The sequence below is a fragment of the Primulina eburnea genome, chromosome 1 (genome assembly GCF_022965805.1).
Source record: "Primulina eburnea isolate SZY01 chromosome 1, ASM2296580v1, whole genome shotgun sequence".
NCBI lineage: Eukaryota > Viridiplantae > Streptophyta > Magnoliopsida > Lamiales > Gesneriaceae > Primulina > Primulina eburnea.
In genome coordinates, this window is record NC_133101.1 from 56575677 (window position 1) to 56647765 (window position 72089).

A 72089-nucleotide genomic window follows, 5' to 3' on the forward strand; every position below is an offset into this window, starting at 1 on the left:
GCGTAAAGTTGAGTTAAAGTAAATTCTCGCAAAACACCACTAAACATCACAGAGCAAACTTGCCATTTGCACCATGCATATTAAATTTTATATTTTATTTTTCCATCTAATTTTTTAAAATGGAGCTTAAACAACGACCTATTTCATTTTATTTTATTTAGTATTTCTACTCCCAATATTTTTATAGTTTATTTATATAAAGATTTCATTTTGATCGTTGTCCTAATAGGGATAATTATTATTATTAATGATATTTCTCTCAGTAATTACACCATCTTGCAATCCATAATATCGAATATGTGATATTAACTATAATATTAATGATAAGATCAAATATTTATCGTTTTACTAAAAAATTAAAATTAATGATACATATGCAATTCAAACTTTTTTAAGTTATAATTATCTCAAATGTTATATTTCGATTGCATATTTTTTAAATCTAATAGGCTGCAAATTGTTGGTAAATTGTAATATAGATACCAGTTTCAAAATTACGAGAAATGATATGTTTCATCGAGTGTATCACAACTGACGAACCTCGCATATTTTGCGAGATTTCCATATCAATCCAAAGATTTTGAGAATTTCAGTGTGAAGTGAATTTAGCATTTGTCCAAAGAGAAAGGATCTATCATCTTTTCTATCCAATTAAACTTAAATTTGAGAAGTCAATTAATAAAATTACGAATCAAATCATATCAGAATATTTTCGACTTGAAATTCGATTGAAAAAATATATGTGTAGCAATCGATCAAAGCTGATTTGCTATATGTTTGTTGCATGGACTGATGGCCCACAGCCCATTAATGACCACTTGAATGGACCATTTAGAAACTTACATCTCCATACTCAAACCACCACATGTGTGGGCCTTTTTTATTATGATTTTTTGGTTGTGATTAAAAAAAAAATAGTTTTAAACGAATTTCATGAAGAAAATATGCCTAGTGTTTTAAAGGGTAGCAGTCTGTGAAAACCAAAAAAAAAAGAAGAATAATAATCTTTAAAATGAAATTACGATATTTTTTAACTCGAAAAAAATAATTAACGATCTTTCAAAACTTTGGTTTTTAGTGTAAGAATACGTCTATTGTGAGACGGTCTCACGAATATTTATTTGTGAGAATGATCAACCCTAACGATAATCACAATAAAAATTAATATTTTTAGCATAAAAAGTAATACAATTCATGCATGACCCAAATAAGATATCTGTCTCACAAAATACGACCCGTGAGACCCATTCATACAAGTTTTTGTCTTAACATAAAACCGGACAATTGTGCCTGATTTTTAAAAACACAGCATTGTTAAAAAAAATAGTTTAAATTTTTTCGATATTTTACATGAGTGATAGTTGCAAATTGTCTGATTTTATACAATAATACTATTTTTTTAATCCAAAAATTTCAAGTCGCTAATGGGTGGTAGTCCCCACAATCTCAAGGGCAGATATGACCTAAATTGAATGAGATTGGGCCCATTTGGGTTTGGCCAACATCTTATATATATCCAAATCCAATTATATAAATTAATGCAACCAATGTTGGGGGACAAATATCTGGCCCACTTCAATCGGATTGTTTTATTCTCGGTAAAAGTAAAACCAAGCACGCCCTCATTTTATATTTCATGTTCTACATAAAATTATCACGGATCGAAAAATGTGATCCATCTCATTTAAATAAAAATTGTTTATTCATAATAAATATAATATATTAAAACAAACGAAATACAGTTAATTTATTTGTTTAATTTTCTAACTATATAAATTTTTTTTTTATAAAAAAATTTAATACAAAAAATTGAATGAAACTCCACATTATTTGCTAATAATTTTGAATAGCAGACAATCATTTCTTTGTCAAAAAGTACCTTCTAAATTTCCTTTTTCAGAAGATATAATTTTAATCTAAATTAAATACAATGAGTAGTCCACTCATTTTGCGACTGATTGATCATCAATATCTATGTATCCAACAATTAATTAGAGAACAAAAAATATGTTGATTTGGAACAAAAATGTATGATAAAAGTCATTAATCCACTGTTATTTTAGAGTATACATTGGAAAGAAGAGATATCATCGGTGGACTCTGTGTAAAGATCGACCTCTAATATCTAAACAAACAGTTGTTAAATATAGAAACCATGCCACTAGAGTTGAATAAACATGAATATTACCATGGTGAACAACAGACTTTTAATAAGTAAAAAAAGTTGCCAATAAATCAATGATCTCACATAAACTTGTAAAGAAACATTACAAGGAAACGCAGCGAGCCTTGTACATGCAAATGTAAGCCATGTGCCAATCGCCTGGAACAAGAAAAAGCGTCGTTTTATTAGGAGTAAAAGGGGGGTAGAGTTTAAGATGAGAGAAGAAATTGGGCGGGCAAGGGCCAAGTGGTGATCATATAATTTATAAAGATAAGATACTTTAGCTGAGTTTGTACCTCCTCCAGAAAGTCTAATGATGTCCTCCTCCCGTTGTGGGATCGGATTATCGTCGTCGAATTGGATCCATTTCCCTGCGGTTATACAGCTGTTAGCTACTGGAAACAAATTGGAGAATACGAGTTTAAATGATGGTATTTTTAAGAGACCAACCATTTTCTTGCTTAACCCAAGCAACATAGTGCCCTGAATCAGCACTTCTACCCTTGTGTGTGAGCACAGCAACTAAATCATATATTCCAGTCAGGTGATGCTCTTTCTCGAGAGTTGTACCTGAAATAATGATGATGAACAAAGACACAGTTAAATCAATCTTCCACAGATGAGTTCTCGCATGGAACCCACAAAGTTTTCACCCACACGACACTCAAGACATTCCATTTTCTCCCTTTAAATAAAATGTCCAGGGTCTCAAGGAGGTTTTGACTACTGAATTGTAGAATAGTACAAGGATATTCTCGGACTCAAATTTCTGGCCACCCTTTTCCATTTCCAATGATGAAGCCGAATATCAGATTCTCGTTCCCATCATACCATATTTTTGCTCCTTTTATGTCTCCCAAATATAATCAGTACTTTTAATTTAACTTTCTAAAATTACTCTATGATTATATTATATTTTAATTAAAAATATACATATTTTGCAATTTAAAAGAACTTCACATAACATTAAACAATCATTTATCGCTGATATTATATCGATAACTCAAAAATCTGATTCCCGTGAAATAAAATTTACAGTAAATTATTTTCTCATGAAAATAATGTCGACATATATTCAATTTCCCAAAATATTTTCAAACATATTTTCTAGAAACCAAATCCAAATAGAGCCCAAGCATAAAAAGATGGTTACCTTGTTCCAGTGCAGATTTAGACGACTCTTCTCCTACATTTAATTGTTCCTGCGGGAGCCAATGTGAGCTTAACCTAAATTTGAAAAACAGAAATGCACAGGACAGCACTATTCCTCTCCATACAGGTATTATATCGCCTCTAAATTGGTAGATCACCTACCTCAGCATCAGTCATTTTGATATCTTTGTTTGTTGAAGTCGAGCTACTACCACTAGTTTTCAGACCAAGCTTTTTGCCTTCCTCATCTCTTAAGACCTAATGGTTCGATGATTGAAATGAGCACAACCCAACGGACAAAAACAAAGGCTCTATTGAAAATGACCCAAGATAAAAAAGGGCAATCAGACTTCAATCTAGCTAGTGCAAACAGGTTTATACCCTGCGAGGAACTTCCAATATCTTGCGAAGATCATCTGAACAAAAATCATGTACATCTAACTCCAATGGGTAGTCCACTTTCTGCAAAACAATAAAAATTATGTGAAATAAAGGAAAAAGGGAACCGTGCTATCAATAATTATGCTGCCAAAATTTAAAAGAAACCGAGGAAGACTTCAACTGCCATCATCACATCACCTCATAAGCACCTTTAATTCACAAAGTTGAAAAGAAAAACAGTTTACCCGCAGAATTTTTGCCTTTTGGTTTGTTTCTCTTTTCCAGAAAAATCGCACAAATTGGACAGTCAAGTATCTGTCGCAAGACAACAAAGATTAGCCAACTACCAAGTTCATAAATATTTTAAAAAACTAAAGATTCTCACCAAACCTCGACTTGCACCAAGAAGCACAAAGAAATATAAGTTCATCATACCTTGGCAAGTCATTTATGCGTGAATCTTTGGTGTAAACAGCACTGCGTCCCAAAGAAGGAGATGCCTTCTCCAACTCGGATTTCAGACCCTAAATATATAAACCAGCAAAAACACATTATCCACAGCATTCTCGACAAGGAGAAGGGTGGCATCTGTCAAGTAATTTGATAATAAAGAAATGCTTTGTATATTTCAATTTCATTATTAAAGTCTATAATTGTTGGATTGATCACACATCAGAACTAAACAGGGCTAGAAGTGCCGAGGAAAGTTTCAGACCGAGTACTATACGGTTAATAATTAAACTCGGTATAAAAATTAAACAGGATTGTCTATTTCACTTGTAGAACACAATTCGTGAGGTAATAGTACTCCGATGTCTATTTCACATGTAGAACACAATTCGTGAGGTAATGGTACTCTGATAACTCTTAACAATATGACACCTGCATCGCACTCAGACAACCCCAAGAAGTAAGCCAACATTTTCCCACTGTCTTGCCAGTCTTCTAAGGACCTGTTTGAAGTTGTAGATTAGGGATGGACTTATAGTTTATATTTGGGAATCCAGTGTTTGGGTTGGTATTGTCAGCCCAAATATCAGGCTCATGCTGATAAATGATCCAGCAACGCTCACCATCATGCACATTTCTGAAGGAAATTTACATTTGAGTCCTTGCTTTCTCCTTTTATACAGTTGACCTAACAAAAATCTTGTCAAAAAATCTCAGCTTCCCTCCACCTCTAAATTTTTGGGAACAACTAAAAGCTTCGCTATAAATGCAACCCTTGAACTCGAAGAAAAGGATTCAACGATCTCTGTGAATTTGAAAGGTAAGTTTATTTTTGCTATTCAGAATTATTTGAATAATTAGACATTTATGTCCTTTAATGTAAATTATCTAACCAATATGCATTTCATTCTCTCAGCTTTGGTTTCTAGGTGCTGCAGTTCTAAGCCAACAGACGGTGGAATTAATTATTCTAACTTTTTCTCTTATTATTTGCAACCTTTGCACATATATAATTGTTTCTGTATGAATGTTAAGAATTTTTGTTGGTGTATTTTGCTTACCATTATTGCAAATGGAGAAGTTAATTTACGACTTACGTCTGATTTTAGTTGGCACTCTGTGATCAATTTTTCCTTCGTTGCCCGATGAAGACGATAAACAAGCCAAAAAGTTCTATATTTTTTTATGTGAAGGGTATTTAGGACATTTTCTGTTGATGGACAATATAATTCAAACTTTTAAAATAAAAACAAACACATTATTATTTATCTTCTTCTTTTTTTATAAATTGAATCTTGTTAAATTATCGATTCCACTTATCATTAATTTATCAAATAATTTACTTCAAACGGTACCTTGGATGTCTGTTGACTATCATGAGTCAAGGTGTGTTAGGGTGACAAGCTTCGGCTTAAAAAAGGCATTTCCAATTTATGTTGAGATCAATCTCTTATCAAAGGGAAACCATTGTAAGAACCGCCTCTTCAATGGTACGAGACATGATACAGGATATATTTTACAAGAGCACCAAAGTCAAACTTACATGTTTTAAGCCCTCGTGAAGATGGTTCACCTCATGTGAAATATGGCATTTTAGTGAATATACCGACTCTGACTCGGCACTTTCTTCGCCACTTTCTGCACAGTGGACCCTAGAACAAATCATCGATGAAAAAGAGAGAATAAAAAAATTATTGTTCAATAATTTATGCACAAGATACAATTCACCCTTATTGTTAGTGGGAGTAAGAATTCAAGGCTTTATCATAGCAAAGAGCTAAAAAAAAGCAACAGATTAAATGACTTAAAATAGTGCTTTTAAAACATAACTGGATGATTTTGCCTTATGATCCTATGATTTCCAATTTCCCATAATTTACTACATACCTCTGCAGCTCGTGTAAAATGTCATACTCTCACATTGCCAATTTTCTAAGCAGTAATAAATTTACATATAATTTCATAACAGTTCTAAGACAGTAATAGTATTGTCATGTTATTCTTGAAGTATAACTGTTGGACAGCAGTACAAGAAACATAGAATGGCAGCGTACCTGCTAACAAGGTCAATACCAAAAAGTCTCTTCACAGCATCAGCGCCTTCACTACAATACGATTTGATAGATTAGGTTGACAATTCATACTCCAGTCATGTGACATTATAAGAAGTCAAAAGAAAATATCAAAATTCATAATCAATAAGGAACTCTCTGAAGAAAGGTACAGAAAAAGAGGAACATAAAGAAACCTCGCAACCTAAGCCTGCTCTAAAAAACATATAAGAAATTTTCAACACCGGACTATCCAGCATTATTGTCTAACTTTGACAATACAAGCACACTACCTGGAACTAGTTGATTTGAGAGACAGAGAAAGAGAGTACAAGAGCTGTGTCCAGCACTCTTCAGCATCCTAGGAATTTAAGAAACAAACTCATCATGACAAAAATAGTAGGAACAACTCCAAATAATGGTCAGTGGTATATGCATACCTGCTGCATATAAAGTCCATTTTGAACCTGGGCAAATTGAGGGTATTTCTTCCGCAGTTCCTGGAAAATTTTACAAAGGATCAGAAGATCATTTGTATAGACTTAATTCATACGATTATCAAGCAACAATTCCCAAAACACCACAAAAACACAGTTCGAGCATAAAGGAAGTTGAACATATATTGTTAAGAGATATTATTTTTGTACTTAGGAAACTATATATTTTGGGCAAATCATTGGGTATTTATTCAAAAGTTATTGGGCTGTTTGTTTCGTTCTCTTTGGTAGTTCTGGATCACATTTAGGATGGTTTCCTTATTTTACATTCCTTTCTCTTGTACGCATGCATGCATATTAAATTTTAATATAAAGTATAATTTATGAAAAATAAATTTTTATATAAAGTAAAATCATGTTGGTGTGATTTCTTACTTTATCTAAACTAGTATTTAAGCCATGCGATGCACGGTATGATATTATTAAAAATCAGTGAAAAATGAATAGACATTTAAATCGAAAAAATAATATAATTATAAAAATTATTTTTTCGCTAATTTTTTAAAAAAAATTTAAATACAACGCATGTCGATTAATTTTTTTGGTTAATAATCACTATCATATATCAAAATTTTAGATTGTGTTAGCCTATGACAATGGCATGATGATTATCGTGTTTCGATTGGTTTGTTTTGTCGGCCGACAAAGTCAATACTGCAACGTTATATTGTTTCAAAGTCAATACTGCAACTTTATCTTGTTTCAATTCTTGTCAAAAGAGTGGTAAATGATTAAACAGCTTATATTGGATCCAAATATAGTTAAAATGAACTTTTATTTTATTTTTTTGAACCGTAAATCAAAGCAAGAGTATTCAACATTTATCCGTCATAAGCTCCGAAGCAAGAGGATTCAACATTTGAAAAACCTAAGGTGCATTACCCTAGCGGAAATTATACACTTGCAAATTGGCCAAACCCAATGAGAAAACTAAAACATAAATATAAAATAGCGGCAATAGCTTCACTCCAAAACTTTATGCCTACATTCCATAAGCTATTCCCATATAGGAGAAAATGAAGAAAGATTTGGCCTGCATTGATCGTCTCCCAAAAAATTAAAAAGAATGCATACCGTTAAAAATCGCATTGGTGCCACCGGCTTGACATTTTTATCAAGCTCATTAAATAATTCTCGAGTAGCAACAGTCAGTTGATGAGTGGACAGGTCAATTTCATTGCTTCTTACCGAAGGAAGATACCTAGAAAACATCAGTTACCAATAAGAAACCTCTTGTGGAGTCTATAAAAACACGATAAAATTGTAAGATAATTTTATTCATTGCAGAGAAAATCTTACTTAGTCAGAGCAGATTTCAACTCTGGAACAAAATGTAAGCATTGTATTGTGGAGTTCATATAACAAGTGTTCCCCAGATTGACTAAACCGGCAGAATGGCCCTAAATAGAAATATCAGAAGATCACATAAAAAAACTCCTTAGAACTAAGAAAACGGCAGGACAAAGCCCAAAAATTACTGAGAACTCGACCAAGAAAGCATGCATAAGTAATAAAAGAAGATTGTGAATACACGTATGAAGGCCTGAAATTGTCTTTCACTGACAAATGCTTCACTTCTTCAAAATATTTGCTCATCGAAAATTTCTAAAATTGTAAAATATTCAGATGAATTAGTATAAAAACCAAGTTTCAAAGTACTTGAAAAACTCCACGCAGATACAGACATTTAAAGGGGATCAGTGATAAGGTTGGTAAAAAGCACTTCAAAATACATATTGTGTTCTGGCAATGGCAAGACTAAAGAGCTCAATATTGGATAATAACCAGAAGTCCGATTGGTATTATATACTTTTTATGGCTTCACTGTGTTATATCATGGAATATAAGAAACATAAAAAAAATTATAAAAACAGATATCTAAATTAACTTTTGTAAATGGAGTTGAAAAATCTATGTGTGCACATTTGTGTGTGATCCTCAAAATAGATTATCCTCGTCTCATTTTCTTTTCCCTTGAGGCCGCATGCAATGTGAAGAACTAACCACAGTAACCACTAGTTCTTCTTCAGGCATGTCTTCTGCAAACACAGGGCCTTTTTCAGGGGCCTTTACGACCTCATCTGCAGTTCCCATCATCATTAATTTCTGACCCTGACTCATTGGAGGATAACAAAATAAGTCAATTCTACAAAAGCTAAAAAGGGTTCTCATCCAGAGAAAATCTATTGTTTACCTCTTTTACTCCTACTTTTGCCCAATCTGCATCATCCTGTTGTCAAGAAAAAGATTTCAGGATTTCCGATAAGATTCTACATTAATTGCACGGACGCAAAAACTTACAGGAAGTGTGCAAAATAGAGTAAAGCGGGTGCTCTGAGTGGAGAAAAAAGACGTCTATTTTTTGACAATTTTACTCACGAAATAGTATTGATCCCATACCTTTAATAAGCCGCCTTTTACCATAATCTTTTGTCTTTCAGGTGGTACTCCAGTTAAGTCATACAGCTGGCACTTGAAAAGATAAGGGGGCTGGCTAGTGTCTATTTCAACCTTGGGAAATAGCTCTTTTTGCCATTTTACACTTACTGCAAACAGAACCGGCCAAAATCTGTTTTAGTGTGCATGTTCTCAAAGTTCCTCTAATAATTTTCAAAAGAAGAACGAATAAAAAAAGGATGACATATCAAGAGTTGGATACACATTCACCCTGAATACAACGTGTCTGGCCCCACGGTTTGAAAGAACCTAATGTCCGCATTAAAACATAACAAATACCTCCTATAGTTGGAAGAATCCCCTCGACAAGTAAATTATTACATTTAAGCCACGAGAATTCCTAACGTTATGAGAGACAAGATAAAGACCCTCAATAAGCAACTTTTCATATTTAAGACAAGATGTCTCTTAATAGCTCCACCACGTAATCACCTTTGGACATTTTGCTACATTAAGTTACCCTTTGTCCCCTCGTCCTGCCAAATTCGCTTAGAACTTATGGAACGGAACTAGGTCACCTGTCACATGTCCTCTATCATCACTGTCACATCATGTAATTACATCCAACACCATCAGGAAAGATCAAAGATTCAAAACCATTCAGAATGTTACCCGCATCTACAGCCTCCAATCTGAAATTAAATAACTTTACCATTTCTATTTCATCCTATAAAAGGTCGGTGAAGGTTAGATTAACTACCAACATAAAACTCGCAATTTCGGCTGAACGTTTGTGCTGAGCAATGTTTAGAGAAACAACTCATCCCTTCCTCCACGCCAATTAAAAAAAATGGAAAAAGAAAAAAAAAAGAGGTCTGAAAACAAAGACTTACTTCTTTCTCCCTCAAACCATTTGCTAATAAAATACCCAAGCTAGCAACAATTACTTAACTCGTGCATAAGAACTCAATAAAACCCATAAAATCCCTAATCTTCTGCCCGCAAATACCCAAACACAAGAACCACGCCCCTGTGCACTCCGCCTGTGCACTCCTAATCTCACTCAAATCGAACTCAATTATATCATAAAAATCATAACTTCAAAACGCGGTCACGGATATCACTGAGAAGAAACAATTAAATGCGGGAAATCGAATTTCCACTTAACTTGTTGGAAAAAAGAAGGAGAGAGGGGATTTAAAATCGAACCTGTCAACATGGTTTCGAGATTCGGAACAGAAATTGTGGAGAATTCGCCTTAGTTCTATCGTCCCGTCTTTCCTTTGCTTGGAGGAAGGGCAAAATTTCAGAATATATATATATATATATATATATATATATATATATATATATATATATATATATATATATATATATAGGTATCTTTCTCAACTTTTCTACAAAAAAATACACAACAGAGAGATATATAAAAGGGTACTTGGATATTAAATATGAATAATCATAGAATAAATTTATTTCTGAAAATACTTAAATAGGAGTTAAAAACAGAGTAATACTAAAGATATAACAAATATATAATACATTTATGAGATTTTGTACTAAATTATGAGATTTTATTAAATTGAATTTTTTATATGGTAAGAATTGTTTTATAAAATTGCTTGCGGAAACAAAAGGCAATAAACAAAAATGGGGATAGGAAAAGATTCGAACATGGGTTTTAGAATTGCAAAAAAAACCTTATATAGATACATTTCATTTTAATTTATTTGACGGATCATTTAGATACATGTTAATTAGTAAAAAAAATTAAAATAAAATTTAGCGATTCATGACCCTCGTTCGTCCTACAATAAATATTCCCCTTTTAAGAGCATTAGATCACGCACTGTTGAAGCGTGTGATGATTTGCGAGTAGTTTCAATCAAAGGCGTTGGATGATGATCTGATGTCAAAATTGATCTAAATCAAGAAGATTAGCTACAAAGTGTTAGAGTAAGTCCACATGTTGAGATCCGTCGGATCTAAGGTTGTATTCAAAGAATGATTGAAAATATGTGATTTTTATCATCCAATCCAAAGTAGATGAATGAGATTGAATCTGATCAAGAAATATTTCCTAAAGGTCGTGGCTCACCAAATACGGTTGATTGATGCAAGTCATTAGATCTAGTTCTAATGGATATTTTTAAATCCAAGTCAATAGTCACATCTAATCACAAAAAAGTCTCTCTAACCTTTGGAAAAATATAAATACACATATATCATAATCGAATGATTAATTCACAACTCAAATAACTACATAATATGTATTCTCGTTTAGTGTATATAGTTGCATTATATTTTTGTTATTTATATAGATACTTTGAAAAACAAATAGAACTTTACCCGAATTTGTGATTTGAAGTATTCCTATCACAAAACATAATTAAATATTTAATTAAATTTTGATACATAATTATCGTGTTTCATAAACACCATGTCAGATAAAGTCATCTAAAATGATATAATCAAACTCTTACATTGTCATTATTTATATTCGAAAGTTTATTACAATATCTTATGCAAAAACTTTTTGCGAAGTACCAATAATAAACACGTCTCTTCCAACTACACTACAAGTTTATTTAGCATCCATTAAATTCCAAACAAAAGGGCTGCAATGGTAGAGATACTTGAGAGGATGTTTTTCAACATGTTTAAGGGCCTCTAGATGCATGGATAAGGGCTGCACGTGAAGGGCTGATGGCTTGAACGAAGATTTGGATTTAAGGGAGGTTAGGGTTTCGGTGATGGTGGCTAGGGAATAGAGGACTGTGGGCACGCTTGGGGCTGTTAGGTTAGGTCCAGTGGCTTGCTATGGGGACGGTCATGGTTCTAGGAGGGTGGTCTAGGAGCTGGTCTTGGTGGATAAGGGTTGGGGCCGAAGGTTGCATGGGTAGGAGGCTAGGGTTTTCGAATTAGGATAATAAAATTCAGTAGCTGACCTAGGCATGATCAATGGTCTTAATTGGCTTGATATGGGTTTTATATGATATAGGTAAGTGTTATTAAGCAGTGATTCAAGTTTGGTTAAGTTTCGAGTCAATACGATTCAAAACCAGAATGTATGTCTAAGTTTTATATACAAATTGAGAAATTAGTCGAGGAGATTATGTAACATCTCGAAAATTTGAAGGTCGACGTGAACCACATGAATGCAAGTTATCAAATTTCTTATGTATTTTAATTCAATTATTTTAATGCGTTAAATGCATGATTGTGACATGAATATGTATTTTTATGACATGGTTCATTAAGATTGAATGTTATAGGGCTTTTAGCAGTATATCACGCTCGAATGAGGAACGGAGACATGTGATAGTCAAGGAAAAATATTTTCTGAAATGATTATTTTAATTATTTAATATATGGTGTAACTGGTATGAAAATTTCGAAAATGGACCTTTGCAGTATTTTGACACGTTGAACGAGATTTTTAATCGGTAGACAATTTTTAGCAAACTAGAGAACTTTTGATGGTTCGGTTAATATTTTTGAAAACGAATTTAAACGAAATATTTTATGAGTGTGTACTTGGGCTTAATGTGCCTATTTTAATATGTCATGTGTTGAGCCTAAACTCCTACTTATCCACATTAATTTTAATTATGGCCAATTATGCACTTGTTTTATATCAAGCTCTACCATCCCAAACCTTAATAACCTCACTCTTATTTCGGCCGCCCCTCCCAAATTCCAGCATCCTCTTCACGTCTAGCAGCAACTCTTGTGGTCGGATTTTGTAAGAAAAATTCATAGAAACTCTTCCCCATCCCTCTGGTGCCCGTTCTACGTGATTGTGTCAAGGTTTTCGAGCGTAAATACGCAAAGTCACGCCTGATTTCCTTCTTTTTCGCATTGATCACATCATAATATTTTTTTTGAAAATTTATTTGCATGATATGTTGTGGTTATAGTGTTATGCATCGATTTTACTTGAATTCTACGCGAAAATACGAAATTTTCTTGTCATGTTTCTCACGTTTCTTGACTTGTGTTGAAGGGGCTGCCATGTCTCGAGGTTAGGAGTGATATGGTAGTAGATATGTAGGATTGTATGTCCTGTTATTGAGGTCGATGCAATTTTGAGGGAAAACCGATCGATTCCCGTGTTTGTGGCTCGGTTTTGGAGCGTTTTGTAGTTCATGTGTATTCAAGGGCACGGGTTTGAAGGTCATGGCTAGGACAGTGCAGAAGCTTTGGTTGTAGTCTATAAGAGGTTGGTTCGAACGTGGTCGGGGATGGTTGGGCGTGATATAGAGTTTTGCTTCAAAAGTCGATTTTGGGATTTCTCCCGCAGGGTTGGCGCCTAGACGCTGCCCCTGTGGCGCCGCAGCTCTAGCGCTTCGGCTTTTGTAGACTATACATGTATTTTTTGAGATTTTGTGGATATTGCTCGTTTTGGGGTTCCAGTAAGTTATACCGACATGTCTCTGGTTATAAATGGTTTAAGTTGATTCACACGGGGTTTGGTTAGGAGTCGTTAAACTATGGTTAAATTTGATCAAGTCTCGGGTTAATTCAGGTTAAACGAGACTCTCGTCTAAGCCCTGAAACGAAATATAGAGGTTAATGCAGTGTTTCAGGATACATTTAAGGAAATGACTAGAAGTATGTTTAAGGAGTTCAATAAGTTTGAGCAGGTCAAGTTAGCAGTCATCGCAGTGACCTGATAACTAAAAAAGCATATTTAAAATGTATATGTTGACATGGAACATGGATTTTTACATTAGTGTTAGAAACACGTTGCATGCTTGATTTTAAGGAAATGTATGTATATGTATGAATTTTAGAAGTGATGAATACAGTGACATGTTTTTGAAGGAGACGAGTTGGTTGTGAATAATACGAACATGAACACGAACATGTAAGGTCAAGGCTCAGTGGATGAGTAAAACAGTCGCTGATATCCTTGTCGCCAAGTAATGCGGTTATACATAAATGAATCCATCGACTTAGAGCTGATACGAAAGTCACAACTAATGATCTGAATTCAATAAAGAGAAAATAAATGTGTATATGGTGATACGATATGACAAGATTTGAAATGAATATGTTTACGTTTATGTTCATACTTTTGAAGATCATGAAAGTTCTTTTGTTTACAGTATTTTTCACTGTTGCATGATATATATATATATATATATATATATATATATATATATATATATATATGTACTTGTTATAACGGTTTATGTATGTTGAGTCTTTAGACTCAATAGGTGTGATTGATGTTGGTAATCTTACGGTTGAGGAGACTGGAAGCGTTGAAAACTGAGTAAGGTGAGCTGGGGTGCATGTGAAAATCCGAGGACCTTGCATTTCTTACGCATAATATGATTATGAGACATGAGTTTAAGCATTATTTTTAAGTGTTTTTGAATCTTGTTATACCTTGTTGAGTCATCAGACTTTTGGTATCTTTCCGAGTTCCTCTTTTAAAACAGTAGACTAGAAGATTGATTTCATTTTAAAATGTAATTAACTGTAGTTATTTTTATTCAGTGGTTGGATGACCTTTGAAAATGCATGGTTGACTTATTTTTATGTATATGAGTGTAGAACCCGTAATTTAGACTACGTATAAGCGCTGCATAATTCTAGTATTTAAATTAAAATGAATTTTTTTGCATGAGTATTTAAATTCTTTTCTTTAAATTTATTTATTTCATGCAGTAGTTTAGTTGCTACATTTTCAGTTAAATAAGTGAGGCCGTACTGGAGTTGGAGTAAAAAGATAAATTTTAATATTTAGAAAATATTCCTAGAATTTATTTAAGTTAAATAATAAGTGAATTTAATGTAAAAGAAGGTTTGAAGAATTATCTAAATAAGTTGAGATAAGTAGTAAGTAAAGTTCGATAATTAATTCCTTAATTCCCTAAAATATTTAATGGATAGATAAAACACTAGAGATTTAAAATTCAATATTTAAGAAATATTTTCCCCTCCATTTCATTAAAATTTTCGGCCTCCCCTTCTCATTTTTAAAAGATTTAGTTTTTAAATTTACAACTCATTTCCTTGATTCATTTCCTTATCCATTTTCTTGATAGATAATTCCACCACATTAAATCTTCAATAATTAATAATTAAGCAATATTTTTTCCTCTTTTAATCATCAAGTTTCGGCCCTTTCATTTTGTAGGATTTAAAATTTGCAACTCACAATTTAACTGATTTTCTTTCTTATCCATTTTTAGGAAATAAATCCCTCACTTTTAATTCTCCAATAATTAGTAATTAAGTATTATCCCAACCCATATTTATTTAGAAGATTTCGTTTCCCCTTGAAGATTTAAAAGTTAACAACTCATCTCCATTGATATCTTCTTTTCTTAGCATTAATCTCTCACCTTTTTTATCAACTAAAATTATTAATTAAGCATTTATCTACCCTCATTTGATACATAAGAATCGGCCCCTCCTTTAATTTTAAAAGATTTCATTAGTTGGACAATTTATTTTTTAATTATCATTTCATAACTTTTTCTAGGTAGATATCTTCACCACCTTTTAAACACTATCAAATAATTAATTAAGCAAATTTCTCCTTGCTCCTAGACCATAAAATCGACCAAATGCACCCTCTAAACACCCCTCAAATCTTTTGATATCATTCATATTTTTCTTATCTCTCAAACTCTAGATAGAAAGATTTCTATCTCACCATCTCATTCCCTTTTATTGGTAGACTTTCCCCTTCATCCATAACCATTCATCCACCTACTTAGTCTCGAAAATTCAGAGAAAAATACTGAGAGAAAACCGTGAGAATCAGTGGTAGAAACAAGATAAAAAAAAATCGAGTAGCAAACAAGAAAGAAAAGTGCTCCGTCTCCTTCGTGCCGCGTCGTTGTGTTTCAATTGTTTTTCGTTCAAAACAATTTCAGGCATGTATATATTTTTATTTTCACTTCAATAAAGTCATATAGGTATTTTTAAACAACGCATGTACATGATTTTATTGCAAGAAAATCGAAATACATATCATTCATTTTCGAAACTTGGTGCAGAATTATTTCGGTTCCCTCATGTGCTTCACGGTTTGCTATGTTTTGATGGTTTCAGGGTGTGGTTCGATTCCAGGCTCCCAAGGCTGCGTATAGACACATACTAGGGTGTGTCAAGACCATTTTGGTCCATCCGTTCAAGCCCCATACCCGCTGGAAATTCAGTATCGACAGCAACTCATCCTTAGTGTCAGATTGTGCTTTGATTTTTGTTGCTTGCTGTCAAGGGGGAGTTTCTGATCTTGGCTGCCCTAGGGGCCTATAGCCATGGTTAGAACTCATGTCTAAGACGTGACCAAGTCGCCTTTTTGAGGCTTGGTCCACGGTAGAATCGGTTTTTAAATCAAAACACAAGAACAGCCCCTCGGCCCCTCCCCCTACTGCATGTGATGTTTTGGTTTTAGGGAGTGGTGTGGATCTTGGTTGGCCTCTGGCCCTTAGCCACGGTTCATACCATACCCCTTGATGTCTAGATTGTGCCATGGTCAATCAAATGGCCACTGGAACGATCCATGAAAGCAAAACAATAGCAATGCCCCATGCGCGCAGGTTTGCTCTCGGCTGGGAGTATTGTCGCATTTCATGATGTGGTTCGAATTGTGGCTGGCCTAGGGCCCTTAGCCATGGTTCAAACCATTCCTTAGGATGTTGGTAAGAGGTTCTGGTCGGTGGTTCAAGCCCCAATGGCAATTAGCTTCGCAAACGACGCAAGGAAACCAAAGCGCGGCTGCTGTAATTTTTGACAGCATGTGTGCTGCGGTTCAGAGGTGTATTTCGGGTTCTTGGTTGGCTTTTAGCCTATGGCCTTGGACTGGACAGTACCTCATCGAGTTGGAAAGGCCCTGTTTTTGGCCGTTCATGATTCGGTTAAGTTTAGAGGTTGTACGAGAATTTACGGTGCAATGTGCCAAAGTGACTCTCGAAAGAGCGTTTCATATTTTGGCCTCCATTCACTAAAATTTGAAGTACTATAATTTTAGGAGTATTATTTCATAATTTTAGGTGTATTTTAATCATGACCAAATGATGGTTCGGTGTTGGTTCGGGTTGGCACGGAGTCATGATTAAATACCTAGTCATTGGGCGTAACTGTCTCGTTTTTGGATTCAATTACAACGTTTGGTCAAGTTAAATCATTTGCATATTTTCATGTTATATCTAGGTCGCAGCGAGCCTGGGAACGATCCAACCCATATGGTAAAAATTAATACAGAACATTTAATTACGTTATTTAATTATATTACGTGCAAAATATAAAATATTCATTTTTTTTGATATTTATGCGATATTGCTTGTGGCTACTTCACTATCATGGTTTCATCCGGTGATCACTTACCGATTCAGTTCAGTTCATCCCGATGGTCACTTACCGGTCCCACCCAGTATACTGTGGCATTAGTTTGATCAGACGATTATTGCTTCACCTGGTGGTCACTTATTGGTCAGTTCAGTTTAGTTTAGTGTAGGGGCCACTTGCGTAGACCATAATCTCACCAAAAAAATTATTACATGCTACTTCATTATAGGGTTCCATGGAGCAAACATTTTCACTATGGTTTTCAGTTCAGTTATGCACGTATTATAATTAATCATGACACGATATTTTACGTTATGTCTCATGACATGATATTTTCACTTGCATGGGATTTTATTATTTATTTACTCGTTATTTACGATATATGCATGCTGAATCTTTAGACTCACTAGACTTGATTGTTGTAGGTACTGATGACGTCGGGACCGAGGGCGGGGACCAGTGAGCTAGCTTGGGTCGGCAGTAGTGGAACCCGGGGACCTCATTTTCAGCATTTAAATCATTTATTGCTCAAATATTTTTATCCGTCGTTGGATTATGTTAAACGGTTATTTTTGCAAACAATAATTTCTCCCGCTGCTATTTTGAATATTAAACTTTATTTATCAGTTTATTTTATGAATGATATATTTTAATTATTTAAAAAGTAAATTTTTAATTTTTCCGCAAATTTCCAAACACGAATTTTCGGGCCTTTACAGCTGGTATCAGAGCCTATGTTCTTGTAAATGGTTGTACTACTACTGACCTCGAGAAGCTCACAAAGTCACGTCTTCGGTCTGTAAGTTTTACTTTTACGCATTTCGTTTACAGCATGAAATATTTTAACAGCATGTTTCCATGAAATGTTTTATGTCAAAATTATGATTATGCAGTATTTATTTAAATTTCAGAGAAATAATGGGATAATGCATGTTGGCTGCCTCCTAGACGCCTTGTGAGCGCGCGAGGGATGATGAGCGCCGTCATGAGGACGGTGAGCATCAGAGGCAGGACGGAAATGCACCTCCACCCCCACCGGACATAAATAAGAATTTTGCTATTGGGCATTAGGAGAGGTCGTAAATTATTTGACTATATTAATTTTTGGGTTAGTAGTACTGATATTCTACTTATGGGCCATAAGTTAAACTTAAAAATTATGAATGTTTTCAGGATTTGTAGAATTTGTAGGAAATTAATGATGGTTCGTGGTTGCTAGTTGAATTAAATTTTTGAAGATTCCATGCAAGGATTAATGATTCGAAGACTAAAACGATATTTGGAAGTATAAAACGTAGAATTTATTTAGGATACATGCTCTACATAATTAGATTTAAGGGTGTAATTGCATGAATTGAGAATTTTAGGGACCTAATTGTAATAACTAATAATTTGAGGACCTAAGTGCAAAACAAAAACTCTAAGGGACTATTTTTGAATTTATCAAATTTTGGGATTTAATTTTGAGTTCGAGAATTTAAAAGTTTAATGAGATAAAGATGGAAAATTTTATGGGGACAATGATGCAAATTTCGAAGAGTTGTAGGGCCAAAATGTAAATTTGGAGAACTGTAAGGGCCATATTGCAAGTTTCAAATTGAGGAACATTTGGGATTTTAAGTATTTATAGAAATGTAAGACATGTTATGAGAATTTATTTTGGGTTTTATAAATTTAAGACTATTGAACCTTATGATATGAGAAATCTATAAAATGAAATTGGGAATACTGAGGACTCATGGGTAATTGTGGAATTTTCGAGATTTAGAGAAAAATTGAATGATATTTGAGGAAAGTAAGAATTAATTTACAATTTTAAGAAATTTGAGAACTTATTTAGTAGTAAGTGAGAATTGAACGATTTAAATGGTAGGAATTTTCGGTTATTTAGGCTCGAAGGAAATATAGAATATTTCGATATTTGGTTATAATGTTATATTGAATGGTAACCAAGGACATTGTAGGATGAATCAATCTTAGGCGTGAAAATTTAAGCGTTAGTGAAATAATGTTGTGGCAAATTAAGAATTTAAGGTGATGACGATTTAAGGTAAATTTGATCGATTAGTTCAGTTATAAGGATAAACATTGAGTTAGTAAATTTTTGGGAACATAAGTTTGATGTGTCACAAGTTTTAGTCATGATCTTAACAGTTAAGATTATACCTTGTGGGATTTTAAAATTTTTAGGAAATTTGGGTACGATGATGGTTAGTTTAATTGGTAGACGCACATAAGAGGTAAGGTAGACACCTTGTCTTGATAAATTTTGGAAGTCATTGATAAAGTTGGGACTAAACGGATATGTGTATTGTAATTATTTTATTCAAAGCTATTTGGATTAGGTAAGTTTGAATTTCAAATTTATGGAATATTTGTTCATACGGAAATTTTGGGTGAAATAAAAACAAAAGGGAATTAGTTGTGTTCAATATAAGTTATCAATTAATGAATATTTAGATTTTTTTTATCAAGTAAGAAATCTAAAAGCTTGATATGTGGATTCTAGAATTCTATGGGTTATCAGTGAAATTGATTTATTAAAGTTAGTCTAATGCTATCATGTGCTAACTTATTAAGTTTATATGCTAGAATTAAGTAAGCATTAAGGATACATAAGAATGCGACACTTGTTCCAATGAGGAAGTTCAGAGTCCTAGGCCTCAACTAGATTGTAATTGGGAATAGGATAGTTTGAGCATGTAATTGATGCTAGAAGTGTTATTATTAAGGTAGAAGGTCGATCTTGTATAATTGAGTTTTATGGATTAACGTTATTCGAGGTTTAAGATTTACAACGATTTCACATCCGGGGTGTACTTGTAAATAATAAGTTACGTAAGTTTAATGTCGTAAGATAAAGATTCGATCCAAAGATTTTATGCTAATACTACTATGATGTTGATATAAGGTGTAACCTTTAAGCGTTCTACTGAGAATAGAAGTCGATCAGTAAATTTTGGTACAAAGGTTCTTAAGTCGAACTGCATAAATGCTAATATAATAAGTCGATGAATATTACGAGTATAGTATAAGATAAGTAAGGTGCGATAAGTTTCGACATCCATCTCTAGTATGAGAAACTGCGGGATAAGTCAAAATTCGGGGCTATAGTTGAATAGAACTAAGTCACCATAAGTTGTTTTAAGTTGCGATTCACAAACGAAGACTTTGGTAAACAAATTTATTTAGGATTGAGGAGACGTAAGGACATCTTAATATTTATCTTATCAGAGTAGCGCATCGGAAGCGTGGATTAGTAGAATTCTAGAATTAAGAGTCTAAAATTTTTTGTTTATCAGGATAAGCGAATTTCGAGGACGAAATTTCTTTTAAGGGGGAAGGATTGTAGAAACCGTAATTTAGACTACGTATAAGTCATGCATAATTCTAGTATTTAAATTAAAATGATTTTTTTGCATGAGTATTTAAATTCTTTTCTTTAAATTTATTTATTTCATGCAGTAGTTTAGTTGCTACCTTTTCAGTTAAATAAGTGAGGTCGGACTGGAGTTGGAGTAAAAAGATAAATTTTAATATTTAGAATATATTCCTAGAATTTATTTAAGTTAAATAATAAGTGAATTTAATGTAAAAGAAGGTTTAAAAAATTATATAAATAAGTTGAGATAAGTAATAAGTAAAGTTCAATAATTAATTCCTTAATTCCCTAAAATATTTAATGAATAGATAAAACACTAGAGATTTAAAATTCAATATTTAAGAAATATTTTTCCCTCCATTTCATTAAAATTTTCGGCCACCCCTTCTCATTTTTAAAAGATTTAGTTCTTTAATTTACAACTCATTTCCTTGATTCATTTCCTTATCCATTTTCTTGGGAGATAATTCCAACACACTAAATCTTCAATAATTAATAATTAAGCAATATTTTTGCCTCTTTTAATCATCAAACTTCGGCTCTCTCATTTTGTAGGATTTAAAATTTGTCAACTCACAATTTAACTAATTTGCTTCCGTATCCATTTTTAGGAGATAAATCCCTCACTTTTATTTCTTCAATAATTAGTAATTAAGCATTATCCCAAACCATATTTATTTAGAAGATTTCGTTTCCCCTTGGAGGATTTAAAAGTTGAAAACTCATCTACATTGATATCTTCCTTTTCTTGGCATTAATCCCTCACCCTTTTAATCAACTAAAGTTATTAATTAAGCACTTATCTACCCTCATTTGATACGTTAGAATTGGTCTCTCCTTTAATTTTAAAAGATTTCATTAGTTGGATAATTTATTTTCTAATTATCTTTCCATAACTTTTTCTAGGTATATATCTTCCCCACTTTTTTAAAACACTATCAAATAATTAATTAAGAAAATTTCTCCTTACTCCTAGACCATAAAATCGACCAAATGCACCCTCTAAACACCCCTCAATTCTTTTGATATCATTCATATTTCCTTATCTCTCAAACTCTAGATAGAAAGATTTTTATCTCACCATCTCATTCTCTTTTATTGGTAGACTTTCCCCTTCATCCCTAACCATTCATCCCCTCCGTAGTCTTGAAAATTCAGAGAAAAATACTAAGAGAAAACCGTGAGAATCAGTGGTAGAAACAAGAGAAAAAAAACCATGTAGCAAACAATAAGGAAAAGCACTCTGTCTCCTCCACGCCACATTGTTGTGTTTCAATTGTTTTTCGTTCAAAACAATTTCAGGCATGTATATATTTTTATTTTCTCTTCAATCAAGTCATATAGGTATTTTTAAACAACGCATGTACATGATTTTATTGCAAGAAAATAGAAATACATATCATTCATTTTCGAAACTTGGTGCAGAATTATTTCGGTTCCCTCACGTGCTTCACGGTTTGCTTAGTTTTGATGGTTTCAGGGTATGGTTCGATTCCAGGCTCCCAAGGATGTGTATAGACACATACTAGGGTGTGTCAAGACCATTTTGGTCCATTCGTTCAAGCCCCATACCCGTTGGAAATTCAGTATTGACAGCAACTCATCCTTAGTACCAGATTGTGCTTCGATTTTTGTTGCTTGCTGTCAAGGGAGAGTTTCTGATCTTGAATGCCCTAGGGGCCAATAGCCATGGTTATAACCTCTCCCTATCATGTCTAAGACGTGACCAAGTTGCCTTTTTGAGGCTTGGTCCACGGTAGAATCGGTTTTTAAATCAAAACACAAGAACAGCCCCTCGGCCCCTCCCCCTACTGCATGTGATGTTTCGGCTTTAGGGAGTGGTGTGGATTTTGGTTGGCCTCTGGCCCTTAGCCATGGTTCATACCATACCCCTTGATGTCTAGATCATGCCATGGTCAATCAAATGGCCACTGGAACGATCCATGACAGCAAAACAATAGCAATGCCCCATGCGCGCAGGTTTGCTCTCGGCTGGGAGTATTGTCGCATTTCATGATGTGGTTCGAATTGTGGCTGGCCTAAGGCCCTTAGCTATGGTTCAAACAATTCCTTAGGATGTTGGTAAGAGGTTCTGGTCAGTGATTCATGTCTTTTTATATATATATATATTTATATATATATATATATATATATATATATATATTAAACTTTATTTATCAGTTTATTTTATGAATGAGATATTTTAATTATTTAAAAAATAATAATTTTTCCACAATCCAAACACGAATTTTCGGGGCTTTACAATGAGTGTGAGTATTTTCGGTCATACCTTAAAAAAAAAATTTCAATAGTATTTTAAAGATCACACGTTTCAGCTTTAAGTTTACGTCTAAGAAATATTTATCTATTTTAAGGTGTTATGTTAAGTGGAATGATTTGGGTCGTCTTTTTAAGATCTAAGGATACATTGGGAAAGTTGGGGTTTCTGGGACAAAACAATCATTTTACACCTGAAAAATGTTAGACATCATGACATTGCTATGAATGCTGTAATATATGTTAAATGTTTATTTTAAATATTTATGAAATTTTATGACGATACGCTAATACTAAAAGATATGTTGCATATTTGTTTAAAATAAAAAAAAATCATTTATATATGATTGAATTTTTATAAGTGATAGAATTATGAAAAGTTGAAGGAGATGAATTGATTGTGACTAATACGATGATACGATGATATGTAAGGCCAATGCTCAGTTGACGGGTAAGAGTGTCGCTGATGTCCTCGCTGCTGGGTACCGTGGTAATACGTAGATGGATCCATCAACCTACAGCTAATACGAAAGTCATAATTAACGGTCTGAATTCAATAAAAAGAAAAAAGGTATACATATATGATGAAAATGAAAAAATATATGCTGAAAGAAAAAAATGTTTAAGTTTATGTTCATGAAAATCTATTTTATTAAAAGTATTTTCACTGTTGCTACTTTGCTGAGTCAATAGACTCACTAGGTGTGATCGATGTACTTGAGCATGATATTGATGGAGGACTCGATGGTTGAACTAGCTGGACTGAAGGTGGGTTGTTAGTTTTCTGCAAAATTATGTTTAAGATGTAAGCTAGTTTAAAGATTTTATAACTAATATGTTTTTGAGAGGTTTTTGGAGAGGATGTTACAGTTAAATTTATTTTTGAAATAATGTTAGCTTAGGGTTGGTTGACGTTTACGATTTTATGTCTTAAATACGTTCTTTTAGATTTTCAAATAATAGTTGATTGTGTTATTTTTAAATGGTGCAAAATATAAATATATATGTGGTTCAGCCAAGTGGTATAGAGGGAAAAAAACTTCTAGTATATTTTAAAGAAAAATGAACAATGGATGTTTCATATATATATAAAAACACATGAAAGAAAATCATCTACAACTGATGTGATCCTGGTGAAATGGGTGAGCCGGGTAGGGTGCTCCACCGGATCTGCTATTAATAATGTTGTTCAGGAAAATGAGTACAGTAGATGGATCTGTGAGCTATAGCTTCCACTGTGACCTGCAGACAAGGAGATGAACTCGTGAATGGGCGCCGAAGGGGTGTCCGGCGTGGCCACTCCAATGCTTAAGTCAGCAGGTTGAAGACAAAGAACACAAGCTATATATGTGAGAATATAAGTGTGCTTGAGAGCTCAAAGATTCAGGGCCCTTTTTAAATGAGATGCATACCTGCTATTTATAGGAAGGAAAACAAAAAATTACCTCAATTTGCGCGTACACCTACCACTCATAACCTTTGATATTGACTTCCTGTCAAGGCACCCTATTTTTCCATCAAGTCACATCAATAGGATTCTGTCAGGTACGCTTCTCGAGACAAGATCTTATCTTCTGAACCACTCGAGTACAGCACTGTTATCGAGATAGACCGGGTAGAATGCCTCCCGACGGCTTATCTAAGAGCTCAGGCTTCTGGTTGCCTGTGGAGTAGAGCCCGGACATCTCCTTGCCGGGCTGCTGAAGAAAGCACTCTGCATATTGACCCTATTTTGGGAATCAATTTAATATCCTGGGTCATCCATGATCCGGGCCCTTATGAGGTATCAACATCATTTCCTGCAATATTCTATGTTACACCAATAATTGATCGTTATGTGTATCAAATTTCAACCGATTTTTTTAACTACATTATAAATTTCTCACACAATAAAAATTCTACACGTGACAATGTTATATGAAATGTGTAAGACCGAGCGCTTGCCGCTTTACCAAAAGTTATAGCTAGTGGTAATGGTGCAACTCAATTTTTTTAAACCGCACAGCAGCTCCAACACGACGGTTCGATCGCTCTACCAAACACAGACAATTATTGCACCCAACAATCTCCCTCCCAATAATTGCACTCCTTGCAATCAATGAGAATCGAACCCGTGACCTTGGCTCTGATACCAATTGTAGGACCGAGCGCTTGTCGCTTTACCAAAAGCTATAGCTAGTGATAATGGTGCAACTCAAATTTTTTAAACCGCACAGCAGCTCAAGTACCACGGTTCGATCGCTCTACCAAACAAGGACAATTATTGCACCCAACAAAATGTTATAAAAAACACAATAGATTAATTTTTTTCTATACACACATACAAAATTTGATCTCATGATATAATTTTTAATAAACAAAAAATAACACTCTTCTAAAATTTAAAAATAATTCATTTTCATGTAACAAAAAATATCATAAAAACTTATTTTAGTAAATTTGATTTTCATAATAGAGAGAGATTATTATTTCTCATAGAGAGGTCAAATATAATTAAATAGTAAAGATAGTATTAAAAATCAATATGAAAATTTGATTATATTTGTTACGCGGTCTTGATGACTGATGTGCTGTCATCCTCGGTATATATATGTATATAGTATTATACGCTCGAGGGGGAAAAAGAATATAAAAAATGGCAAAAACCCAATAAATTTGACAAATAGGAGGGATTGTAGACTCGTGGGTCACTGCTTGTCCTTTGGTTTTGTATGTTCATTTACAGGTGCTGCAGTTACTTCTTGTTTGAGAAACTTAAAGAGGGCCCCGCCTCAAAAATTCATGTATGTTGACATATCTCGGTGCAAGTCTCAATCTTTCGAGCCACAATTTGAAAAAGAAATCTGAACCTCACTTGCTGCTGCCGGAAAAGGTTGAAAAACAAGCACCCTTTTTGTTATTAGAGCTTTTTCGGAGCTGAATTTTCTTGGGTTTTTGTTGGAAATGAGTGGGCATGATAAGGGAGAAGGCGTTGTTTTCGAGATAGCTGTGGCTGTTCCTAAGTGGGGTGAAATCCAAGGAGACGAGAGTGGTGATGCTGATTGTGTTCATGTTCTTGTCGATGAGTTCAAGAAAAGAGGGCTGATTGTTGAAAGAGCGGTTGGCCTTCAAAATGAATTCGTTAAGGCGCGTTTTAGCTTTTGTTTGTTCTTGATCTTTTAGTAATTTGTTCATGTTTTTGGTTTCTGCTTGAGATGTTATGATTTTGCGTGCTTTGGCCGATGTTGATTTCGGACGTTTCAAATTTTTTATGGACCTATACGCTCTCTGGCCCACTTGACAATCTTTTTTTCTTTTGGTTCCTCCCCTGTTGTTTCAACCTATGATACTAAGTGGGATACTTAGATTTTTGGTGTAAAAAGATGGTGCATTGTTGACTTCAATAATTAAGAATTTTTCTCGATCGTTCAAAATCTTTATTTGGGTAAAGTGCTAGGGAATTTTTTGTGGCCTTTGCAGTTGGCAGCACCACTGGAGATACTGGGAAAGGCTGCGGTTGAGTTGAAATTCAGAAAGAGAACTCATATAGGTAATAGGTGTGATCACTAATCTTGTCATGGTTTCGGTTTCTGTTTTGGTTCTTTCTGTGTGAGGAACCTTATGTTGCTATAGCCAAATTTTCAACTAATATTGCAGTTTAATTTCTTTTTATCTCGGAATTGATCTTGCTTTTTCAGGAATTGATTTACCATTTGAATGGAATGAAGTTGAAGCTTTTGTTAGGCAGCCAGACGGTTCCTTATTCAGTTGGTGTGAGCGTTTCCATTGCTACAATCATATATTAGATGGAATTGTAAGTTTTTTCTTCTGTTGGATCCTTATGAGTAGTTCTTTTAGTTCTCAATTTCTTCACGTGGCTAGAAAAATTAACGCAGTTGTGGACATAGTTTATAGGATTGCAAGGGAGAAAAATTCAATAAAATTATGGAGGGTAGTGATACTAGCATTCATCTGAATATCATGGAAAGAAGGGAATTGATGTAAATATACAAGCATATCTATGTTCACTGAGGGAGAATACCAAATATTAGGTGGCACTTTGGGCGCATCTTGGCATAGTTCCTGAAGAAAGTCCTTTTAATTTTCTATTATTTGGGCGATAACCTGTATTAGCCTAAATCGATAGCCATATAATCTATTGATGTCGAGATTAGAAATTCAAATTGAGTGTCATTTTGTTTTCTCTCAAGATTGGTTGGAAGTGTGTTTAATTTTTTTGATCGTTCATTTTTTTATTTCTTTTTATTATGATTGAATTTTGTTTTTTATATATACAATAAGTAGTAATAACTCACAGCATCCAGGGTGTCATTCCTGTTGATACAGTGCTGACTGAGTCATATTTTCCAGGTGAACACAGGAAAGTTGATTGTAGGAATGAAATCGGATAGCACAGAGCATTATTGGCAGCCAGGGGAATCTCTTATTCAGAAATTAAGATCATTAGGTGTCATCAAAGACATATTTCCACTGCATGGTACTCATTGTTCATTTGAATTTTCTACTTTTCTGTAATCTGGAAATGATTAACATTTTCATTACTTTTTCCAGATGAAAGAAAGCGAAAACTGCTATTAAGAAGTTGGGCATTGAACTGGTTCGATCTCACAACACAGCCAATTGATGAGATATGTTCATACTATGGAATGAAGGTAAATGTGAAATCTTGTCAACATGTTTATGTCGAGGTTTGGCATGCAAATGGGGTCTCATTTTGTTATTCAAAAGATTGGTAAGAAGGATGCCTTATCCTTGATTGTTTCATATTTATTTATGAGTGTCATTTCTTATTAAAAAAAGGTTATTGCTAATTAGTGGTTGCTGAACCTAGCTATTGAGAGCTTTCTTCTATTTAATTTTAGCTTCTCAGTAATCACATTGAGGCATTTTGTTTAACGATTGAGAATGTGATGGTTCGTTTTAGATTGCTACCTATTTTGCCTTCCTTGGAATGTACACAAAGTGGATGCTATTTCCGGCTGCCTTGGGGCTTACGGTTCATTTTGTTGATTTTGGGTAGGTCTGCTTGAATTTGTTCCTCTTTATTCACATGATATGAAGAACAAACACTTCTGTTTCTTGTATTGACTGATTCTCATATAGGCTTCAAAAACCTCTCTCAGATCTTTGCAATTGTGGGTTCTTCCTTTATTCTTCGTATGGGTGATAGCTTGGGCTATACTTTTTTTCCAGTTTTGGAAGCGCAAAAGCTCGGCCCTTTTAGCTAGGTATGTTGATAGTTTGGCCATCTCTTTATTGTTGTCCTCTTCAGAGAAGTACTTCGAATGTTTCTTTTCAATAAATTCTCTTTTGCCTTCTTTATTTTCATTACATTTTCGTTTTTTATTTTGATTCAGGTGGCAGATGTATCATTCAACCGTCACAGAATCTGAATTTAAATTTGTGCATTTAGAACCCAGCTCGCCACAAAACCCCAAGGAAATCATGAAGAAACAAGAGACAATTAAAATGAAGGAGAAAGCATTTTTCCAAAAAGAAGAGTGGATTAGATGGCTTATGAGATTCAGAAATGATGCATTCATCATAACAAGTATCATATGTCTCCAGCTACCATTTGAATTGGCATATGCTCATCTTTATGAGGTCATAGGCTCAGACTTTCTGAAGTAAGAATTAGTTCTAGATGATGGTTCTCTCTCTTTGCAAATGAAATTTTAGCAATACTCTTTCCTCCCCCTTTTTCCTGCGAGGAAAAGACAAATAAAGTAAAGAGTTCTAAATGGAACCTGGGGTCTGATGTAGCAATATTTAAGGCTTTCTATTTTTAAGCTCAATCAGGTCTTCAATCAATCAATACGTTACGCGAAAGAGATATTTATGCATGAGGTTTGGATGTTAACAAAATTATGGTTCAATACAACTAATCCCTACACCACTCCAGTAACTCTCGGACTTGTGCAGCTCTGAGCGATGACCTTAAACAAATACTACTTATATTAGCCTATATCAGTAATTCTGTAATGTGTTCATGCCCTGTTAGGCATCATATTTGGGTTGTCAGTCCATTTTTTAACAAGTTTATTCAAGTGGAGAGTTTATATTTATTAATGATTTTTTTCCTTATCAAAAAATAAAATTAAGCAGTCCTTGGACAAAATAACTGCTCAACATCTCTTGAACTCAAAGTGTCCTGCGACCCTGTCAAGTGCTCTCTTTGTGCACACTTTTTCCTTCTAGTTTCAGATTGGGATACGATAAGCTTATGAACTGGGATTTTTAAATTTTTATTTCTCAGATTTTATGTGGAATGAATCACTAATTTTACGTGTTTCATTATTTTTCAGGTTTTGTTTGACAGCAGGTTATCTCTTTGCTATTCAGTACTTCACAAGATTGGGAGGCAAGATTTCCGTGAAGCTTGTTAAACATGAGAATAATGAAAATGTGGAGTACCGAGCTAACAGCTTAGTCTATAAGGTAGATTAAAGAGAGCTGTATAATGCTTCAATTTTTTTCCTGACTTAACTGCCATGAAACAAGAATTTTCCTTTTTCTTTCTGCCAGGTGTTTGGTCTTTATTTTATGCAGACATACATTGGAATATTTTATCATGCTCTACTGCATCGCAACATCATGACCCTTCGGCAAGTTTTAATCCAACGCCTTATATTGTATGAGGTAAGAAAGACTTTCATGGCCTCCTATCATTTACTCTCTGCCTATTGATTCCTATTTCTTATGTATGTCTGTACTTGGAAAATTTCTCAGGTAATTGAAAATCTATTGGAAAATTGTTTTCCCTTTCTGTCTTATACATTCAAAAAGTTCCGTACTGTCAGGTATGTATAAATTTTTTTAAATGGCATGTATTGCTTTGTGACTTCTTTACAACTTCCCTTAATTGGATCTTTGTCTAAAAAAGATGAACGATATATGTTTGAAGGACCAAGAGAAAGTGTGAAAAAGGACCATCAACAGAGAACATCCGAACAATTCCGAGGGTAGAAAAGGATTACCTCAAACCTGCTTATGCTGCGAGTATCGGTCAAGAGCTTGAAGATGGACTCTTTGATGGTAATGCATTCTTATGTTGTCATAGTAAGATAGTTATAAAGAGAACTTATTATTGCAGATCAGGTTTTTTCTCAATGCATGACTATCAATTGATTATGTGGGTACATGCCATGTTGATCCCATGCGATCCAACAATTTACACTCTGTAAGTCTGAATAGAAGCAGGCAAGCAGCTGATTGACTCGATCTCCAGTCTACTAAAGGTGTAACAGGAGCTTTTTCTAGTCACTGGAAGATTCCACTGTTGATAAATAAGTAGACAGATATGAAAAGGAAAGAAAAGAAAAGAAAACAAACCTTTTGGGGTCTGGTTTCATGTGGCTTTTCATTCAATGGCTTCTACTTTCTTTTATGTAAAAGTAAATTTAATCATTTCAAGATTTTTGTTTCAATGTTAATGGTTTATAAGATTTAAAATCATTAAGTGGTGGCAGATTTTTTGGAGTTGGTGTTGCAGTTCGGGATGACCACGATGTTTGCTTGTGCATTCCCCCTCGCGTTCGCCTTTTCTGCAGTGGTAGTAATGAATTTTGGTTCTATAAATCAACTGATGCCTGATATATGTGTAGATATTAATGTCTTTTATTCCGTTGATGATTGAGGCAGAATAACATAGCAGAGATTCGAACTGATGCCCTGAAATTGCTGACCATGATGAGAAGGCCTATACCTCGTTCTGATGCAACAATCGGAGCTTGGCTGAATATATTTCAGGTCCTTCGTTAGATCATATATTATTTAAGCAAGGGCCACGCGAACCTGGAACTTAAATTTTTGGGGCTTTTAGAGGCAATACTCATATTTCTTAGAACATGATTTTCAATGCTCATATTTCTTAAAACAAGATTTTTACGTTGAAGAACTTATACCTTCCTAGTATTTCATATTTGAATCTTTATTCTTTCTTGTTTCAGTTTCTAATAGTGGCGTCAATTTGTACCAATAGCATACTCCTAGTATGTCTATACGATAAAGAAGGAAAATGGAGTCTCTCACCCGGTTTAGCAGCTATTCTTGTCATGGAACACGTGCTTTTGTTTGTTAAATTTGGATTTTCGCGCATTGTTCCCGAGGTATAAAACTCAGGACTCGTTTATTAAACCTGAAGATAATTGTTCAAAAAACAACTTAGCCTGAGTTTCTCATTTTAAAGGAGCCAGCATGGGTTAGAGCTGCACGGAAGAAGACTGCAGCTCAAGTAGAACAGATTTGTTCCAGACAACTATTGAGAACCGTTTCCGGTGATGAAAAGTTGTTTTGGGAGATGAAAAAGAACGAGTAGAAATGCACAAATAACTTTTTCCACTTTCACATAGTTTGCCAAGAACTGCACAGGAAAGTCGTAATATTCTCCCCTGCTCGAGCACTTCTATGGAGTCGCGAGCTCGAGAACTTGATCTGGGGTTTGCCATCTGCATCCGCTTGCCAAGTTTTGATCATAAAAGAAATGATTAGATAAATTGTATCTGTTTAGATGAGTTGTTTCATCGTTTGTAATAGTGTGCTGTCTGAAAGTAATGCTCGAGGATGATCCTTTTCTCTCTTATTGGTAATACTCTTTTTGATCATTAAAAGTTTTATCAATGTGCTTTTTTACATGGGAGATAAGATAATAGACGCGACAGTTTTATTTTTATTAATTAATTTATTTTTGCGACTATTACCTTCATTGATTTATTAGCCTGACAATAAATATAATCATCTATGAAGATATTTGTTAAACTAAAAACAGTGAAGCACACCTCCTTTATACGATAAGAATAATAATAATAGTAAATTGGGAAAGGTTTTTTAAACACTGAATAAAATATTCGCATCCAAGAAATCCAAGTTATCTATGTTTTTAACATAAAAGCTTATATATATTATGTTAAACTAAATAAATTCCTATCTACGAAATGCTATGATTTTTCATCCAAAATGTCATTAATAGTATTATGTCGAAATTAATAAATTGTAAGACCCTCGATCCATGTTTGGAACTCGTTTCTCTCGGACCTCTGTTCGTTCTTCACTTCAGCTTTTAACATCGTTTCCCGTAAATTCCTGAGACACACAACTTTAAACCAGAGGGATCACAAGTTCAATTGAGAACACCATTTTAATACATTTTGAGGAAGTGAAACTTATTATAAACTAATTTTTTTCAACTTATTACCCAAAATATTCAGGCCATGTCAAGTAAAATGTTCTGTAACCAGATATCCCATCACCACCGTTGGGCACTATATAGTATTACAGAGCCAAATGAGCCTGACGTCAAGATTCAAACTGTAACACATGTATGATTTTCCTACGACAAATAAATGTCATGTCACAATACAAATTATACACAAAAATCTACCTCCAGGGCAGAAATGTACAGTACTGGTAGGTGACCATACTTTTATCAAGAAATGTAAACTCGGTTTACTAAATAACCACAATGTCGATAAGTAGGGGAGAAGAATTTCAAGCTCGGTACAAACTTCATGTATCATCTGATTTGGTAAAACGGGGTGCAGATCGCGTTGAACTATTCATCGCTGCATTTATTCTACTGAAAACTATGCTCAACGGGACACAAGCAATAGAAGGGCCCTTGACCTTTTCAACTATCGGCTTCTTTTCTTGATTTTTACGCGTACCTGTTAGAGAGGACAGTTTCCTTGTCTTCTTAGACAAGATGATGTTTCGCCTTGATCTTGGAGGGCCATGCTTCCTTGGGGGCGGTCCACGTGGCTTCTGTTTGTAAGCCATATCAAGACCTTGGAAATCAGAGGGATCTTCACCCAGGCAATGCTCGAACTCAGAGCTGCTGCCGTAACATTCAGCTGTCCTGATTAGATTGTCACAAAAACCATCTTTTAACTTTTCAATTGCGACTGGATGACCGATGATAGGCCGGGCATTCAGTTTGCTCATGAGAGAAATATACGGGACTCGCTGGGGGCGAGAGCTGTTGGCTTTCACCTCCACATGGACTTCGTACAATCCAGATCCTGTAATATGGTGTCTAAGAGAAAATTCTGAAGAGTCATATTTCGGGTTGACTGTGAAACGAGACTGGCGATAGGGGAGTTGCCTATGAGGCACCGGAAGCTCAGGTGTTAAATGTCCAGCACGAAAACCTTTTTGAGCATTCCAGCCCCAACTACGAGATTCAACACCCTGGATCTCTGAAACTGGCCTTGATTTTACGCGAGAGGTGTAGCTCTCTGTCATGAGGGTCCCACCAACACGGTTGAGGTCCACGTTTTGACTAGAGCCAACTCGGAAACCTGTGTCTGCCTCGTCTAAATCTTCCTTTCTTGATCTTGAATTCCTCTTACCTTTTAACTGCCACTTAGAAGTAGCTTTCTCGATCCTTTGCTCAATATTGTGAATTTCAGCAGTCCCGGAACTAGCAGAGCCTGATTCGTTATGCTCGGTTTCAATGTGACTACTTTGGCTAGATTGTGCTCCAGCACCGGTGTGTGCTTTCTGTGGTGCACCAGAAACAAACTTGGGCATGTCTGAAAATTAAAATTCACACTAGCATAAGAAACAAAATGTGTTTACTGAAATCACTAATCTCCAATTAAAATTTATGGAAAAGGACCAAACAATTAAATTATTGAAGAACCAACTTTATGAACTGTAACAACCAAGAAAAGAATGAAAAAACAAACTAATTTATGCAAGTTGGCATTAGGCAGCAGAAACATTGAAGCATAAAAAATAGGACTGATTAGCACACTAGGCAGCGATGATAAAAAAGGAACACGAAAACCTAGTCCTAGAACCATTAGCGGGTAATTTCTAGAGCGATTTCTGTACCTGCAGAACGTATTTCTTCATTAACAAGAGGAACATCAAACAATCTTTTAAGAGAATCATTCTCAGGAATGCCCATCACGCTGGATATTTCATTCTCCTTCTGTTTGCATCTAAGTGAGGCATTGTTGACATGATTAGGTTCCTTTGATGCCGTTATCATATTCTCACACGAAACTCCGGTACTGTCAGAGTTATTATTTATCACAACTGAGCTGTTCTTCTTTGACTCATAAGATTCTAACCCAGAAACCTTACTGTCAGAAGCTTCATAGACAGCCGATCCATTTGGAGGGGACAAGGCACAAATGGGAACAGGCACCACTGGAGTACACTCCAAAACTTTTGTCAAAGTGCGCCGGCGATTTTTCCTCTTCAAGAACTCGTGAACACGAGCAACCTGAGATCTTTTCCTTTTCAAAGATGGTGCCACACCCATTCCCAAGTCCTCGAGTCCTCTCATACGCTTTACCCCTTCTGTCCCATCGTCCTCCGAATCATTCGGAGTCCTCCACCTAGATCCTCCATTCGCCAAATCTAAAAGATCAGATTCCTCACCGGATTGTGACGTCTCTTGGGCAGAATCAGAACCATCTTCACTTTCTTGGATTGAATTTGATAATTCACTATCACTCAAGTTCTCATCCAAATCTTTGCTTTCTTCACTTGTATGGAATGTAGAAGGTGATTCATCGACATGGTGATGCTCTTCATCATGTATGTTTGGTTCAGCAGAGAAGTCCGGATGCTCGTTTCCAAGATGAGCATTTTCAATCTCAAGAGCCTGAATGATAGCATCTTCTCTTCTTGCGTATTTGACAGCCTTCTTAGATGAATGAGAAGCAGCTGCCTTCGCTTTCTCAATGCAATCATTAAACTCCCCACAACGGAAAGCTTTAATTCTTTTTGACTTTTCGAGATTATACCAGTCCCTGAAAAAGTATGGGCAAGAATCAGAACCCTAATAAAAAAAATTGCATGGGGCATATACAAGAAAAAATTTGTTTGGTTTAAAATAATGGATAAACGAAACGCAATAGCATTTAGCATCCATCCATCAAAAAAGAACATTTTTAATTGGAAAGAAAAAATATTGACCTATGGACGAAGATCCTCGAATAAAAGCACCAGTGAAGTAATTGGCATATGGCTAAAGCATGGCAATATTAATAATCACTCTCTAGTTCAAAAATTTTCCAAATAAAGGAGGCAATTTTGATTTTGTCACAAACCCATAAATAGCTATGGCAATAAGTTATTTGTTTCTTTACTCTTTTATCCAGCCATTCATTGCGGCATAAACTGTCATAAGTAAATACTAAACAATAAACTAATATTTTCAAAGATTGCTGCCTTATCCTTGAACATCATCTTATATGTACGGACAAGCCTCTCTATAGGCGGGTTCAAAAATCAACTGAATTCGATTGATTTTTAATAGTTTGGTCAAGTTTTAACCAAGTTCGGAAAATTCACTACAGTACTAAGTTTTACTACCTAATCGAATAGATACATATGATATATCATACAAATGATGCTCATCAACAAAAGAAATTTCTTATCACAAGAGCCTTGCAAGTCGATAAAATAAATAATGATCGTCTCCCAGATACATTGCTTGCCAATTGGGATTTCTTGGCTAATTATCCTTTAGTATCGATTTCAAATATTTATTCAGGTTAAGCCCTTACTGCTAACCATCAAGGAAGCAAATTTGATTTAGTAAGTAAATCAGGAAAAAAAACACCGCTCGAACAGTTAAATCAACAACTCCTGACCAAATAATATAATTTCAGTGCAATAGGTCGCAACCTATGCACATTTTGTGGATAACTAAATGAAGATTCTTAAATAAAATGACCACGCGATCAAGAAAAGATTGAACAATGGATATCCCAAATTATTACGAGACAAAACTATAAAGGAGAACAGAATGAGACTTAACGACCAACGACCCGAAACAACAAATGTCACGTGTCAATGGCGCAAAGCCAACTGAAATTTAAAGTTCAAAACTTCGTTAAGGACCGTTACCCCGTCTAGTCCATAAAAAGAATAACCTATAATTTAAAACTTCGTTAAGGACCGTTACCCGTCTAGTCCACACAAAGAATCACCTACTAACACAAAATAGCTCAGTCGAAATATTATATGACTCAAGCGCTAAATGATAAATGTATCCGAGTTTTCAACATCTCATCATGTCAAGTTATAACAAAAATTGAACCATGTAAACAAATAGAGCTATAGAGCAGCTACTTACACACTTGCATCCTCCCTACCAAGAAGTTTAACAGGTGTTCCAAATCTTGGTATTGGTACACAGTTCTCTGGTAACTCATCTGCTTCTAGAATTCGACCGGGCCACCAAGACCCATTTCTTCTGCGAACCCAAACTAATCCACCCGCCGATGGGTCAATGCCCTTGCCAGGGTCCTCGCCGGAACTCACCATTTCCACAACACAGCCAAGAGGGATCCTTTCTTTAAAATCGAACAGGCAAAAAAAATAGAAAGGGACAAGTGAACAACAAAAAACAGGGGGGATTATTTCAAGCTAGCATTTTTGTGACAAATAAAGCCTCCAAGAAAATTCTCAAAACCCTCCTGCAACAAAAATACAAATTTTTGTCGAATCAATTAAAATACAGGGGAAAAAAATAACAAAAGCTTCGGGGAAACAAAAACCAAAACCCATATACAGAAAGCGAAGAAACTAAAAAATGGGAACAAAAGCAAAACGAAACCAGATCACGGAACCCGGATTAAAATAAATAACACAAACCACTCCGACGACAAAATTTATCAATTAAACAGAGAGAATTAGATCTGCTAAACGGATTCATAAAAATGAAATTCCCTTTTCAGTTTACTTTCCTCATTTTCAAGAAAATCAAACCCATTAATTATACCACTTAAATATTTTCCAGCATGTCAGGGGGAGTCCTCCATTGCTTATTCAAGCGGCAAGGATTCTATAACCAAGGCATCGGCTTTTGGATTCAGAGACAGCACAAGAAGTGGGTGACACATTCACGAGTGTGTATGCTTATGCTCGTGTGTGGTTCATATGATGAGACATGCAGGAAAAGGAGCCATACAGTTCAGAAACTAGAATCAAAAGTACCTCTTGGTATCTTAGACAGGGAGGAGCCCTCTGGTTTCACAGAGTGAGAGAGAAACATAGTAAGAGAGAGATTTTCTTTAAAAAAAAACTATTGTAGGCAGTATTTTATATTTATATATTACTGTATTTGAAATTTGAGGAAACGAGATTTAAAAAAAAAAATAAAAATTGAGGAAGTGAAAAAAAATATATAAAAAAAGGCCAAAAAAAGGAGAAGGGATTAGGCACAAAAGGTTGTATATTAGTTTGTAACACTTGTCCCACATGCATGATGTAGGGTAAACATGAATCAAAGGTAATACATGATGGACGGCTGTGATTAATTCATTTTCTTGTAGCGAGCACAGAGGATAAAAACCATGTAGTTGGGCTTTTGCTCGTGAGCCCAGCTGCTAAAGTGCTGTATTGGAATTATTTCTTCAAGCGATTTCATCGAACAAAACGAAAGAAGGAAGAAAACTATCAAACGGCTCAGCTAAATAAGGGAGCCATGACAGGTATTTCTCATAAAGATTGCATCTTTTAGAGTTTTATATTATAAAAGTTGATTACTTGGTGTTTTTTAACCGATTACTTCAAAAATTTTGAGTTAAGGTTTCTGGGATGCTTTTAATGCGTTGGAATTTGGAATTTTGATTTGTTTTGTATGCATTTGCTAATGAAATTTTGGATGTAATTATAAGTTTGAAGATGTGAGTAAATCAATCCCTGCAGTTCTAGCCTTCTTTTTTTGTGATGGCAAGGCCGCAAGGGGATTTAGTGCTTTGTGTTTCACCATTGATATTGCTCGTGACAACTGTTTTCTTAAGAATTTTCCATGCCCTCAAAATGTTATCGCGTGTTTGTATGAGGATTTTTCTAGGTTTTCTATCATAATGTGGCAGTTGGCAGTTAAATAATAAATAGAAGTGACGTTTGAAGACAATAATTTTCACGTGTGATTCAATTTTGCCCCAAAGAACCCGCAAGTTTGAATACCATGCTGATACTACTATTAATAGATTTCTCTGTTGAAAAGATGATGAATATAGTCTGACACTGGGAATCCTTGATCGCCAATGAACTTTGATGGTTTGTAGCTTTAGGAAATATTTGTGATTTAAGTTTCAAGGCATAAAGGTCATGTATGTGACACAGTTTCAAAGTGTTGCAATGAGCTTCCATGGCATTCGTTGTTGCAAATTATTAAATTTTTATGGTTTGATGGTTGGATTTTGATGCTTGAATTTTTTTAATAAAATAAGGCATCCATTTTTTGTTAGTATGGTCATTTTCATTTTGTTACTGTTGAGTAGACTATAAGCAGGAGCAGGACATGGAAATTGAGGCCTTGGAAGCCATTCTGATGGATGATTTCAAAGGTTTGTGCAATGCAATCTACTTTTGGCTATCATTTTTAGTTGTTTAATGTATTATCATTTAGCAATTCTGGTTGATTTTTTTTTTACCAGAAATTCACTCTAGCGAAAGTGGCCTAAACACTTCAAATCGTTGCTTTCAAATAACCCTCTCTCCTCAGGTGACATGTGACTGGAGTTACCTTATTCCAAACTTCTAAATATCATATAGGCCACTCAAAGCTTTACTTTCTATATATTTTGCTTCAGGATGATGAGGCAGATGATTCAACAAATCCTTCAGGTACTTCAATCTATATGCCTCAGTTATATTTGGCCATGTTTAACTGGTGAATTTTTTGTTGCAGTTCAGCTGGGTTTAATATTCTCACACACAGAAAATTATCCCGACGAGCCTCCATTTTTGAATGTCAGGAGGTTAGTTTCGCAAGATGAGGCGCACACCTATTGAAGTGAAGTGCCATAGAGGATAATATAGTACAACATACATACCTGAAAAAAGTTTCATCACATATACCAAAACATGCACCATACAAATTTGTGAATGGCCATAAAATAAATACTTATAAATCTATCAGGGAAATAAATTAATGTTATCTTTCAATTTGTCTTGGATTTATACCTGTATATTTAAGTCATATATAAAAAGAGCATTGATCCTTTTAGGCACATTAAGTTTGGAGCTTTGCAGTTAAGATGTGTGCTTCATCAAAGAGATGAGCCTTGGCATGTTTCTAGGGGCGGGGCAATAACTGAGCCTCCCTAAGCCTTGAGCCTAGATACGCACCTTGTCCACTTTTAATAACATTCTCTTTATATATATGCTATGCATGTACAAGTTTAGAAAATTGCAAGTTTACGGTATCCATGCCGCATTTAGAACCTTTCATCCACATGATCAACTTTTGTGGTTGATGATCTAGTCTCTTTAGCACCTGAAAAAACTGTAATTTGCGTGATGTTGCTTACTACTGTCATATAGTGTCTTTGGATGGAGAATCTTTTTTTACAAAAAATTAATTTTATAGGAAAACACATTTTTTTAAAAAAATCTCTCGTAACCAGGTTCAAGTTGGTGTCTGTTTGGTCTTTTATAATTATAGAAGTACCAAGAAAGAAAGAAATTTGAAACCACAAAATGAGGTTTTAAGAGTTTTTGCTTCAACTTCTTTTTAAAAATATAACTCAACAAATCTTTAACTGCCATATCTGAAGATATAACTCTTTCTAATTCCTTTTGTTTTTGTTTTTAAAAATGCACTCTAAAAAGATGGCTTCGTGAAATGCTTTTTTTCAAACCAATTGCTTCTGTTAAGATCACTTAATACCCCGAAACCAACATCATCTCGGAACTTCTCTTTTTTCTGAAGTCCTCATCCTCTGTTTTCAGTGTGAAAGGAATTCAAGCTGGAGATATCAAAGTACTGAAAGAAAAGCTTGAACAAGAGGTACAAACTTCAAAAATTCACTACTGAATGCGTAGCCCAACTCAAATGCCATTTAATATCATCTATAACGTGATTAAGAAAGAATCACATGTGATGTGTCTAGAACACCTGAAGATGAATTAGACAATCATCCATCAAAGCACCATAATTGTGCTCTAAAGTTAACATTACGATTGCACTAATTGAGGTGATATTTGCCAAGAACAAGAATGTCTTGGGAACAACCCATTATTGAGTACATCATGTGCGCTGAACTCTTGATCTTTTAATACATTTCTCGTTTACCTATAGTGTTCTAAACACTCCCATTTCACAGGCAACTGAAAATCTTGGCATGGCTATGGTTTACACATTGGTTACATCAGCCAAGGAGTGGCTTTCTGAAAGATTCTCTCAAGACAATGGAGACGAGAATGCTGCTGAAGACGGGGATGCAAAAGATGAGGTATTCTTGCATCGTTTATTAAACATACATATTTGCATGTAGTCATATGCACACACTGATGCATACAATCTTTCTAATTTAAACTTGTTTAGACATAAACTTCGCTCTAATTTGTATTTTGCTTTTATATTATTATATACACATCTTTGTCCACCTTACGCCCACATAGCTGGACTTCTTTTCTATAAAAAAAATCGCTATCTCCTGTTGTTATTGGGCCCTATTTTTTCCTTGCATATTTTGAAAATATTTCACGTCATAAATTACATAGGAAGTTCAAATTTGGAGGTATAGTAAGTAGAGGGTATTTGCAATAACATTTGACTCGGGTTGCTTTGAAGTTAGGCTATGCACACACTGATGCATACATGTTTGAACATATCTTTCTATTTTAAACTTGTTTAGACATAAACTTCACTCTAATTTGTATTTTGATTTTAGATTATCATATACAAATCTTTGTGCACCTTACACCCACATAGCTTACTTCTTTTCTAAAAACAATCGTTATCTCCTGTTGTAGTTGGGCCCAATTTTTACCTCACATATTTTGAAAATATTTCGTGTCATAAATTACATAGGAAGTTCAAATTTGGAGGTATAGTAAGTAGAGGCTACTTAAAATAACATTTGACTAGGGTTGATTTGAAGTTGGGCCTTCACTGTCCACTGAACATTTTTTTGCCTTTTCTTGATTCAGATTATTGTCCCACATGGAGAACCGGTCACCGTCGAAACGTTTTTGGCATGGAGAGAGAGATTTGAAGCAGAATTAGCACTTGAAAGAGCCAAGTGAGTTTCAATAACAATATATACTTCGTTTAGTTTTCAACCAAGTCAAACTTAATTAAGGGTCCATTTGGGAGTATGGGTGTTTTTTTTTTGTTTCCATTTTGGAGAAATTATTATTTTCTTTGATAAACAAATAAACAGGTTTCTATTTGGGAGTCAAAAATAAAGTTTTGGTTACAAAAATAAAGGTGTGTCTGTTTGGGAGGAAATGATCAAGTAGTATTTTAAATTTATCTTACTTTAAAATTAAATAAAATAACAATAATTTAGTACATAGAATGGTAAATTTAATATTTATCCATGTTTAAGTAGAGATATATAAAATATTTTAAAAATAAAAGTTTAATACTATCTTAGAAAATTAATTAAACATATGTGAAAACTATACTCTACAAATTACATAAACATAGAAATATATGTAAATCAAATAAAATGAATAAGAAGGGGTAAAACTTTGGTAAAATGTCAAATATAGGTATGTAATATACGTTGCAGAAAAAATAAAAAGAAACAGCTCAGAGACAAAACAACGGGACTTAAATCATTGTGTATCATATGGTTTTGTCTCAAGGAAATTAGAGTTGAAGAATTTTTATGTTTAATTTGTTGGCAACAGGATCAAGTGAGGTCTCTCATTTCTTTTACTTTGGTCCATTTGATAATTTGACTCACAGCAATAAAAGACATTGCCAAGAGGCCTATAAGATGTGTACTGTTTAATTGAAGCTTGTTTCTTTTGCAGTATTTGCATGGTAAAATTTATTTCCCAAACTTAAGATATAATAATATTGGGTTCGGTCTAACTTAACATTAGGATGGTTTAACTAAGTCTCACCTCTATATCTATGAACATTAAAGTTTCAATCTCTATACAATTTGACCCCAATAAGTAGAAAGGAAGAAAAGCCTTTCTTCTGTCTTCTTGTTCTTGTATATTTGAAAATGAACGATTCATTATCATGTTAGGATAATGCCTGATTCAGCACTTGCTGTGCCCAAGGACAAAAAGCTTACGGGCAGAATCTGGTTTGAAAGTGGAAGAGCTGCCTCGGTACCTATTTTATCCCGTTTAGTTATAAACTTCTTATCTCCCAAAATGGACGAATCTCGTCGCTTAGTAATTGCACAATGTATTTTTTGATATTTGGAAGTGTGTCTATGTCAGACATACACACACTCTCGTCGTTTCCATATCATTCTTTCATTTTTCCAGTGTTCGAATCTACTGACTACTGTTGGACCTATGCGTCCAACAGTTCATGTACATTGAGTATGTTCCTTCCAATGCAGCAAGCACTAGACCCACCTAATGGCACATCTAATTCTTCTAAGACAAGTTGATGCACAATTCGATGTCTATACTGCCACCTTGCCAACTTATCGGAGAACGGCGTTGCATTTTTGCGATATTCATGAATAAATATATAGAGTTCCTCGTTATGAAGGATTTTAGTGACATATTGGTCACCGTGTGCCTTTTCTTTTTTCTTGCAGAAAGGTTCAGCGCCTGTTGTCGAAGGTTCTGATGGAGACGAGGAGGATATTGATTTTGACGAAGACGACGACGACTTCGAAGGTAGACCTCGTTGCATACTTTTTTCCTTTCGTTTTTTCTCCCAAGAAACTTGCGCGCACTAATACCAATAAAAATTAATTGTGGGGGCAGACGATGAAGAAGACATGCTGGAGCACTATCTGGCCGTGAAGTGAGACTCTCTTGCTCATTCAAGAGGAATTGGTTGTAGGACATAATATTTGCCAGACTCAATGAACAAGGCTGTTGTTGAGAGGCGAGCTTTATCCTGTTGTATACAAACGATGGGTTTTTCGATCATATGTATCTTATAAAGGGTGGTCTTCAACATGTGTCCAAATTTTGCTAGAAAAAAGCGTCCAATTGGCTGCGAAATTCTAACCATGTTATGGTAAAGCATTCTGGGAAAATGTTAAAAATGTCTGTTTAACAAACAAAATATCCTGGAGCTCTATTTTGTCATACTTTTTCTTGAAACAGTTATCATTGCTTTTGTTACTAATTATATTTACGAACCCTCTCAACAGAATCGAACCTTGATCTCTCATTATTAGCATGATATCATCACACACACGGTATGAAAATAATATAATTTTCTAGTTTCAGAGTGGAATCGACAAAATTTACAGATTTGTGTATTAGTTCTTGCTTATCAGCACTCAGTGAAGACACTGTAAGAAAATGGCCACACAATAAAGAAGTCTATAACTTGATACAAGAAACATGACTAGGATGTGGAATCTGAACTCTGAACCATATTAAAATTACTGTCATCAAATATTTTTGTGGATCCACGAATCTGTAAAATCTGGTCTCCAACACATTTTTCGCTTATATAGCAGCGACCAAAACTTTAGAACATCCAGTATTTTGCGGTCAATATCCAAAAAATTTCGATGAATGTTCAAGTAAGGTTTCCAAAGCATTGGGAGCAAACTTTCTTGCAAACAGGAAACAAAGGGAAGTCGGCTGATTGTTGTAAATGCATTGCTCACTTCCAAATATGTTCTCAAAAAATTTCTCTGTTATATCTGCTTTTCCAAATGTAGCAGGGTGAGCGCCACCCCTCGACCAGTCTACCCAAGTGAGACTTCTGTTTGCCAATACATGAGGAGATTCAATGCTTAACATGGTGGGGAAATAATGCTCGTCCACATAACATGCAGGTCTGCAGAATTGCTCGAACTTCGGGTAATAAGTGGTGTCTCGAACCATATTGACTGCCAGTTTTCGATTAACTTCAAACCATTGAGACCCTTTCCGCCAATTGGTGAGATTGACTTCGGGAGACATTTGGTCATCATAACGTCCTCTACCATATGGTCCAGGATCGTCAACAGCACCGATGAAGCTGTAACGGGATCTTGATATATAGCGGTGAATAATGCTGAAATTTTGAAGAGGAATGCATGCTTCTGATACAAGGACGAACCATTCGTTGGAGATGTCCAGCAACGCATTAGAAAGAAGTCTTCTCTCAGCATCACACATACTCATCATTCCCCACTCAGCCACCTACAAAGATTAATAAAAGCAACTTAAATCTTTCAAGTCGTATATCAAAATAAGCACTACATTGATAATGTTGTGCCACACATATGGGCACACAAGATAGCTTGGTCGATAACTGTTGCAACAATAACCCAAACAGCCAATTAAGAGATACAGAATATGAGTTCTGGAGACATAGTTAGCTTTACATACGATCAAGAATGAGCAATCATATGTAAGCTTCACATTTTCAAAAAGAAAAGTTTTAATTCAAAGCACGAGTTGGCTGAAAAAATCAGTTAAATTATGATGATAAACCTCGAAACATAAAGCTAGCAAATCCAAACCAGAAAGTGAAGATGTATCGATCAATCTCAGTACCTGGCTTGGAATTTGCCTGCCGTAAAAAACTGAAGGAGGACGAAAATCTGGCTCATATGACGGCAATGAATGAATGTATATCGAATATAGCTTCTCATTTCCATTAAAAAATCTTTCCCACAAGGGTGCCATGGGCAAAGGTCCTCTTGTCAAGAACATGAATGCAATCTTGGGAGTTCTGTGGAAGGGATAATCTTTAATCATAGGAACGAATGATGCCCGCCAAAAGAGCTCAGTATCATTCATGTCATGCAAAAGGCTAAAGGGAGGTTTGATCAAACCCTTTACATCCATTGCTTCTTGAATGCAGGGTTGAATTTTTGTTTGAACAACAGGATGTACACTCTGTACGTGGACATGCCGGCTTGAATACATACTAAGAAATGAAAAAACTATGCCGATTCCCAACAAAAGCAAGAAAAATTGAAGTAATCTGAGTGGCAAAGGCCTGTTGGAATGAGATGCCGTTCTAAACAGAGGATCTTTGTCATCCTCCAATGAACCAAAACTCCCCACTCTCGATTGCATCTCAGTTTCAGACCTTCAACCACTCTAAGGTAATGTATTTTAGCAAAGAAAACAATACAAAATCAAAGAAATCCAGAGGATATAACAGTGTCGAAAAAGAAAAAAAGAATCTTTAGCATCCCATGTTGTCAAAGGAACGAACAGTCGGTCTGCATAACACAACACATCATGTTATATGATTCACCAAGTCGAGACTTTTACACCATTTCTAGCCAGAAAAACGACCAATAATCAAACTAATTGAAAATTTTAAACCGAAAGAAAGCAGAAAAAAGCTATCGGAATAAGGAAACTTTTAAAAAGGTTTCACCAGCCTCTGCACCTCCACATAATATCTTTTAACCGAAAAAAAGAAAAGAAAAGAAAAGAAAAAAAACACAATATTTGATTAAGAGGAGAATGAATTCAAATCCTGATTTCCTTTGTTAAACGGAGCAACAGATACATTTAAAGCATAACCAGATTTACAGCATAGGATGGAGATATATCTATATAGTATATACGTGTAATATTTGTTGTAATAATGGGCTGGAAGTAATAAATTTAGGAGTATCAAAATGCGACACGATCCGTCGACTCGACATGACCTAACACGAAAAAAATCAGGTTCGGGTTGGATTGATTCGGGTTAGTGTCATGTTAAACGGGTTTCGGATTGAGTCATGGGTTGACCCGCGAATTTTTTTTTGAAAATATTACCTATATTTTTATATATTGTATGCTTGAACAAAATTTATTGTATATTTATATGATAAATTTCATCATTTAACATTTATTTTACATATTTTTATTTTTTTAACAATTTTTTATTTGATTTAGTAAATATACTTATAATTTTCTACGATTAAACTTTCAAATTTAAATCTGAAATTTTGTTATTATATGTTTAAATTAAAATATTATTATTATTTTTTATTTTTTTCATTAATTTTTTTTAAAAAATAAATAAAATTCGAGTTAGGCGGGTTATACGAGTTCGTGTTCGAGTTGGGGGTTTTCGGGTTGCTTCAGGTTCGGATTTGGTTCTGGTTGAAAAAAATAAAAAAATTCACGAGTTGACCCGAAACCCGACCCAACCCAACCCACCCGATTGACACTCATAAATAAATTCGCAAAAAAGGAACGGTCAAGGAATCAAATTTAATGATCCAGCCAGCAAGGAATTAGAAAGCGTATTGGGTTCGAGCAAAGAGACCGATTCTTGGGAATTTCACACCCATTTCCGCCAAAATCTCTTCAGACAGGACTCGACAAGGGATTCGGCATTCATGGTATATCGTCGTACTGATCCAACGAAACTTCGAACATGGGCAACGGTGAATTATTAAAAGTTTGGAATGAGCTTTGTAAGAGGGGGTGTGTTGCCAAACCTGGGAGATTATAATTGTTTCTTAACTCTAGTTTTTTTAAACGTGGTGCCTAATTATGTGACGTTGATGTAGTGTTATGACTTTGATGTATACAATGTCATGTTACATCAACGTCATTATCATGTCAAAAAAGTCATAATTAAAAAAATGAAATTCAAATGACACTGATGTATGCAGAGTTACGTCAGTACTCATTAAAAAATAAATAAAATTGAAAGATTCATAATTTAGATTGGAATTTGAAAAAACAGAACACATTTTATCAAATATTTCAAAGCTTCAACGATTAAATGCTTGGTTTTGAAAACATTATGAATCCAATTGACATGCTGCCAACGTAGGATGAAATATGAATTATGTGAAATGAAAACAAGGAGAGGACAGAGGGTTTTTTTTCTAGGCGTAAACTTTCATGCATGACTTTGAGTTGTGTGGTTATTGTGCATGGGATGTTGGCCTCGGTCTAGGGCTGGTTTAGAGTCAGTGTTGGTCTCGATCTAGGGCTAGGTTGGGTCTTAGGGCGGCTAGGGTTCGAGGGAGTGGCTAGGGAAGAGTCCTAGTGAACTAGGACTCTCCCCCACCCACGCTCGAGTATGGTTAAGGAGAGGAGAGGCTTGCGGCTGGTTTGGGTGCGAGCTAGGCTAGTCCATCAGGGTCAAAGGGAGGTGGTCAGGGTTCGGGTCATGGGTTGGTGCAGGGTGGCTCGACGTGGCTCGAGCAAAAACATGAGAAAGCACCATATGGGGCGCCCGACTGCTGTTAGTCTTCAGGTGGTTCGCGGCGCTGGCCAGAGGCTTGGCCTGGGCTTGGTTGTGTCTGGGCGTGGTCCAAGGTTGGTAAGGGTCAGGTGGGCTCGGTGGTGGCTCGAGTAGAGGAGTTCTAATCTAACTAGGAGTCTTGGGCGAAGTTAGGAGTCACGCACAGATTTGTGAGTCTCGAGTGTAGGGCTTCTGTGCAAGCTAGGGTAGGGTTGATCAGTAGGGTTCTTAGATGGGTTGGCTCGGGTTTGGCTCGAGTAAATAGGTAGATGGCTCGGTGTGTTTAGCTAAGGGTCAAATTTCGTGATTTCATGAACAAAAATTGGAACCACGGGTCCACGAGTGTGGTTCATGGCTTACAAGGGTAATTTAGTTAATGAAAAGTTTATGTTTAAAATTTGAGATCAAAATATTAAGTTTTGAATTTATTCGAATATTAAACGCCTCACGAATCGTTAATTAAAGAATTAATTAGAAAGTCTCGAATAAAGCTAAATAAAATTATTAAAAATTATATATAACCTTAAATAATTATTTGGGATAAGCCTGTGTAATTAAAAGTAAGAAAAAGTTAAAATATATAATTTTTACGTCTAGGGACAAAACAATCATTTTACACTTGGGTAATACGTAAAAGCTTGGCAGCGTCCCGAAGGATCAAAACGCATGTTAAATGATATTTTATGATTTAAAATGATGATTTTAACGAAATATGATATTTATGATTTATGGTAAAGTTGTGCACTTTTTACGGTTAAAATGTTATTTTTGGGAAGTTATGATATTTTACGCTTTTAAACGAAGACGAAAAATATTTTGAGGAATGTGAATTGACTGTGACAAAAGATATAATATATGATATATGATTTTGTGGGGATATCATGAGGGCCAAGGCCCCAGAGGACCCCGTTTACGGGACAAGGCTCCAGAGGACCCCGGCATTCGTATTTCTACGGTGGAGCCTAATGCCCACCCCCATGGGCCATGTGGAGCTGAAGACTGATCAGTCGACCGAAGGATAAAATCTAGTCACTTTCAAGGATCAAACTTCGCCAAAATGATAAAGGATCGAAAGCTTTACGATTAAATGATTGATGGGTTCATAATAGTTAATATTTTATTTTCATATTTCCCGTTATTTTAACCTCCGATATGTTTAATTGACACATTTTTGTGTAATTTTATTGTAGGAGAAACTTTTACGGTCTTGGAGCAAATTTGAGCTAAAAAGGTTCAAATTTGAAGTTTCCAAGATAGAGTTTGAAATAGAATGGCCAAATCAGAAGAGGTGTTGGAATAAGGCGTGGCCACGCCTTATGATGATACTTCAGCTGCCAAAGAAATTGCAAGGAGGATAATTTTATACTTTATGAATTAATTAGGGTTAATTAGAGATTAGTGGGCTTTTATCAAAGAATTTAGACCCAAAAATAAAAACCTCCACTCCACGTACAGTGAAGGAGGTGCGCAGCCTTAGTTTCTCTCCAATCACAAACCAAATTCATTCCAACTCAACGTGAAGCACAAGAAAAAGTGGCTCAAGGATTTTCTCTCCAACTCTCTCCACACTTTTAGGCTAAGTTTTATTTCTATTCAGGGGATATTTTTACTATTTCAATTTATCACTGTGAGGCTTTTGTGATTTAATTTAATATTCATGTTTTGTTCAAGTATTTGTTGATTTATGATTTATTTATATGAAAGTTGTATCTCGGTTAATCTGACAATTTAATTCGATATATAATTTTCTACTGCTAACCATGAATTCAGTGATCCGTAATTGTCATGAATGATTGGTACATGAGTAACGATAGATCATGTGTGTTGTGCTATCATAACATATTTAATTTAAATAAATCAACGAAACTCGATCTATCAATTACAGCTATCTCGATTGTTAGATTTTAGGATTAACTGTTTTCACAAAACGAAATGCTATCTTTAATTAACATGGAACGCTATCGTGCCCAGTTAATTATTAATAAGTTTTGACTGGATGCTGGGTTCGGTCAATTATTTTAGGAAAAAACAAGAATTTTAGCGGCTATCCCTATAATTCTAAAGTTAATTGCTTGTAATTGCATGAATAAATATATGTTAGCCGATGAACAGTGATACAATTGAATAGTAGAAATCCCTTGAATCGAGCTTGGTAATATTAATTTACATTTAATTAGTTTTTCATCTTGATTTGTTATTTCTTCTTGCATGTTAAATTAGTTCTAGTATTTTATTTAATTCATATCCAAAATCCCCCCTTTATTTGCATTTTGCTCGAAAGAAATAAATCTCCCGTTCCCTGTGGATTCGACCCTGCTCATCATTACGCTAATTTTATTTAGAGAGTAGGAATTTAAGTTTGGTGGCACAACGACAGCACACCAATGATTTTACGATATATGATTTATTTATACTAAAAATGATTTATTTATGTTTAAAATTTATTTTAAATAAAAGCATGATTTTCAATGCTTGTGAATGTATATGTACTATTTGTTGTTTATGTTTAGAACGTGCTTAGTCATAAACTCACTAGGTTTGTGTGATGCAGAATATGATGATATTATAGGAGGCGCTGACGATTGAGTGGATCGAGTATTGCAGTACACTCCTCTGTCCACAATGTCTTTCTTAAACACCTTAAATTTTGACCTAAATATCCTTGCAATCTGAACGGTCTTGAGGTGATTGCCCGAAAAGTAGTTGATATTTTATCTCATTCCAATTTGGAATTCATGTCATTGTAAGCATTATTTTCGGTTTTTCATATGTTTCTACCAAAGTCATGGCATCTTGATATCGTTGGTACATATCACATGGGTTTCCACTAAAAGATGACGGCAAAACAATTCTGGTACCAATTCATGTTGATTTGAACGTAATTCATGTTGATTTGAACATATCCTTTGTAGTTTTTTTGTTTCAATCTTTACGTAATTGCCGACTACATATAGTTGAAGTAGACGACCTCCTCTAAGTAGCAATAACAATGAATTTTCTCGTATCTGACAAAGAAGATAATTTAAAATATATGAGTGTGATGTATATCTAAGTTGTAAATTTTTTTTTAATTATTAGAAAGAGAAAGCATAAAGTACATTGTTTTTTTTTTTGTTCACTAACATGTGGCATATACACATAGTCATTTAAGCATGTTAACCGAGTACCATCGTTATTTCTTCTATTTATATCCCAACCATATGTACCATGTGGCAAAAGGAGGAGATATTACAAGAGATCATAATAGCCAAAAACATCTTGAATGCTTATAAGATTTCCACCGATTCCTTGTATAATAATATCTCGACTGCTCAAATTTTCTTCACATTCGTTGTCAACAATGATTGCTGCAACTTGAGATGTTGTTGTATACTATATTGATGTTCATTAGGTTTTTGTTGTCTTATGACGAGCCTACAATTATGTATGTCTTGACATTGGCCAATTTATCAAAACACGTGGAAAAATGGATTGTGTTGATCGAGAATGTTTTGTATCTTAATCAACAATTCTCGTCTTAGTTTTGAATTTTCTTGAAGTCTACTGTCTATATCATGATCTATGTCTACAATCCACATCTGCATGTATCTTGGCCTATAGTTCTCATTTGATAGAAAACTTCCAATCGAGTGATATATTGACCTATGGACATAAAATGTGTAAATTTCATGTGTACCGGTTGCTAAGGACTCGTCTATGTTGACTCCCATCGATGTAAAAGAGAAAACATGGTTGTATGTCCTTATAAACTGGAAAATGTCTACCTTTTTCATTATCCTCTCCATACAGCTCTTGCAATTCAATTGGGGAAGATATATGATCCAATTTTGTATTTCTATTTTGATAGCACAATTGTGATGTTTCACCATGAAACAATAGAGCTCGACAATGTATACAAATTTTCTTGGATCAGACAATTGCCACCGATAATTTATTTCACTTTCACCGGAATTTCTTGCTAGATTATGATATCGACGTAGACGTGGATATCGTTATATATAAGAAATCACATTGTTTTCATTGAAGTGCGTTCATGCAATTATGTTAAAATTAATTTTTATAAAGTATAAAAATGTAAAGAGTTTTTCACAAAATGTGAAGAGCTCGACTCAAGAGCTCTTCATAACTCACAACTGGGTCGAGCTCGACCCACGTCTGAAGAGTGGACATTGCTGTAAAGTTTTTATTAATTCCATTTTGGGTTAACATTCGTATTTCCAATTAAATTTTTTTCAAAAATTTATTTGATTATAATCCAAAACTTTCTTAATAGTATATTTCAATTTTGAGAGGGTTGTGAAAATTTCGATATATAACAAAATTTTGATATATAACAGCTTGAGGTTTTGGGTCGAGCCAAGCTCTACTGGGTCGAGGTCGACCAGAGTGGAGTTTTTGGAGGTGGCTCGCCCCACGTTCAGTACACGAATAATATGAAAGCTCGACTCATTGAGATACATTAAACATTCATTCGAGTGAATATGTTGGAGTGAAATTTGTTATGAATTTTTTAGGTTCCACTATTATTATGAAATTGTTATGAATTTTAGATACATTAAACATCCAGTCAATATTCAACTCGCATAGCTCGACTAAATGATACATTTTTTACATAAGATTCCACTATTGGTATGATTTTTTTAACAACTTACTTAAATTATAATATATAACTCGTATTAAAATGTTTACATAATTATAAATTTTTTATATACTTCATATATATTCTAATTATATTTAAATAGATCATCATAAATATCAATATATATAATATCAAAAGCTCAAAATCCACCAACTCTATCCACTCGATCCAAAATCGACTTAAAATCGACCCAAACCCTAAACCCTAAACCGAACTCCAAACTCTACCCACTCGACCTAACCTACACATCTCGATCCCAAACTCTACCCACACCATACTCAACTCACACTATGTGCTCGACCCACACACTTAGAACACTCAACCGACACAGCTTAGCACACTCGACCCACACACTGAGCACACTCCACCCACCTGCTCGACCCACACCACACTACCTGCTACCTACTGTGGGGACCCGGACGCTGATCTTTCTCATTACTCATTATTGGGATTTAATTATCAGTTCTGATAAACATGGTCTAAAAATTTTTCTTTTTAAAATGTAACTGCGGAAGGTAATGGAATCTAAACAATATACATCTCTGTATAAAAACTACAGTTCAGTAGAAAAGTACAATACTGTACAACCTAAGTCTAAGGTTCAATTACTAAATTCAAGTGATAAACCAAGTCTGCTACAAGTCCGGAATCACCACGCTAACTCGTCTTCTCTCATCGTCATCTCGACCCTGATCCATCCCCACCTGTTGTCATGCACACATACAAAACAAGACAACAGCCGGATAACTCCGGTGAGAATAAATCCCAGTATAAAACATGGTAAGCATGTATATAAACAAACTAATTCATAAAACATGCGATCATGTATAAACACAATATATTTCATAATCTATGAAATTAAGCATGCAACTCAAATCAGATAAACATGCATATAAACAATCTAAATCATAAAAACATGCTAGCACAACTGAAAGCAATAACGATGGGTCCCATGATCTAGGAGCCACATCCATATAAACATGAAGTCCTAATCAAATCATGTCTAGACTTGACTCGATCTGTAACTCTAGGGATCCCGTTGTGAATAAGACGTCACTGGCTGTCACCTACCCTCCCAATCGAGGTGTTGTACGTCTTATTCCTAGACTTCGGCCTGATCTGTATCCACATCTACAATAAGGGAGGTGATCTTCCCCTAAGCTGTGATATCGCCGAACGTCTAGAAGTCTGCCTGATCTCCAGACTGTCCTATCTTAATGCATGAATAAAAAATCTGTAAACAAGCATAATCATCTTAATGCGATGTAACATGATCTGTAAACAAAGCATAATCATCTTAACATAATTTGCATACAAGATCTATAAACAAATCTAATCATGTCAAGATATATCATAATCATCTCAAAATAAAACAATGAACAAGTATGTGATTTTGGTTGGGAAACTCAAATGTGATCTCAATTGAGTTGTTTCTTCCCGAATATCACATGAATTATACCTTTATCGTCCCCGTCTGAGGAAGACGAAGTCTTGAAGTCCAGTCTGTCCATATCCGATCTGAAATGACAATATCAAATACACTGTATCAATGTGTAACTCAATTCACAATCTGTTCTGATCAATACTCAACTCAGTACAAAATCTGATCAATAAATACAATCTGATTCATATCAACAATATCACGATATAATCGAAATCATTTCTGAATCTAATCAATCTGAATCAGCTGATGTTTCAACGGTACAACAATACAGTCTTGATAAACCCGTCGATGTCAACATCACAAATATCATATCAGAACTCGTAATCTGAATATCGGTATATTCAAAATCAGTAATACACAATTTTGATATCAAAATCTCAGTCAATATCTTTCAAAAATCATAACAATTACAGAAACAGTCTGTTCTTTAATCTGACTTCAATTCTACAATGTCTACGGTAGTAGAAACACCATATCTGAATCACATGCAATTCTAGCAACATCGTATTCTCAAAACATCTCAAAACATAACGAAACTTACATCCTTGTGTAGCTCACGTCGAGAGACGCTCAAAACTGAAGTCGGATTTGAATTCTGATAGACGGATTTCTCACAATCGCGAGTTTAAAAGGTGTAAGGATTTTCCCCTCAACCCTTCGACCATTCTCTGAATTTCTGAGGACATCCACGTGCAATCTATCTATATATATTGCATGCATTTCTATAAAACGTGGCGTAGTCATTCGCACTGCACGTCGCACCGCGGGTGCGGTAGTGCAAGGAGCGCGGGTGCGGTGTCTTGACCGCGGGTGCGGTGTGTGCAAGACCGCGGGTGCGGTATCTTCACCGCGGGTGCGCTCTGGCTAGTACCGCGGGTGCGGTGATGCTTCGGAATTTCTTGCCAACTTACTGTCCATGCACCGCGGGTGCGATGATGCTTCGGCCTCACCTTCGAAATTTCCATTTTTTAACCCTTGTAACATCTCATAATCTTATATGATTAATTCTACCAGTCTTGGGCATTACATTAATCTTGTCTGATCAATTCTACGACAATTCTGGGGCATTACATTTCTTCCCCTCTTAGAACTGAGTTCGTCCTCGAACTCGCAACCAATCAATCCCAATCTAATAGAGGAAATGTATAACAGAGTTTACCATCCAAACTCCTTTTAATAACATCATTCGGCAATATCTCCCTTGTATCCATTCTTGATTCTAATCAGGAATACAAAGTCAAGAAGTATCCTATCACAATACTTCTCACAATCCTTCTGACTGAATTCATCTCACAATATTGGTTATACAACATCCGTATATGCCAATCTGCAATCTATAACAAAACAATACTATTTGTAGTTGTTATCCCATCTGTTTATCCCAATGTAGAACATAATCAATCTTCATCTTCCAATACCAATCGTCATCATCCGACATTGGTTTCTTAAATCTATCCATTCTGAACTATCTTGATAGCTACTGTCATACAGTCAATCATATCATGACAATAATCTATATCAACTAGTACTAACATCCAGTACCAAAGCTCTACAATTATCTGTCAATAACTGGTAATATACTCTGACTATCTGTCAATCTGTAATAAATCTGCACCAGAGAGCTTATGATATAATCTATCACAAGTACAACTCCATCAAAATCACAACCTGATATCCTCTAATTCTTGCATTCTCGTCAATCTGACTATTTCTTTGACATTGATCTATGTCATCTGGTTCTGTTTGTACGTAATCTGGTACAAACTGATAGATATAGATTGAACAATCTGTCAATCTTAATCATATCATATTTCACAATCTGTAGAAAATGGCAGTAATTTCATTACGGATGCTATAGAAATGTACTCCCATTTCTATTTAAAACTATACAATTCTGTAATAAATCTTCTAATTTCTATTTTCCTGTCTTCTTCTGTTAGCAATTCAGACTGATCAGTACACTTTCTGCCAATATTTCTGTACAAATTCTGTTACAACTGATCTAATCTGTTTATATCACAACTGTCTGTTCAAATAACGTACATTCACAATCATCTGAATGGCAACTAAATCCACTACTATGCGGTTCTGACACTATCTGTGAGTTCAGATTCGAACCATTCTGTATAAACAATCAGTTAATAACATAAAATAAAGAAGAAATACCTACCTGGTATTCGGCTCTGACTATCAATATCAAAATCTGTAACCAATTCTGAAACATCTGATATCATAAAATAATCAATCTGATACAACACAAAATCACATATCTGTTAATCTGATTAATGTTCTGTTCTGATTAGCAAAATACAATTTTGAACCTTCTGATTTCTGAACTGATGTACACTCAACTGGTTACAATGAACTGTATCAACACTTATTCACAATAACAGCAATATTACCAGATTCAGAACAGAAAGAACCTACACAGATCTAGTGAGTTTAAGAAAACTCATAAAATAACAAAATCAGGCAACTGTAAATTCTGGCTACCTGACCAATCCTCATACTGCCCAGATCAACTGCTATATCTCATCTGCAAATAAAATATGCTCCCAACAATATAAGATATCGCAAATACTGATGTAGAACAATAACAATACTCATCAGATATATAACAATGAAAGAATAAAATAATCAGAATAAGATAATCTGCAGATAATAAATTTCTGACATTTCTGGAATTCTTGATCTTTCCGTCTTAACTGTCTAAATCAATCGATCTTCAGATACTGCATATTCTGAATAAACAATGTATCAATAACTGCCTACTGGATTCATACCTGACCCATTTCTGTATACAATGATCATAGTTCTCTGAATATTTAACACAATCTTCAAATATTCAATATAATCAATCAAATGCTGCAATATATCGATACGCCATAGATATATCAAGCATAATCTTCAGAATACTTCTGCACCTAAACGCTATCAATTTAGAAACAGAACGGAAATATCTTCCAGAGAAATACTCAATCAACTGGATTTCTCAGCTAATGTTCTTTAATCTGTCAATTATATCAATTCTGTCAGTCATTCTGTACTATGTTCTAATATACCAGCAATACTCGGTCTTGATTCAATTCTGAAATCTACCTTTCTGATATAAAACACATCTGAAATCTTATCTAGGCAAACACCAGTCAACTATTATATTACTAGCAACTCTGTCACTGCTAGACTCGATTTCAATGGATCTATTGAATACATAAGGATACCATCTGTTCCTTTTTGTAATAATCGAGTCATAAACAATACAATAATCTAAGGAATTCTGGATCTAGAATCCTTACCGGAAAATCTCCGTTTATCAGCCAGATCTGGTCTGAATCTTACCGTTTCTGGCACACATTCTACGATATTTCTGTATTTGTTTAGCATATACATGTCAATAATGCAATCAGAATGATATAACACAAGTACATCGCAATCTAGTTCACTCTCATTCTTATCTAACCGTAGTAAATCATATGTCACAGAAATTTCTGATATCAACATATTCCTCAACAACCAAGGAATCAATACTACAGTATACACAGACCTAACAGATATAGCATATCTCCATGCTACTCAATCACAGGTATTCATAAATAATGCATTAGTACATATCAATACCTATGCATATAATCATACAAGAAATAGTACCTGTTGTGAATTCTGAGTCTGTTCTTCAGTCATTATCACCAATGACTCTGCCCTCTAAACTCTTCGAGAACCCTTCTGGGGACAAACCTTAGCAAAGTGTCCCGACTGTCCACAAATATTGCATTTACCAAGCACTCATTGGCATTGTTCTGTGGAATGTCGCCCTCCACACGTCCTGCAATACACTCCGGTATAGCTCGGACTAGGACTGCTAGAACTAGAGGAATCACTTCCTAACTTCTTGAACAGTTTCTTTTGAATATTCAATGGTTCTTTCTTCCTATCACTGCTGCTGCCAATCTCAACTCTAGAAGGCAGTTGCTGTGGATTTGATGTTGGAAGATCATACGAGACTCCCTGTTGTCCTATCAGAACCGTTTCTGCTCTTTTGGCCCTGTTCAAGGTGTCAGCAAAACTACTCGATTGCTTCACATTCACCAATGTATGCTTCACATTCACCAATGTACGTATTTCTGGATTTAATCCCTGAATGAACTGACTAGATATAGCATGATCATTTCTAGCTATAAGAGGGGCAAAACGTAACAAGGTGAAGAACTGTGCTAAGTATTCATCGATACTCATCTGCCCTTGTCTTAGGTTTGCAAATTCTGCACTTCTGTCCTCTCTATATGACACGGGAAAGAATCTTTGGTAGAACTCAACCTTGAAAATCTTCCATGTAATCACTGAACGACTCTGCTCTAAAGCTCCTTTGGTGAGTAACCACCATTTTCTGGCAGCTTCGTGCAACTGGTTCTCAATAAGCCTAATTATACATTCATCTGTGAAATCTAGGAATTCAAATAACAGTTCTGTCTCCTCAAGCCACTTCTCACAATCTGCTAACGTCTCATTTCCCTTCAGAACCGGCGGCTGAAACGACTGGAACATCTGTAACTGTGTTTCCATCTGAATCTCTGACACGTCTATCTGAGGTTCTGACCTACATGTCTGATCATATGAAGTACTGCCTCTTTCTGGAATTCTTCTGGGCGGTACATCTGATTACCAAAAACATTAGTAACCCAATACTACAATCTGTGCCCATCTTTCCTTGATCATCTTACTGCTGATCATGAATCTGATCTGATTCATACTTAAGAATACATAATACCAATTCCAATCACATAATCAGGTAAACATGTATCTTAAAGCAGTAACACATAGTCTCATGCTAGCACATAATGTCAATCAACATTAAATCAATCTCATGCTAGCACGCACATGCAAGGAAAGAAAATTAATCTACCCCGCTCATTCTCTTCTATCTCAATCTAAAGAATCTATCAGTTCTGACTATCTCAATCTAAAGGATCTATCGCTAAAGGACCCTTCAGTTCTGGAACCTAAAGCTCTGATACCACCTGTTGTGGGGACCCGGACGCTGATCTTTCTCATTACTCATTATTGGGATTTAATTATCAGTTCTGATAAACAGGGTCTAAAAATTTTTCTTTTTAAAATGTAACTGCGGAAGGTAATGGAATCTAAACAATATACATCTCTGTATAAAAACTACAGTTCAGTAGAAAAGTACAATACTGTACAACCTAAGTCTAAGGTTCAATTACTAAATTCAAGTGATAAACCAAGTCTGCTACAAGTCCGGAATCACCACGCTAACTCGTCTTCTCTCATCGTCATCTCGACCCTGATCCATCCCCACCTGTTGTCATGCACACATACAAAACAAGACAACAGCCGAATAACTCCGGTGAGAATAAATCCCAGTATAAAACATGGTAAGCATGTATATAAACAAACTAATTCATAAAACATGCGATCATGTATAAACACAATATATTTCATAATCTATGAAATTAAGCATGCAACTCAAATCAGATAAACATGCATATAAACAATCTAAATCATAAAAACATGCTAGCACAACTGAAAACAATAACGATGGGTCCCATGATCTAGGAGCCACATCCATATAAACATGAAGTCCTAATCAAATCATGTCTAGACTTGACTCGATCTGTAACTCTAGGGATCCCGTTGTGAATAAGACGTCACTGGCTGTCACCTACCCTCCCAATCGAGGTGCTGTACGTCTTATTCCTAGACTTCGGCCTGATCTGTATCCACATCTACAATAAGGGAGGTGATCTTCCCCTAAGCTGTGATATCGCCGAACGTCTAGAAGTCTGCCTGATCTCCAGACTGTCCTATCTTAATGCATGAATAAAAAATCTGTAAACAAGCATAATCATCTTAATGCGATGTAACATGATCTGTAAACAAAGCATAATCATCTTAACATAATTTGCATACAAGATCTATAAACAAATCTAATCATGTCAAGATATATCATAATCATCTCAAAATAAAACAATGAACAAGTATGTGATTTTGGTTGGGAAACTCAAATGTGATCTCAATTGAGTTGTTTCTTCCCGAATATCACATGAATTATACCTTTATCGTCCCCGTCTGAGGAAGACGAAGTCTTGAAGTCCAGTCTGTCCATATCCGATCTGAAATGACAATATCAAATACAATGTATCAATGTGTAACTCAATTCACAATCTGTTCTGATCAATACTCAACTCAGTACAAAATCTGATCAATAAATACAATCTGATTCATATCAACAATATCACGATATAATCGAAATCATTTCTGAATCTAATCAATCTGAATCAGCTGATGTTTCAACGGTACAACAATACAGTCTTGATAAACCCGTCGATGTCAACATCACAAATATCATATCAGAACTCGTAATCTGAATATCGGTATATTCAAAATCAGTAATACACAATTTTGATATCAAAATCTCAGTCAATATTTTTCAAAAATCATAACAATTACAGAAACAGTCTGTTCTTTAATCTGACTTCAATTCTACAATGTCTACGGTAGTAGAAACACCATATCTGAATCACATGCAATTCTAGCAACATCGTATTCTCAAAACATCTCAAAACGTAACGAAACTTACATCCTTGTGTAGCTCACGTCGAGAGACGCTCAAAACTGAAGTCGGATTTGAATTCTGATAGACGGATTTCTCACAATCGCGAGTTTAAAAGGTGTAAGGATTTTCCCCTCAACCCTTCGACCATTCTCTGAATTTCTGAGGACATCCACGTGCAATCTATCTATATATATTGCATGCATTTCTATAAAACGTGGCGTAGTCATTCGCACTGCACGTCGCACCGTGGGTGCGGTAGTGCAAGGACCGCGGGTGCGGTGTCTTGACCGCGGGTGCGGTGTGTGCAAGACCGCGGGTGCGGTATCTTCACCGCGGGTGCGCTCCGGCTAGTACCGCGGGTGCGGTGATGCTTCGGAATTTCTTGCCAACTTACTGTCCATGCACCGCGGGTGCGGTCTTGGTTGCACCGCGGGTGCGATGATGCTTCGGCCTCACCTTCGAAATTTCCATATTTCAACCCTTGTAACATCTCATAATCTTATCTGATTAATTCTACCAGTCTTGGGCATTACATTAATCTTGTCTGATCAATTCTACGACAATTCTGGGGCATTACACCTACACTACCTTGCTCAACCGTAAACACTCCTGCTAACTCCACCAACAAAAATTCTAACCAACAGACCTAAACTGAAACAAATTTAGTTGGTACAACATTACGATAACATCAACAACATTACGATTATATACTCATTTATCTTATAAATCTTCAAATTTTCCAATGATATTTGATTATATTTTTGTTTTATTTGTTGTGAATAACACAAAAATAGATGGAGTGAAACCCTAAAACCTGGAGACGAAGGGACGAGACCAATTGTAACGTCCCGAAAATTTGGAAGTGCACGGGAACCACATGCATGCAAATTATTAAATTTCTTTGGTATTTTATTAAATTGTTTTAAAGCAGTAAATACATGTTTATTTCATTAATTATGTGTTTAATTCTTTTTTATGCATTTTATACATAATTCATGCATGATAGGATTTAATTCATGAAATTCATGCATTAGGATTTCTAGATCCATTTCACGTTCGAACGGGGATCGGAGACCGGAGAATTTTCAGGAAAATTATTTTATTGCACGATTTATTTTTATAAATTAAGTTAAAGTGTTTTTAAGGGTATTTCTCAAAAATGGGATTTTATTTGGGTATTTTTACCCGCAAGATTTTATTTTTAACGATACGCAAATTTTATCGAATCGGTAGACTTTTTGAGAGTTCGGCTAATATTTTCAAAATCTTTTCAGCACAAAATATTTTTCGGGAATGTGTTTGAATTTAACGGGTCAATTTTTAAGTTCATTGGGCTTAAACATCTTTTAAAAATTTAATTAACAAGATGAGTGCCCACTAAACCTCAAATTAACTATATTATTTAATTCAAACACCTCTTTACCTACCCATAATGTAATGCCCGAGAATTAATCACTGTTAATCACGGATTATTGACTTATAATTTAACGTGATTACAAAAGAGCCAACTAAGACACGATTTAAGAGAATGTGCAGCCATTTATGTTGAATTTTAGAAGGTGTTAACGAAGCAGCACCGCACCCGCGCCTCAAGTTGTACTGCACCCGCGGTGCATGGGTAGTAGGGTGTGCATTTTTTAAGGGTTGAGACTGCACCCGCGGTGCAGGACCGCACCCGCGATATAGAACAGACCGCACCCGCGGTCTAGGCTTTCAGGAAATGTAAAGATATGCTTTACCAAGAGCGCACCCGCGGTCCGAGAAATACCGCACCCGCGGTGCGACGTGGTTTGCGGAAATGCTGCCACTTCGTCGAATTCATGCATGGATATATATAAACTGAAATTCCTTCGAAATTATTCAGTCAGAAATCGAGAGAAGGCCAGAGTAAAGTTGTGAAAAATCCTTACGCCTTTTGTGAGCAATCCGTCCGTCTGATTTTAAATCCGACTTCGGTACCGAGTTCCTAGCAACGTAGGCTACAACTGGAGGTAAGTTTTGCTACGTTTTGACATGCTTTAAAATTATGCTATTGTCAGAATTGAATGGAACTCATATATGTTGTTCTTGACATGTTAGACATCGTAGAATCGAAGTCAAACTAAGAAACGGACTGATTATGGAATTGTTATGAATTTTTAGGGTATATTGATTTATACCAGACAGATTTGAATTGTGATGGGATTACGGATTGTATTGGATATGGTATTTGGATTGTAACTGTTATCTGGTGATATGGTATTGACGGGGATACTGAGTTTGTACCGTTATGCCGTTGATTTTGAATTAAATCCAGATTGATCAGATTGTTATTGATTTGAAAGGTATATTGACATGAGATTATTGATATTGTCATTGCCAGACAGACTGTGAATTCAGGACTTCGACTGAGCCAGAAACCGACGAAAGAAAGGTATAAGTCAATGTGGTATTGGGATATCGACTTGAGTCGGTTAGACTTGAGTTTCCCTAAATCAAATACTTGACTTTATTGCATTGATATTGCATTGATTTGATTGATATACTTGTTTTCTTGATTATAGATAGCAGGTATTAGACGAGTAGTCTTATGACAGAAGTGTCTGATAGTGGTGGGATCACCACGGTCACATTGCACGATGTCATGAGATATTGTATTGGCGGAAGTGTCATAGTCTGCTACTGGATAATTGGCTATCGATGTGGATAGAATTATAGCTCATTCTATTACTGGTGATCAGTATTGTATCGATGTGGATAGAATTATAACTTCTTCTATTACTGTTGCTCGATGTTATATCGATGTGGATAGAATCGGAGTTTCTTCTATTACTGGTGATCGATACTATATCGACGTGGATAGAACTGGAGTCTTTTCTATTACTGTTGGTCGATATGGAATGCCAATGTCTGGAAACCGGGATCCCTAGGCTAGGATTGAGTCTAGTCTGAGTCGTGGAGTCACGAGCATTGTCGACAGTTTGATATTGATTATGTTTTAGATATTGATACATATCTTTGTTACCTGATTACATGCTTTATATTTGTTCATATGATTGCATGTTTCGTTGATTTATACTGGGATTATATTCTCACCGGAGTTATCCGGCTGTTGTCTTGTCTGTATGTGTACATGACAACAGGTGGGACAGGTTCTGGGTCGAGGAGATGAGGAGAGATCGAGTTAGAGTGGAGACTTCGGACTTTGATCTGAGATAGGGTTTGGACACTTGATATTAGTTGTTAAACTCTAGTTTGAATAAATGTTTATGATACAGGACTTGTATTTTATATACTGAGATGTATATATGTTTGATTTCACTATGTTCCGCATTTAAAAAAAAAATTAGACCCTGTTTTTAATTGATTAATTAGTCCCAATTATGATTAAGAACTTGATTAGCGTCCGGGTCCCCACAACAGGTGGTATCAGAGCGATAGATCCTTGAGATTGAGATAGGAGCTAGTGAGCGGGGTAGAATGTGTTTTCTTTCCTGCTTTTGATTGCTAGCATGATTTACTGCTTTATAATGCATGTTTATCTGTTTATCTGATTTGATTTGAAAACATGTGTTATAGAGAACGAATCAGAGCCGATTCTGGATCCGCAGTAAGATGATCGGAGGAGGACTGAAATAGAACTTTGGTTTGGGGTTGCTAATCCTTTTGATTTCAGATATGCCTCCGAGAAGAATACCAGAACAGGGGAGTACATAGAATCCTCCCATGGATGTGACTCCTACACCGATGGAGAAACTGTTGAAAAGATTTCAGTCATTTCATCCACCGACTTTGAAAGGTACGGAGAATTCCGTGGAATGTGAAAGTTGGTTGGACGATATTGAATCGATGTTTGAATCGTTGGAATATACGGAGGAAAAGAGGGTGAAACTGATAGGACATCAACTGCATGACGTTGCTAAACATTGATGGATTACGACTAGACGGGCATTGGAACAACGAGGTACGGCCATTACCTGGAATGTGTTTAAGTCTGAATTTTATCTACGGTTCTTTCCAGTATCTTATAGGAAGGACAAGGGAGCCGAATTTGCAAACTTGAAACAAGGCCAGTTAAACATTGAGGACTATGTGGCTAAGTTCTCTATGTTGCTCCGATTTGCTCCTCGTGTGGCTGAACATGATGAGGCCGTTGCGGACCAATTCATAAATGGCCTGAATCCTGAAATCTTCACCTTGGTGAATACCGGGAGGCCAAACAATTTCACCGATGCCTTGAACCGAGCCAAGGGAGCCGAAGCAGGTCTGATGAGACAGAGAGAGGTCTCGTTTGTGCCTTCAGTACCGAGATCACAGCTGCCTCCACCAGCTCCCCGATTTGAGAGCGGCAGTGGTAGTGGGAAGAAAGACTTCCTGAAAGCTAAGGGGAAGAAATTCAAGAAAGCTGGAAGTAGCTCATCCAGTTCGAGTGGCTCTAGACAGACTGGTCAGGGCCAGAGTTACACAAGACCCTACTGTAGCACTTGTGGAGGGAAGCATTCCACCGAGCAGTGCCGAGGAATGTTCGGAAATTGCCGCATTTGTAAGCAGCATGGACACTTTGCCCGAGTGTGTCCACAGCGTGATGCCCAGGGATTCCAGGCCGCTGAGTCATCTGGATCAGTGGCTCAGACAGGAAGACGATCTTCTGCCGTTCATTCCTTTCAGCCAGCACCGTCTACTCAGTCACAGCAGAGGCCAGGAGGGAGCCAGACAGCGAGCCAGCCTCCTCGACAGCAGGCCCGATTATTCGCTTTGACTGAGGAGCAAGCACAGGATGCACCTGATGATGTCGTGGCAGGTAACTGTTTTATTTCTGGTTATCCTGCATATGTGCTGATTGACACTGGTGCATCGCATACTTTTATTTCTGAGAGGTTTGCATTGAGTCATGCGTTACCTATTGAGTCATTATCTGCGGTAGTGTCTGTCTCTTCTCCGTTAGGGACAGGTTTGATGTCAGTGAAACTTGTTAAATCTAGTATACTGTAGTACGATGGGCATACGATTGAGTTAGACTGTATTGTGCTTGGGTTATCTGACTTTGAGTGTATTATCGGTATCGATACGTTAACCAAGTACCGAGCTACAGTTGATTGTTTCCACAAGCTTGTTCGATTCAGACCTGAAATGGCTGAGGAGTGGAAATTTTATGGTAAGGGTTCTCGTGCCAGAATTCCTTTGATATCTGCAATGAATATGACTCGATTATTGCAGAAGGGAGCGGATGGATTCCTGGTATATTCAGTTGATTTACTGAAACCGAGCCCATCATTGGCGGATTTGCCAGTGGTGTGTGAATTTGCTGATGTCTTTTCAGATGAGATTCCTGGATTGCCTCCGATTCGAGAGATAGACTTCAGCATTGAGTTAATGCCAGGAACAGTTCTGATTTCGAGAGCTCCATACAGGATGGCACTGATCGAATTGAAAGAATTGAAAGAACAGTTGGAGGATTTACTGGCCAAGGGGTACATTATACCGAGTGTGTCTCATTGGGGTGCTCCAGTACTGTTCGTGAGAAAGAAAGACGGGTCGATGAGACTTTGTATCGACTACAGGCAACTGAACAAGGCAACGGTAAAGAATAAATATCCATTGCCTCGTATTGATGATTTATTTGATCAGTTGCAGGGTTCTTCGGTGTATTCCAAGATCGACTTGAGATCTGGATACCATCAATTGAGAGTCAGGGACTCTGATATCTCTAAGACAGCATTTAGAACCAGGTATGGACACTATGAGTTTATTGTCATGCCTTTTGGTTTGACGAATGCACCGGCGTTATTTATGGGATTGATGAACCGCGTCTTTCGGAAATATTTGGATGATTTTGTTATCATATTCATTGATGATATATTGATTTATTCAAAGAATATGATTGAGCATGCTAATCATCTGAGGACTGTGTTGAGCATGTTGAGGGCAGAGAAACTGTATGCTAAATTGTCGAAATGCGAGTTCTGGTTGAAACAGGTGGTATTTCTGGGGCATATTATATCCGGAGATGGGATATCAGTTGATCCCAGTAAGGTTGAGGCAGTGATTTCGTGGCCGAGACCTACATCTGTGCCGGAAATTCGCAGTTTTATGGGTTTGGCAGGATATTATCTTCGATTCATTAAAGATTTTTCGAGTATTGCCAAACCGATTACGCAGTTAACCCAGAAGAATGCTCCGTTTGTTTGGTCAGAAGACTGTGAATCCAGTTTTCTGGAATTGAAAAAGAGATTGACCAGTGCGCCTGTGTTAACGATTCCTTCAGGTACTGGTGACTTTGTTGTTTATTGTGATGCATCTCACCGAGGATTGGGTTGTGTTTTAATGCAGCGGGGGCATGTGATTGCTTATGCCTCGAGACAGCTGAAACCCCATGAAACTCGTTACCCAATTCATGATCTTGAATTGGCAGCCATAGTCTTTGCTTTGAAGATATGGCGACATTATTTGTACGGTGAGAAATTCGAGATTTATTCTGATCATAAAAGCTTGAAATATCTGTTTTCGCAATCAGAGCTGAATATGAGACAGCGGAGATGGCTGGATTTGCTGAAAGAATTTGATTGTGAAATCAAGTACTATCCAGGGAAATCCAACGCAGCAGCAGATGCGCTGAGTCGAAAGGTATGTGCACTATCTTTATCGACGATGGGTGTATCAAATTTGATAGAAGACTGCTGTTTTTCTGGATTAGCTTTTGAAACAGATTGTCAGCCTCTGAGATTATATATTCAAGCTGAACCGGCATTGATATTGAAAATCAAAGAGGCACAGAAGGTTGATCAGAATATACAGAATTCGATTGCAATGGTCAGAGCTGGTCATCAATCGGAGTATCGAGTTTGTGACGGTATTTTGTATGTAAATAATCGTCTGGTTGTGCCGAATGTCTCGGATTTAAGACAGAAAATACTAACAGAAGCGCACAACAGTCGTTTTAGCATTCATCCTGGTGGCAGGAAAATGTATAACGATTTAAAGACACAGTATTGGTGGAAACAAATGAAATCAGATATCACTGAATTTGTAGCCAAGTGTCTGAATTGCCAACAGGTGAAAGCTGAGAGGAAGAAACCAGGAGGACTGTTGGAGAGTTTGTCCATTCCTGAATGGAAATGGGATCACATTTCCATGGACTTTGTGACACAGCTACCGAGATCCTCCAGAGGTTGTGATGCGATTTGGGTCGTGATTGATCGATTGACCAAATCTGCATGTTTTATTCCATACAAAATGACCTATAGATATGATTAGATGGCCGATATCTATGTTAAGGAAGTGGTTAGAGTGCATGGAGTGCCGAAGTCGATTGTGTCAGACCGTGATCCTCGGTTTACTTCGCACTTTTGGCAGAGTTTGCAGCAAGCTCTAGGTACGAAATTGCATCTTAGCACCGCATATCATCCACAGACTGACGGACAGTCAGAACGGACAATTCAGACATTGGAAGATATGCTGAGAGCTGTAGTACTTGATTTTAGTACTAACTGGCAAGATGCATTGCCACTTTGCGAATTTTCGTACAACAACAGCTATCAGACGAGTATCGAGATGGCCCCATTTGAAGCGTTGTACGGAAAGAGATACAGATCCCCTCTTTACTGGGATGATATCTCTGAAGTTCCTGAGACTAGACCTGATATGATCAGAGATATGACTGAAAAAGTTATATTGATTCAGAAGAAAATGAAGGCAGCTCAAGACCGACAAGCCAAATATGCCAACCTCAGACGACGACCGTTGGTATTTGAGACTGGAAACCGAGTATTTTTGAAGATTTCTCCTTTTAGAGGTGTTGTCAGATTTGGCAAGAAAGGGAAATTGTCTCCAAGATATGTTGGTCCCTATGAGATTCTCGAAAAAATAGGAAATCGTGCCTATCGACTCGCATTGCCGCCTTCATTATCTGGAATACATGATGTCTTTCATGTATCAATGCTGCGGAAGTATCTCCCTGATGATTCTCATGTGATTCAGCCAGACGAGACCGAGCTGGATGAGACATTGAGTTATTACGAGAAACCGATCCGGATTATCGATCGTAAAGAAAAACAGCTCAGAACAAAGACGATTCCTCTTGTGAAAGTTCAATGAACTCGTCATGGTGTTGAAGAAGCCACTTGGGAGACTGAATCTGATATGAGACAAGAATTCCCAGCATTGTTTCACTGATGTAAAATTGTATTACAGTTCTTGTACAGTTTTTGTATATACTCCTTATTGATACGAATGAGATGCATGTGATTTCGAGGACGAAATCGTATCTTAGGGGGGGAGAAATGTAGTGCCCGAGAATTAATCACTGTTAATCACGGATTATTGACTTATAATTTAACGTGATTACAAAAGAGCCAACTGAGACACGATTTAAGAGAATGTGCAGCCATTTATGTTGAATTTTAGAAGGTGTTGCCGAAACAGCACCGCACCCGCGCCTCAAGTTGTACCGCACCCGCGGTGCATGGGCAGTAGGGTGTGCATTTTTGAAGGGTTGAGACCGCACCCGCGCTCATGTACAAGACCGCTCCTGCGGTGCAGGACCGCACCCGCGGTCTAGGCTTTCGGGAAATGTAAAGATATGCTTTACCAAGAGCGCACCCGCGGTCCGGGAAATACCGCACCCGCGGTGCGATGTGGTTTGCGGAAATGCTGCCACTTCGTCGAATTCATGCATGGATATATATAAACTGAAATTCCTTCGAAATTATTCAGTCAGAAATCGAGAGAAGGGCCAGAGTAAAGTTGTGAAAAATCCTTACGCCTTTTGTGAGCAATCCGTCCGTCTGATTTTAAATCCGACTTCGGTACCGAGTTCCTAGCAACGTAGGCTACAACTGAAGGTAAGTTTTGCTACGTTTTGACATGCTTTGAAATTATGCTATTGTCAGAATTGAATGGAACTCATATATGTTGTTCTTGACATGTTAGACATCGTAGAATCGAAGTCAGACTAAGAAACGGACTGATTATGGAATTGTTATGAATTTTTAGGGTATATTGATTTATACCAGACAGATTTGAATTGTGATGGGATTACGGATTGTATTGGATATGGGTTATGGATTGTAACTGTTATCTGGTGATATGGTATTGACGGGGATACTGAGTTTGTACCGTTATGCCGTTGATTTTGAATTAAATCCAGATTGATCAGATTGTTATTGATTTGAAAGGTATATTGACATGAGATTATTGATATTGTCATTGCCAGACAGACTGTGAATTCAGGACTTCGACTGAGCCAGAAACCGACGAAAGAAAGATATAAGTCATGTGGTATTGGGAGATCGACTTGAGTCGGTTAGACTTGAGTTTCCCTAAATCATATACTTTACTTTATTGCATTGATATTGCATTGATTTGATTGATATACTTGTTCTCTTGATTATAGATAGCAGGTATTAGACGAGTAGTCTTATGACAGAAGTGCCTGATAGTGGTAGGATCACCACGGGCACATTGCACGATGTCATGAGATATTGTATTGGCGGAAGTGCCATAGTCTGCTACTGGATAATTGGCTATCGATGTGGATAGAATTATAGCTCATTCTATTACTGGTGATCAGTATTGTATCGATGTGGATAGAATTATAACTTCTTCTATTACTGTTGATCGATGTTATATCGATGTGGATAGAATCGGAGTTTCTTCTATTACTGGTGATGGATACTATACTGATGTGGATAGAACCAGAGCTTCTCTATTACTGGTGATCGATACTATATCGACGTGGATAGAACTGGAGTCTTTTCTATTACTGTTGGTCGATATAGAATGCCAATGTCTGGAAACCGGGATCCCTAGGCTAGGATTGAGTCTAGTCTGAGTCGTGGAGCCACGAGCATTGTCGACAGTTTGATATTGATTATGTTTCAGATATTGATACATATCTTTGTTACCTGATTACATGCTTTATATTTGTTCATATGATTGCATGTTTCGTTGATTTATACTGGGATTATATTCTCACCGGAATTATCCGGCTGTTGTCTTGTCTGTATGTGTACATGACAACAGGTGGGACAGGTTCAGGGTCGAGGAGATGAGGAGAGATCGAGTTAGAGTGGAGACTTCGGACTTTGATATGAGATAGGGTTTGGACACTTGATATTAGTTGTTAAACTCTAGTTTGAATAAATGTTTATGATACATGACTTGTATTTTATATACTGAGATGTATATATGTTTGATTTCACTACGTTCCGCATTTTAAAAAAAAAATTAGACCCTGTTTTTAATTGATTAATTAGTCTCAATTATGATTAAGAACTTGATTAGCGTCCGGGTCCCCACACATAACCCCCCAACAACCGACACCCACCCCTTTTCCATCCAAAAGTCACTCGGTTTCATCATAACCTAGCTGAAGCTTTGGTCACCTCCATTCTCACAAAGGAAATCTTCGGCTGCACACTCTCTTGGAAAAGGAAAAATATTCTTGGGCCTCCCTCTTCTTGATTTGTTCACCAAATCATCTCCAGGCATGCTTTGTATCATTTTTTCTGCATCATACACGTTGGGTGAGTCTATGCTCCTCCTGGAGCATTACTCCCCCTTTTCTTAAATTGACATGTGTCTTTGTTTTTTTAAAAAAAACATCATAATAAACTTTAAAAATACAAGAAATTTACATTTATTAGAAAAAATATTCTAACTCATCATTAATTTATGAGTTATAACTATCCAAAAAAATGGCCCTAATTTCTTTCAAATTTTATAATTTGTTTATTATAATTCAGAATTTTAAAATCAGCTATTTTAAAATTAATAATGATAATATATTTGTATTCGTTAATAGTACACAAAAATGCAAATTTATTTAATTTCAATTCTATTTAATTTTTTTGAGCGAAAATTTATGTAAGTTTTTGTGTTTATATATATTTTACTTTCATTTTTAAAACAAAATTTAATTTATTTAAAACATTCTTATTTGGAACAAAAATTAATTTTTGAGTCCATAAAAAAAAATTAATTATGTGGTGTCCAAAACTACTCTAACTCCATCCAAAAAAAAAAACTATCACTCCTAAAATATTCTTATTATTTTTAAACTTATCCTCTTATTTTAAAAGAATAAAAATTAATATTAATTTTTAAAATTATTTAAAACAATTCATAATTTTATTTTATTTCTTTTAAATATATATTTTAGTAATAATTGTTTTCAATTTAGTTTAGATAATTAAAAATAAAAATATATGAAGAATTTCTTGGAATATTTAAATTCTAGCATTTAGATTTTGAAATTTTTAAATTAATATATATAATCATATTAATGGTCAAAGAATGATTAAAAAAATTATGATTAGAAGTAAGAGTAAATATTAAAATTAGATTCTTAAAAAATCAAAATTAAAAAATGAGGAGAAAATGAGAAAAAATATATATAAAAAAGACATGTGTCCATTATTAAAAGAAGGGGGAGTAATGCTCCAGGAGGAGCATAGACTCACCCATACACGTTAATATATACTGATGGTGGTGTGATTGCATGAAATGTTTCGATCCAAGTTTATTTTAATGAAGGATTTTCGGTTTTATTGTGGTTTCTTACATCTGTTATTTGATGTTCACGTTTTCTGATTTTTTTGTGCAAAGGGCTACTGTATTAGAGTGTTAAGGGGCTGTTGTATGTGTCAAGATGTCGGTTGGGGGTTAGGATCGGTTGTGGGTTGCTGTAGGTTGAAGGGCCGAGTGATTCTTGCGATGGAAGGCTCGTTCGGGTTGGGGCTTGGACCAAAGGCGAGGCCGACGGGGTGAGGGCATCTCCAGGGCCGTGGACTGGTCTCTGATGAGTCTGATCACGATCTGGAAGAGCTCGAAGCTTGCTGGTCTGGACTTGAAGGATGCACGAGGGAGTTGCATCGAGGAGGGTCTTGTTCGAGCATCTAGGGAGGTTTAGCGAGGCATTGTGAACTCCAGCGTGCATGGAATCTTTTGCGTGGGTTCAGTAGGTGTAGTGTGGTCCTAGGATGGCCTAAGGAGGGTTGAGTCGGGGCTGGATCAACCGGGAGTAGGCTAGATCGCAAGAAGGGGAAATGAGGTACTATGATTTGTGGGTAAGGAAGTTGCTGGATTTTTCCAGCAGCGTTTCAGGGGTGGTCCGAATGTTTAAGAGCCTGGTTTTAGGGTTGTTAGGACCTTTTATGTGTTTTTAAGGTGTGGTAAAAAGTTGGGAAAGTTTTTGTTAAGTTTCGGTATAATTCGGGTTAAAAATCGGGACCTCGGTCTAAGTTTTAAAATAATTCGGTTAAGTTATGAAATGGGCTCGAGTTTATGTCTAAGGATGATTTTAAATATGTTTTGGGACATTTTTAAGAGT

The 72089-nt window shown here is 35.8% G+C and overlaps 5 protein-coding genes across 6 annotated transcripts; 2 read left to right on the top strand and 3 right to left on the bottom strand.

Annotated features, from left to right (window-relative positions):
• Positions 1–2010: 2010 nt before the first annotated feature.
• LOC140832585 (ubiquitin carboxyl-terminal hydrolase 6) lies at positions 2011–10435 on the bottom strand. Its single transcript, XM_073196688.1, has 18 exons — positions 10302–10435; positions 9096–9241; positions 8890–8925; positions 8700–8807; positions 7995–8095; positions 7770–7896; positions 6639–6698; positions 6492–6559; positions 6202–6252; positions 5691–5799; positions 4133–4221; positions 3943–4012; positions 3698–3778; positions 3479–3574; positions 3318–3366; positions 2615–2734; positions 2461–2535; positions 2011–2323 (listed from the first exon to the last, which is right to left on the bottom strand). The coding sequence occupies exons 1-18, from the start codon at positions 10309–10311 to the stop codon at positions 2268–2270; spliced, it is 1452 nt and encodes a 483-aa protein (XP_073052789.1). The 5' UTR covers positions 10312–10435; the 3' UTR covers positions 2011–2267.
• Positions 10436–25719: 15284 nt separating this feature from the next.
• On the top strand, positions 25720–31757 carry LOC140832595 (anoctamin-like protein At1g73020). The gene is made up of 16 exons (XM_073196697.1): positions 25720–26190; positions 26524–26593; positions 26742–26857; positions 27415–27541; positions 27616–27716; positions 27989–28080; positions 28188–28292; positions 28422–28691; positions 29370–29502; positions 29590–29703; positions 29794–29864; positions 29969–30099; positions 30534–30616; positions 30706–30813; positions 31014–31172; positions 31253–31757. Exons 1-16 carry the CDS (start codon positions 26008–26010, stop codon positions 31379–31381), a joined length of 1992 nt encoding a protein of 663 aa, XP_073052798.1. The 5' UTR covers positions 25720–26007; the 3' UTR covers positions 31382–31757.
• Positions 31758–32303: 546 nt separating this feature from the next.
• On the bottom strand, positions 32304–37125 carry LOC140832604 (uncharacterized protein At1g51745-like). 2 transcript variants are annotated; one of them, XM_073196709.1, is made up of 4 exons: positions 37021–37125; positions 36158–36500; positions 33898–34826; positions 32304–33593 (listed from the first exon to the last, which is right to left on the bottom strand). In XM_073196709.1, the coding sequence occupies exons 2-4, from the start codon at positions 36346–36348 to the stop codon at positions 32569–32571; spliced, it is 2145 nt and encodes a 714-aa protein (XP_073052810.1). In that variant the 5' UTR covers positions 36349–36500; positions 37021–37125; the 3' UTR covers positions 32304–32568. The 2 variants fall into 2 exon arrangements, with proteins under 2 accessions (XP_073052810.1, XP_073052819.1); XM_073196718.1 differs by having other exon boundaries at positions 36806–37102.
• Positions 37126–37371: 246 nt separating this feature from the next.
• LOC140832623 (uncharacterized) lies at positions 37372–43102 on the top strand. Its single transcript, XM_073196741.1, has 11 exons — positions 37372–37517; positions 38316–38381; positions 38472–38539; positions 38628–38661; positions 38726–38795; positions 39769–39826; positions 40143–40271; positions 40972–41063; positions 42030–42114; positions 42558–42639; positions 42730–43102. The coding sequence occupies exons 1-11, from the start codon at positions 37511–37513 to the stop codon at positions 42771–42773; spliced, it is 735 nt and encodes a 244-aa protein (XP_073052842.1). The 5' UTR covers positions 37372–37510; the 3' UTR covers positions 42774–43102.
• A 232-nt stretch (positions 43103–43334) lies between these two features.
• LOC140832616 (glycosyltransferase BC10-like) lies at positions 43335–45535 on the bottom strand. The gene is made up of 2 exons (XM_073196728.1): positions 44470–45535; positions 43335–44112 (listed from the first exon to the last, which is right to left on the bottom strand). Exons 1-2 carry the CDS (start codon positions 44995–44997, stop codon positions 43474–43476), a joined length of 1167 nt encoding a protein of 388 aa, XP_073052829.1. The 5' UTR covers positions 44998–45535; the 3' UTR covers positions 43335–43473.
• Positions 45536–72089: the final 26554 nt, after the last annotated feature.

Coding starts and splice junctions, on each gene's coding strand:
- LOC140832616 (XM_073196728.1), bottom strand. CDS start 44,997: ATGCAATCGAGAGTGGGGAGTTTTGGTTCATTGGAGGATGACAAAGAT. Junction 44,113..44,469: donor GCAGGCAAATTCCAAGCCAG/GTACTGAGATTG, acceptor TAATCTTTGTAG/GTGGCTGAGTGGGGAATGAT.
- LOC140832623 (XM_073196741.1), top strand. Junction 38,662..38,725: donor TGATTCAACAAATCCTTCAG/GTACTTCAATCT, acceptor TTTTTGTTGCAG/TTCAGCTGGGTTTAATATTC. Junction 42,115..42,557: donor AAAGTGGAAGAGCTGCCTCG/GTACCTATTTTA, acceptor TTTTTCTTGCAG/AAAGGTTCAGCGCCTGTTGT.
- LOC140832595 (XM_073196697.1), top strand. CDS start 26,008: ATGAGTGGGCATGATAAGGGAGAAGGCGTTGTTTTCGAGATAGCTGTG. Junction 26,594..26,741: donor CAGAAAGAGAACTCATATAG/GTAATAGGTGTG, acceptor TTGCTTTTTCAG/GAATTGATTTACCATTTGAA. Junction 30,100..30,533: donor TGAAGATGGACTCTTTGATG/GTAATGCATTCT, acceptor AAGTGGTGGCAG/ATTTTTTGGAGTTGGTGTTG.
- LOC140832604 (XM_073196709.1), bottom strand. CDS start 36,348: ATGGTGAGTTCCGGCGAGGACCCTGGCAAGGGCATTGACCCATCGGCG. Junction 34,827..36,157: donor GGTAGGGAGGATGCAAGTGT/GTAAGTAGCTGC, acceptor ATACTTTTTCAG/GGACTGGTATAATCTCGAAA. Junction 33,594..33,897: donor TGAAGAAATACGTTCTGCAG/GTACAGAAATCG, acceptor TTTAATTTTCAG/ACATGCCCAAGTTTGTTTCT.
- LOC140832585 (XM_073196688.1), bottom strand. Junction 7,897..7,994: donor TTGAAATCTGCTCTGACTAA/GTAAGATTTTCT, acceptor GATGTTTTCTAG/GTATCTTCCTTCGGTAAGAA. Junction 3,367..3,478: donor TCAAAATGACTGATGCTGAG/GTAGGTGATCTA, acceptor TGGCTCCCGCAG/GAACAATTAAATGTAGGAGA.